We start from the raw sequence: 58,563 nt of genomic DNA, 5'->3' as shown, positions 1-58,563 counted from the left end.
ATCTACTCCCCCCCCCCCTCCAAAGGAATAGTTGACCCAAAAATGTTTAATTCTCTCATCATTTACTTACCCTCATGTCATCCCAGATGTGTATGTCTTTCTTTCTTCTGCAGAACACAAAAGAAGAATATCTCAAATCTGTAGGTCCATACAATGCAAGTGAATGGTGACCAAAACTTTGAAGCTCCAAAAAACACATAAAGACAGCATAAAAGTAACCCATTTGAATCCAGTGGTTTAATTCATGTATTCTGAAGCAATCTAATCTAGTTTGAGTGAGAACAAACCAAAATATATCTCCTTTTATACTGCACATCTTGACATTGCAGTCTCTAGACACGATCATGATTTCATGCTTGATTACACTTCCTAGAACTTGACACATGTTCAGAGCACTAGATGGATACTAGATAGTGGAAAAGAAGTTATATTTTGGTCTGTTCTCACCAAAAACCGAGTGGATCGCTTTCAAAGACATGGATTAAACCCCTGGAGTTTTACAGATTACTTTTATGCTCTATTTATTTGCTTTACACTGCCATTCAAAAGTTTGGGGTCACTTGACTGAAATGTTTCTCATGATCTTAAAAACCTTTTGATCTGAAGGCATATGCTTAAATGTTTGAAATTCATTTTGTTGACAAAAATATAATTGTGCTAACATATTCATTTATTTAATTACAAAACCATAATTGTATAAAAAAAAGGGGGAAAAAAAGTTTTTGAAATGGATGATTTAGACCGAATAATAATTAAAAAAAGGAGCTAATAAGTGCCTAGTAATTGATGGGAACTCCTTCAATACTGTTTAAAAAGCATCCCAGGGTGATACCTCAAGAAATTTGTTGAGAAAATGTCAAGAGTACATTTCTGCAATGTCTATGCAAAGTGTAGCCACTTTGAAGATGCTAAAATATAACACAGTTTTGATTTATTTAGGATCTTTTTAGTCACAACACAATTCCTATAGTTCTATTTCTGTTCTTCCATAGTTTTAATGACTTTACTATTATCCTTAAATGTGGAAAAATAATAATAATAAAGAATGAGTAAGTGACCCTAAACTTTTGACCGGTAGTGTATGTAGCTTCAAAAATTTGGTCACCATTCATTTGCATTGTATGGACCTACAGAGCTGAGTTATTCTTCTAAAAACCTTAATTTGTGTTCTGTAGAAGAAAGAAACTCATACATATCTGGGATTGTGTGAGGGTGAGTGAATGATTAGAGAAGTTTCATATTTGGGTGAACAATTACTTTGTGTGTTGTTGTTCAACAGGTGGGCTTTTTTTTTTTTTTTTTTTTTTACCCAAAATACTTTCCTACTTTTGATTTAATCACCTTGAACAAAACTGAAAATTACAAAGAAGTATTTTTTCCTCAGAATAAATGTAATAAGTTCATGGATTCACATTAGCTGTGTACATTTGCAACATTTTATAGTATTAAAGTACTAAAAATGTAAGATACAATGACCTCACAATCAACCTTTAGACATTGCACATGATAAACTCATGGATCAGGAACATTTAGGAGTACATAGTGACAAACAGGTGTTTAGGAAAGTGCTGTGGTAGTTTTGTTGCTATTTAGTGTTTCGAGAGAAGATAAAATCAAAGGTGTATTTTACCCCAGGGGCCTTTAGCCACACATTGTACCCTACTTCAAGTCACTAATGGTTGTATTTTCTTATATTGTGGGAAGCTTGCTTATGGGGTATGAAACAATTTGTTAAGCTGAGTTATCTGTTTTCCACATTTGAAAGAGTCATGTTTGAGAGCTTTAGAGAGCTTTTTTTGCTTTTGGTGAGTCACAATGTGGTGAATCAAATACCTGTCATCAAGGACAGTTTTAGTTGTACAGATAAACAAATCACTATAATAATTTCATAACATTTGAGTTAAAATGTTAAATATGTTTCTTCAATAGAGACCAAATGGAATAAAACCAAGGTTGAATGAAGTGTAAGTCCTATCAGTGTGCTTCTATACTTGCATTTGAACAGGGTTCATCACATTTATATTACAATTATTCATTTAGAAGATGTTTTTTCCAGAGGGACTTCCAGACAAGCAGAAAGCAGAAGTGATTAATCTTAAAAGTGAAGCGTTTTATTCAAACAGCTGGGTTCAGCATCTGGACTTGTTTTAATTAAATTGCCGCAATGTCTATTGATGGCTAGTTCTAATTGCTATGAAAAGGGAATGGTCTGAGAAAGACAAATTTAGTGATGCTTTCTTCAAATTGATCCATGACTCACACTATTTGATACAGCCATAGGATCTTTTGTCTGAGACAGAGGCAACCAGTGTTAATGAGGCCTACTGGCTTACATTTACATTTAGTCATTTAGCAGATGCTTTTATCCAGAGCAACTTACAAAATGAGGAACATGAGCAATTTATCATACAAAAGCCGACAATATCTGCAGTATCGCACTGCTTGACTTGTCTTTCTTGTCTGAACATTGCCTGTACAACCTACAATAGCAAATATATTTAAAGTTTTGATAAACATTATAGGTGAAAATGCAATTTACCCACAGAGGATACTGTACTGACATGTAAAAAAAATAAAATAATTCTGGGTGGGTTTGTAGACTGTAAGATTAAAAGTGAACTTTGTACACTTTTGTGCTATGCTATGTCACCATGTATAAAAAAAAAAGAAATAAAAAAAATGCAACAGTATCTTCTAAGAAAAAAAAAACCTTGTTTGGAATTGCCATAATATTTGAAAATGTATCCTTGTTTTGTTTTAAGGAAGAATGGAGCACATCACTTTTGACCATGTGGTTTAATTTTATTAAGGTCCATTCATCCGAATAATATGAACAAAACTAATTCAGCCTAGCAAGAGATTGCCTAAATAATTTTCATGTTGGCTTGGTTCTCTTGGAAGACTGTGAGACATTTCAACACTACTTTCAATAGAGAATAGTATATAATTTTTTTAATGAGGCACAGCAGTATAAGTAGCTATACAATATAAAACACACACACACACACACACACACACACACACACACACATCACATCACAGCAGCCTACAGTCAGGGTTGGGAAGGAATACATGTAACGGGAATACGTATTTAAAATACAAAATATAAGTAACTGTATTCCACTACAGTTACAATTTAAATCATTGGTAATTAGAATACAGTTACATTCAAAAAGTATTTTGATTACTGAAGAGATTACTTTGCATTTTATTGTCATTTGTTTCATTTAATATTTAGTCCTTTCAGATGGAAAACATTTATCCATATAAATGATGTGATCCAAAGTGCATTTGAACAGCGGTGAAACACTTTCTTATGATGTGTTACATTCATACGAGCAGACAGAGAAGAAAGTTTGAAATAAGTTTGGAGCAGAAGAAATAGAAATAAACCTTGTGTAAATTGTCAGCTTTACGCTAAGCTAAAATACTATTTCTAGCCATTTTACATGCACGTTACCAGGCACGATCATACTTTTTTATCAAGAAAATTCACTTTGGATTATAATTTCTTTTTTTTTTCTAGTAAGACCTTTGACATTAGGGCAAAAATCATATTCTTGATGATAATTTTTGTATTGTTTTCCTGTAAAAATATATAAAAAAACTCCTTAAAACAAGATCTATTTGATTTATCTTGTTTTAGAAACAACACTGCATAAGATATTTAGGATTTTCAGAGAATGTGTTTTTAACATGTGTATTTTGTCTTACTGTACTGACAGAGTTTTTATAGTCAAAACAAGTGAAAAAATCCAAATGAAGAATGAAGAAGTAATCCAAAGTATTTATAATACATTACTGACCTTGAGTAATCTAACGGAATACGTTACAAATTACATTTTACAGCATATATTCTGTAATCTGTAGTGGAATACATTTCAAAAGTAACCCTCTCAACCCTGCCTACAGTATATACTCAGATAAGAAATGTATTTCACACGCGTATATCTCTCATTTTGACCTGATCCGGTGCACCCTAAATTATGGTAAAAGGCAAATGAAAAGATGTGATTAAGCGCAGATTCTATATTCCATATTTCAAGATTCACGAGTTGTGTATTTGTTAAGACGGGCATGTTCCTTTAACTGCGCAGGAACGTATCACTGTGACGCTTTGCCTCCCGCGCCTGCCGCAGCCTAATGAACCTCGCCTTTTGCTGCGGACGCACAACAAAACAAAAGGCCTTAAAATCCGCGACATATGTAAAGAAAGACAGGTCACCACAACTATCATGACGGAGACTACTAAAACGCATGTCATTTTGCTGTCATGTGGAAGTTTCAACCCCATCACCAAGGGGCACATTCATATGTTCGGTAAGTATTTCGCCTAAAGAAGGGAATGGATGCCCCAGATGGGATTTTTAATTCAGCTGTATGGTGTGTGTGTGTGTGTGTTGATGTGTATGTAAAGGGCTACATGGTGTTTGTGATGATTATAGACATTATGATGTCACGTTCGATGATCGGTTAAGATATATCTGTCATGTAATATTCGCTGTCCACAGCGAGGTGCTGAAATGGGCGACGGCCTCGGTGCCTAGAATTATCAAAATAGTTGAGACGATGAGGTTGCTTTGCGCAACCGCAGCTTTCGTAAAAACAGCTATATTCATTCACAGTTTTGTGGACCCACCCAAGCGACATATAACTGTGATTTATGATATTTCACTAAGCGTTATTAGACTATGCGAAGGATAGTATATAAGCTGGTGCGCCTATATCCGAGGCAAGACCCTAATAACCATCTCCGTTTAACATCTGAAGTAAATAAACATTAAAATTATTCGGTTATTGTCCACTTTCGAGAGTTTACAGACCGACCTTCCTGCGTCATTAAGTAAATGAATCCCGAATTATCCTCTTCATCAAATTTGTGAAATTATAGTATGATAAATATATTATGGTCTATAGGTTAAAAACCTAAAATCTATGCCAAGTAAATTGTGGGCTAGATTTAAGGCATTATTTTTATTTATGTAATTTAATATTTAACTTAGAGGGAATACACTAGCAAGTCTGAAATGCACAGGTTTAAATTATGATCAAACCATTGCCTAACATTCTTATTAGGCTACAATGAATGGATGTGAGATGTTGTTCAAGTTGCAGATGATTTCTGTCACTGCAAGAACACAGAAAATATCATTTATGAACAAAACAAATTTAAACCAATCAACTGCTCATCAGTGACCATATTGGCATACTAATATTAGATACAGTGGTGGCCAAAAATATTGGCACCCTTGGAAAATATGAGCAAAGAAGTCTGTAAAATGTATGTGTTTATTGTTTATCCTTTTGATCTTTCATTTAAAATATTCACAAAAATATATCCTCTAATGGATATCAAACAACTGCAAACACAACACAAGTTTGATCAAAAAGCTAATATTTTTGTTAAATATATGTGTGGCACAATTATTGGCACCCCTGGAAATTCTTATGAGTAAAATATATATGAAGTATATTCCCATTCATATTTTAATATGACTAGAAACATAAAATTGTTCAGCCATGACTTTCTTTTTCAGAGGGGTATAAATATGAAGTAACACACAAGCCAAATTCCCTTAGTCATCGATCACAGTGGGTAAGACCAAAGAATAAAGTTATGATGTGCGGCAAAAGGTTGTTGAGCTTCACAAAATGGGAAGTGGCTATAAGAAAATAGCTAAAGCATTGAAAATGCCCATTTCCACCATCAGGGCAATAATTAAGAAGTTCCAATCAACTGGAGATGTTAAGAATCGGCCTGGAAGAGGACGGGTGTATATATTGTCTCCAAGCACGGTGAAGAGGATGGTTCGAGTTGCCAAAAATTCTCCAAGGATCACAGCTGGAGAATTGCAAAACTTAGTTGGGTCTTGGGGTCAGAAAGTCTCCAAAACTACAATCAGATGTCACCTACCTCACAACAAGTTGTTTGGGAGGGTTTAAAGAAAAAAGCCTCTGCTCTCATCTAACAACAAACTCAAGCATCTTCAGTTTGCCAGACACTACTGGAGCTTCAAATGGGACCAGGTCCTATGGTCAAATAAAACAAAAATAGAGCTTTTTGGCAGCAAACCCCAGAGATGGGTTTGGCGCACACAGAGAGGTAGCCATATGGAAAAGTACCTCATGGCCACGGTTAAATATGATGGTGGATCTTTAACGTTGTGGGGCTGTTTTTATGCCAAAGGTCCTGGACATCTTGTTCTGATACACGGCATCATGGACTCTATCAAATACCTACAGATAAAAAAATAAAAACCTGACTGCCTCAGCCAGAAAGCTTCAAATGGGCCATGGTTGGATCTTCCAGCAGGACAATGATCCAAAACACACATCAAAATCAACACAGAAATGGTTCACTGACCACAAAATCAAGGTTCTGCCATGGCCATCCCAGTCCCCAGACCTGAACCCCATAGAAAGCCTGTGTGGTGAACTGAAGAGGAGAGTCCACCAGCATGAACCTCGGAATGTGAAGGATCTGGAGAGATTCTGTATGGAGGAATGGTCTCAGATCCCTTGCCATGTGTTCTCCAACCTCATAATGCATTATAGGATAAGACTCAGAGCTGTTATCTTGGCAAATGGAGGTTGCACAAAGTATTGAATAAAAGGGTGCCAATAATTGTGCCACACATTTATTTGTCCAAAATATTTGTTTTTTGATAAAACTGTGTTGTGTTTGCAATTGTTTGATATCCATTAGAGGACATATTTCTGTGAATATTTTGAATGAAAGACCAAAAGGATAAACAATAAAGACATATTTTTTCACAGCCTTCTTTGCTCATATTTACCAAGGGTGCCAATATTTTTGGCCACCACTGTATGTTTACCCCCATACTTTGTACTGTGTGCTGTAGTTACAAGAAAATTACCATTGTGAAAGTCAAAATGAACAATACTTTAAATTAACCCTTGGAAACCCAGAGGCCCATTTAACCGTTAAGAATATTGGGTTGATTCTACATGACTTTTGCTGATCTTATGAGAACTGATTGCAAACTAAATATCTTAAAAATAAGAACGTGCTGGGGGCCTGGGTAGCTCAGTGGTAAAGACGCTGGCTACTACCCATGGAGTTCGCTAGTTCGCTAGTTTGAATCCCAGGGCGTGCTGAGTGACTCCAGCCAGGTCTCCTAAGCAACCAAATTGGCCCGGTTGCTAGGGAGGGTAGATCGTGATCGCCATAATGTGGTTCGTTCTCGGTGGGGCGCGTGATGAGTTGAGCGTGGATGCCGCGGTGGATGGCGTGAAGCCTCTACATGCACTATGTCTCCGTGGAAACGTGCTCAACAAGTCACGTGATAAGATGCGTGGGTTGGCGGTCTCAGACGCAGAGGCACCCGGATTGAGGTGAATCACTACGCGACCACAAGGACCTAAAAGCACAGTGGGAATTGGGCATTCCAAATTGGAAAAAGAAGAACGTGCTTCAGATCCTAGAGAAAACATTTTTTTTTTTTAACATTACATTTCACATGTATTACATTTTCAAATGCAAATATTTCCTGATAGCTGCATAAGCTAGATCTAGCTAGTTAGGTTCCCTTTACTTGAAGTATTTAAATTGAGATTAAATGGAAATTTTATGTTCAGACAAAGAGTTACATTTAAAGTTAAGTGCCATTAAAATGAATGAGTTAGCTTATTCAGTATTTCAAGTTAAGAACAACTTGCATGTGTAGTAAAAAAGTTCTATTAACTTAAACTTGGGAGTTTACTAACTTAAAACATTTCATGTCACTGATTGCCTAATTTTTATTTTAGTTTTGTTAACTTATTAGGGTTTACAGTGTAGCAGTACACTCCTGCCATCTATTTATTTTGATTTGTTTTATTTAATTATTATACAATGTGTTTTTGCTGGGGTCAAATTGACCCCAAAAAGACAAAGGTTTTCTTTACTGGATAAAAGTCACATTTCTGAAAAGTGCACGCCTTCTTTGTGGTAAAACAAAGGGTTAAAGCTTCAGTAATATTTGCCAATGGGGAATGGATTAGATCAGAGGAACAATATTAAAATAATTTGTATGTGAATTAATAACAGCAGCAAATTAATAGTTTTAACCATAATTTTAAAATTACTTTTATTACTTTTACACATATATGTAGCACTGGGGTCTCTGGTCATACCCCAAACAGAAAATAAATTAAATCTGAACAGAACATGAAAGTTAAAGCTCAGCTGTGATTGCACTGATAATATGAAATTATAGCATTATATGTGATAGGGAGAAGGGAGAAGGGAGATTTATTCGATTGACTTGTCCATCTCCATTATTCAGTGAGCCAATAAACATAAAGAAAAAAAAACTTGGAAGCTTTATACTATCCTTAATCCAGTCAGCTGTATTTTATTACCCCAAGCTTGAGGAACATGAATACCACCAGTTAGATCAATACAGCTCTGCTGCTTTTTTCCCCCTTAAGCAGAAAGCACCCATGTGTCTGTGACCTAATTTTCAAGCCTTCCTCTCCTACTGCATGCCTTTGCATATATTGTGGTACAAAAATTAGATGGAGCTTGTGGCTCATTGTGAGCAGTGCTTCTGTCTGAAATCTGTAGTGCCCTGTAGGCTATGCTGTTAAATGATCAGAAACCAATGAAAATATGTACATAAAAAACCTTTACAAGCTACCATTTTATTCATTAAGTAATGGATACATTTTTTTTATTGTTTCCCTGTATTTTCTATGACCTAATTTGAACTTTTTTCTGAAGTTTCTTCTTTGCAGTACATGTATTATATCCTTTGTAGATTTGTTTATTTGCCTGCCTCATTCCTCGTTGTTTCTGCCATCAGCTTCTGTTAATATTTTGATGGGGGTGGGGGTGTGTGGTTGTATTAGAAAGATGAAGCATGCATTATTGGAGCTAATTATGCATTTTGCTTACCCTATGAGAGAATCAGATCTCAGTTATCAGTGAAGTTAAAACAGAGGTTTTGCCCTGACATAAAAGACTTGATGATCTTAGAGAAAAAAAGAGCGTAATGTGCTGCTATTCATGCTTTTGTTTTCCCTCCTGCAGCAAATAAGAGGCCTCGATCATGTCTCTTAGAGTATTTCTTTAATCTAAGATAGCTTTATAACCTGACATGGTGTATTACGAAAGAAAAATGATGCCCATGAGATAATCAGGTAACCGTATGTGGTTTGCAGAAAAAGCCAGAGAGTTCTTACACAAGACTGGACGATTCATTGTGATTGGGGGTATCATCTCACCTGTACATGATTCCTATGGCAAACCGGTAAGAGAATCTATTTGTGTGACAGTCTGTGAAGAGGCTGGGAGGGATGCATTAGGGGTTGCACAGACTAGTCGACTACAACCAATGTAGTCGACACCGTCAGCCTGAAGTCGACTAGTCCCTCACCATTGATTTATAAAACGTGTCTGTAGGAAATACAGCGGATGTGAAGGTTGTTTCCTGTGCCGCTTGGCTCAACAACGCAATGCATCAATGTATCATCAGCAACAATCTTATGCATTCTCCGTATCTGTGTTGCACATTCGCATAGCATTGTATCAACACTAATAATATTCATAACATTCCATAGGCTACTCTGATAAGGATGTCACAAAAGCTGCAGTAACCTCCAATATATGCAAATTGGCCTTCAAATATAACCAAAATACTAGTGTAATGCTAACCTAGATAATGTTCAATTTGGCAACAGTTAGAAAAGCGCTTCAAGTCGGAGTCCGTTGACCTAACGGAATACATAGTCAATTTTGTGTGTTGGGACTTCTGACGGAATGCATCCCCATTGTCATCTACACGCTAGATCCCGTGGCAGCCCGAAACCATTCGAACATGCGGCTGCAAGAGGAGAGGGTAGTCCAGGCTAAGCTAAATATGTTCAGACACTTATGTTAACTTTTAGCTACGTTACAGCTCAACGTAGCCTACCTATTGTGGCACACTTCTTATAAAAAGGTGCTTTCGAGGAGATAACGTTATGGTTGAGGTTTATGTCATCTGATCCGATCCGTCCAAATACAAAACAACATTCAGACCATCGGTCATTATTTTTGCCCTCAGGTGTCAAAATACATCGTTCGTTTTCATGGCAACCTAGCAATAGGAACCCAGGCTCAGTCTATTTAGCTATATAATGCCTGACGACATATAGCTATGTTGATATTTCTGTAAATACATATAATTAGCTAAAACTCATTACACTGTAGCGAACATATATCTGTCTATTGTGTACTTTAGGATTGTACGTGTAGTGGGATTTCTGCGGCAGGGGTTCGGTTGTGCCTTGGATTAGGGGTGGAATGATGTCACGCGACAAATGGGCTCAACCAGTCGACTATTAAAAATCAGTAGTCGTGCAACCCCTAATAGACATACAGATCTGTTTAATAAAATATACTGTTGTGTACCTTGGTGTCGATCATTCAACCGATGCAACATAAAAAGTGTGTCTTTTCAAAATGTTTCCAATGAACAGGAAACTATAGACTACATCGGTTGTGAAAATGAGAAAATGACAGTTAAACTACTGTACTATTAATCAGACTGAATATATACATATATATATTATTATTTTTTTTATTTTTTTTCAGTTAACACAGATGAGTAAATGACTTGCCAGGGGACAACTTTTTGTAATGTTCTTTAAATTAAACGATTCCCTATCCAGTCCAGATTACACATAGTTCTACATAGTGTATACCTGTAGATAGGTTGATTTGCAACATGGTAAAAACAATCAATGATTTACAAATGTGGTGATATGTATCCCTTTATGTTTTTAACAGCAATGGATGATGAAACAAACTGATCCATTTATCTGAAACATTGAGCACATAACCGAATGTGGGCACACACACATGAAACTCATGGCCAGTAGATGGCATGTTTGCGATGCAACAGATGGAGACGTTACAAGAAACAAAAAAGATTTTGTAACATGCACAAGCAGGGCCGTTGCTAGGAATTCTGGGCCTCATGACTGTATATTGGTCTGGTCCTTTCATATAAAAAAATACAGTTTACAATTTGTTGTGGGCCTCCCTGTGCCTGTGGGCCCCTAAAATCGTTACCACCTTTCACCCTAATAGCTACGGCCCTGTGCACAAATCAAAGTATTAAAATCGAAAACTGAAAATATTTAATGATCATTTCTATTTTTATTTATTTTTATTTTTTTGTTAGATTTGAAGCAATGCATGATAGTTTTAGTTTAGTTTTAGTTTTTTTAGGGTTTTTTTGGAAAATGTTGGTTATTTTTTGGAATTTTGTTTCAGTTTTTGTTTTTGTTTCAGTTATACTATAATAACCTTGCTGTATATGCCTATCTATCGCTCACAGCCTCGATTGCATTCAAAAACAATTCAATATGGCGTCTACCCTGACTAAGGTGTAGTGTAAACAGAAATAATCTCATATTGCATATAAAGCTAAATCTGAATTATATGAACCAGCTCTAATAATATCAGACAAACTTCTTCCCATAACAGGAATTAATAAGAAGTTTGCCTTAGATTTCTTCTCTCTTATCATCAAAGCTATGGATAATAAATGCTTTTAAACAGGATTCAGTCATTCCTACTTAATTCTACTAATTAAAACTACTAATTGAGTTAGGAGAGACATACACATTTTTTTCATAATAATAATAAGAATCATTGTGTTTTGCACCCTGATAATCTAAAACAAATTGATTATCAGCTCTTATGTTGATTAAATACTTTTCAATAGCAAATGTAAACCAAATAATGTCATTTGTAGTTGAATTTAAGTTGAAAAATGCCAATCATTGGTAGTTGGACTTATTGTATGGCAATATTTGTCATGAGTCACTTTTCCTTTTGGTTTTTAAATGTTTTTCTAGGGCCTTGTCCCTAGCAGACATCGTCTTACCATGTGTCAGTTAGCAGTTCAGTCTTCTGATTGGATCAGGTAACTGTCAATTATTTGAGTACCTCAGCATCCTTGGGTTATATTTGGAATGGAAATATATTGTAAAGCGGACATAATATGTTTGATGGATTAATGGTTTTTCGCAGAGTGGATCCTTGGGAGTGCTACCAGGAGACCTGGCAGACCACTTGCAGTGTTCTGGAGCATCACCGAGACTTAATGAAAGTAAGTCACAAACTTTTGGTTCAAAATTTACCAGCATGCCAGGAATTCCACGTATACTTAGTGGTACACACATTGTTAAAACATTGGTGAAGTAGTGAACTGGGCTATTCCTTTGCAGCGGGTGACAGGATGCATTCTGTCCAACGTAAACACACCTTCCACAACCCCTGTGATTGGTCAGCCCCAAAACGGGACACCTCCTATTTACCAAAACACAGCTAACAAATCTGTGGCTAGTAAGTGACCATTTTAATGTTCAGATATTTGGTGTTTGATCACTGCTGTGTACAAGCACTTATTGATTGACTGATATATGTTTTTGTTCCCCCAGTTAAGATGTGGGGAAAGATGAGTGAGAGTCTGGGTAAAATTTGCTGTGTTCGCCCACACATGGAACGTTATACCTTTGTTGGTAAGTTTTGGATATACACTTTCCATAGCTAGCTTAAAACACATTTGGACCCTTCATTTGGACCCTTTCTACTGCATGGCATGAAGACATGTTCTCAATTCATACACATATTATAGTGTTGACTGCATTCGACAATCTCAGCCTTTCAACCCTGTTACCCAAGTTATTTTATGAAAAATTTATCTAACACCTATTTTTATTTATACCACGGGTCTGTTGAATGGTAGATTCTGATTGATTGATAGATGTTCTAGAGTGTGCAATTATTTTTCAGTAAACGCATGGCTATGTAGTAGTTCCAGTTCTTGTCCACATAATGGTTCTATATCACTTCGCCAAATGATTTCAGTTATTTCAAAGAGTCGTACAGGCTTCCACAGCAAGATAACAAAATTAAACAAAGAAATTGGCTAAGTACATGGAATAAGAATGACAAATAATTACTACATTTATTTAATTTTCTGTGGAAACACCATAGCACTCCCTTTCGCTCTCGCTCTCACCCACACTCACACACACTGACACATATACATACGCACACACATAGTGACTCGCAACAGACAAAGCCTTGATGCCAGTGCACCCCTGCAATTTGATCAATACAGCAGTTTCTATACTATCCAAAATAACTTTCAATATCTGTGGAAAGCACCCTCACGCTCCCCCTTCCTCTCTCTTTCACTCTCACCCACACTCTCACACACAAACACACATACATACGCACACACACAGACACTCGCACAGAGCCTTGATGTCAACGAACCCCTGCAACTCAATAAAGAGTTGTTTAGAAATGGGAAATCTACGCTGCTGCTGAGAAGTATACTTAAACTAACATCTTGGTATTACTGCTGATGAGAGCCACAGCAAACAAAGGTAATCCCACACACGATTGCGGAATAATTTGCTCCAGCCCGTTAAATTATTGAAAAATAATGCACACACGAGGTGACAACATTCAAACTAGCTAGTCCCTCCTGAGTGATTGCTTAATTTAGGCTCATTTTAATTTTTAAATTGTTCATATGATTTGTTAGGCTTCCTTAGTTTAACAATCAACATTTTCTGAAGGTTTAGCACCTACTTTCACTGACCATTTGTTGAAAAAGAAAGAGTCTTATGCACTATTTGAAAAGTGCCTCATATTCAAAATAAACATACTGTAAATGCTGTACATTCATTCATGCCCTTGCCACTGACAATGATTTAAGCTGAAGAATATGACCTGTTGAATCCATTTTGAATTGTGTCATAATAGATAAGTGAAGAAAAAGAGCTCTGGAATGCAGTGATATTTCTACGGCCTTGTGGTTGGGCTCATATAAAAACCACATAATTATTTTGAATTATTCATACGTATCTCAGAGGATGTGCATACATTTTACATGATTATGATGACTTCCAGTAAATCAATCATTCCTGCGACCTCTCAAATCTTTCTTTTTTTCTCAACAGACGAAAATGCCAACCTTGGCACTGCAATGCGCTACGAGGAAATTGGTGAGGCGATTTGATTTTCCATGCCAGGTTTTTGGTTTTCAAATCAGTTCTTGCTTGTCACTTTAAGTCATCATCAGAAACACTCAGTTTGCCCAGGGAGAGAATAAGCTCACATTGTATTCTCCCTCAGTAAAACAAAAATAACATCAAATAAAAAATACAGACAAACAGTTGTCAGAGAACTAGACGAGACAATTACAGTCTTTGTACCATTTGTGTTGTTGTGCTCATCTATATACTGATAAGAGTGACAATAAGAGGAATCTAGTGCCTTCTAAAATAAATAAAATGTGTCTTTTGAAATGTGTCTTCGCATTTTCCCCCACAACGATGGAAAAAACGTGTTTTGTAATGTGTAACTGTGATTGTTTGTTCAGAGTTGCGTATCCTGCTCCTGTGTGGCAGCGATCTCCTGGAATCTTTCTGCATCCCTGGCTTGTGGAACGAAAGTGATGTAAGATATGTTTCCTTCTTTCTTTCCCTATCTTTATCACTCACAAACATGTACACATTTTATAAAATATATTATGCTAGCATACATTATATTTTATTTGTTCATATCAAATAATTAATAAAGATAATATGATAGACATTCAATATTGCATGTAATTGATCTTGAATTCCAGTTATGGATTAAGTCCTGTGTTCGCAACCTATTTTGCTTCCATAATGTGATGTGTTTCTGAGTGAAACAGGATATTCAGTGAGAAAAAAATTATGCAGAGACTTGACTTTATCCATCGGTAATTGATTGGATTCTGAAAAGTGAGAGAGCTTGGTTAAAACAAATTTAAAAACTAGGTGAAAAATATGAGAGGGCTTGGTAAGGTCTGCCGAAAAGGAAAGTTGTTTCAGGAGCAGAGCAAAGTAAATCAGATCAGTTTTGATTTGATGTTGACTTTAGATTGTAAGCATATTACAAATTCAGTAATGTGTTGTTAAACTAAACTAAAAATGTGATTATCAAGCATTTATGAGCTCTTGAATGGAAATCTAAATTTTCTTTTAGATGGAAGTGATAGTGGGGGATTTTGGGATAGTGGTGGTTCCTCGAGATGGAGTTGACACAGAGAGGATAATGAACCATTCATCCATGCTCCGAAAGCACAAGGTATCAGCAACAAGCTATTAGGTGGCCAACTATTATATCTGACATGTGATGGCATTTCCAACAACTTATCTGTTACACATTGGGGTTCAAAAGTCTGAGACCACATTGAAAATCTGGGACTCAAAATGGACAAATTTACAAAAAAGAACATTATAATGTAAATGTATTTCTAGGCCACTAATCCAATACACAAATTTAAACATCGCCCATGTTAATTCCTTTGTGTAAAAAAAAAAAAAAAGTTCCTTGCTTCCATTGAAGAACACAAAATGTTCTTTGGAACATTCTCAAATCATGCTGGGATAAAATGGATCATCAGGTTTTGCACAAACATGTGGAGTCCGTGCCAGCTCAAGTGGTTGCTGTCATTAAAGCAAAAGTGGGACATTTTGAAATTCTGAAATTCATGTAAATTTTTGGTAACACTTTCTGTGAAGCCCATATTTATAATGCATTGTAAAGGCATTTTAAATGTATTATACTGCGTTCATAATGTCTCATTATACACCTTATAATAAGTTGTAACTTCACATCAATAATTATAACTACAGTTATAATACATTATAAGACTTCCCCTATTCATAGTTATACTTTAGAGGATAATGCATTATGTTACGCAGCAGATGTTAATAAAGATAATCGTATAGTGTAAAGTGCTGTATAGTGTAAACAGTCAAAAGGCTTTATGACGTGATCATATTATAAGTGGTCTTGACCTGCTATAAGTTACAAAAGCAATATCTTCTTATAAACAGCCATAACATAAAAGTCAAACTTATATAATGGAAGTTATTTATAAAATAAGTCTTCAAACAAGATGCACAAACATTAAAGTTTATTGAATAGTGTCCATTATAGAATCAGTTTGATTTTTGCTTACACCCAAGAAGATTGGCTACATGTGTAATCAACATACATATTTTTTTATTCTGATATATATTAACCTTGTAGTTTTACAAGTGTTTTTCGCAATATCTCAAAATGTACACTGAATGTGTGTTTTGTATTTTGTGCATATGTAATGTATATAACTTCCAGCATGACTTGTAATGTCTTATAACCAATTAAAAATATCTTCTGGATGTTTATAAGAAGACATTGCTTTTGTCACTTTTCTTAAAGCATATATAATACATTATAACTTCTGCAGATGAAATTGGATGTTGCTTGTGTTATAATACATTATACTCTAAGGTATAACAGTGAATAGGAAAGTGTTATAATGTATTATAATTGTTGTTACAATTATTTATGAGAAGTTATAACATATTATAAGGTATATTGTTAGACATTACTAATGCATTATAATGCCTTTACAATGCATTATAAATATGGGCTTCATAGAAAGTGTTACCCATTTGTTTTATTTTTATTCAAAGTTTCACTCAAATTGTTATGGTTTTAATATCATTTGTATTTTTACCCTATTTAAATAGATTAGATCAATGCAAAATATAAGCATTTTCGTCACCCACTGTCAATGCAAGTAAATGCACTGTTTTTTTGTTAATGGTTATATGGTTTTACTTTTCCTCTCACAGGACAATATTATCGTGGTAAAGGACGAGATCGACCACCCAATGTCCATTGTCAGTTCAACTAAGAGCAGGTCCTCACTCTCTCTGCATCATTAATTGTCATTCTCTTAAGCTGTCCATTCTAAGCCATAACTATTTGCTTTTCTCCTCATCAGACTGGCTCTTCAGCATGGTGATGGTCATGTTGTGGATTACCTGAGCCAGCCTGTCATTGACTACATCCTGCAGAGTCAGCTCTACATCAATGCTTCTGGATAGTGTGGGGAAGTCCAGTCCTTGCCATTAGTCATCCCTGTCTGTCTCTCTGTGTGTAATTTAGAATATATTCCTCCTGTGCTACCACTGCTTTTCCATGTAGAGGAGCATTAATCTGTCCTCCCTTCTTACTTGTGTCTCATTGGACTGACGGATGTACAGCACTGTGCCTGAGGGATATGTTCTTAAAGACTTGCCTCACCAATCAGTTTTAAGAGACTGGGTCGTGTGGGCGTAGGTGCCCAATATGAGAAAGGGGAGAGTGAAACTTGGTGCCACTAAAGAGAAAATGAGATTTTGAATGAATTAGATGCACTACCAGTCAAATGTTTGGGTACACCACATTGTTTTTATGACTATTTTCCACATTTAGACATAGAATAGTATTAAAGTCATCAAACCTCACTATGAAAAACAAAAATAAAATATGGCAATTATGTTGTAATCAGAAATGTTAAAAAATAGCCATTATTGCTTAGATTTCTGTACACTTTCACAAGGTATTCACATGGAATGCTTTTTAAACACTACTGAACAAGGTCCCATAAAGGCTGGGCACTTGTTGGCTGTTTTTCCATCACTGTCTTTTCCAACTCTCCCATTTTATTTTATTGATTTATTACATATACTTTTAGTTTTATGAAGGCATTCAAATTTAGGCACTGTTTATATTTGTCTACAAAACTAATTTCAACCATTTAAGCATAAGCCTTTAGATCAAAAGGTTTTTAAGGTCAAGAGAAGCATAAATTCAGTCAAGTTTGTCCAAATATTTGACTGGTAGTTTAAATCATTGCCTGCTATAATGTTGGCTTTGCTGTTGATTTGATACTTTCTGTTCCGGTAGTTGCATGCTGAGGGGTTTTCTTTTAGCGCATGAGTGTTTAAACTTACCAGGTAGACCGTAGTCTGTGGTTACAATGTTTGCATAAAAACTGTGCTTACACTCATCTCATCTCTAAATACACTTTCTACTCATCAATCTACTGTGTGTCCTGAGAAAGTTTGGTTGCTGTCTTTCTGCAGTCTCATATCCTGTATTATGCCTCAATGTTTTATCTTCAATGTGCATTCATGTATACATGGAGTATTTGGTTGCACATTAAAGAATGCAATTTTCTTTGCTTTGCTTTTGTGAACATTTACTTCTCACAGAGCTCCTTTAGCTTGACAAGCTAAAACGCCATAGACATTATTTCAAGAAAAGCCACCCAGAGAGCACACATACATTTCCAAGATATCTGTTTTAGATATTTGCATCTGGAAAGCATCACAATCTAATTAACATCTGCTAAACATCTTAAAAAGATCAGATTTTCAAACATTCTAGCTCATAAACGTCTCAAAAGACATCTTCTGAATGTACTTACATACATCTTTTAAACATATTGCAGAGGAGCAAACACGTAAAAAAAAAAAAAAAAAAGAAGTATTCCAAATGCAAACACACACACATCAAATAGATGTCTGGGTGATGTACGTGTGCTGTCAGGGCAGTCACTGCCTCTGCGTCATAACCATTTGTTGCAGCTGAGATTCATTTCACTTTTGGTTGTTTCGTAAAGAAATAGCTAGAGAAAAGACAGCCACCCAGATAGCATACATACGTTTCCGAGATGTCTGTTTTTGATCTTTTCATCTGGAAAGCATCGCATTCTAATAAACATCTGCTAAACATCTTAAAAAGATCAGATTTACAAACATTCTAAATCATAAACGTCTCAAAGACATCTGCTGAATGTCGTATTGACATCTGAGAGGAAACATCTTATAGACGTATTGCAGATGAACAAACAATGTAAAAAATACGTCTACTTCCAGATGTAAACACACACATCAAACAGACATCTTGGTTATGTACGTGTGCTATCAGGGTTGTTTGCTCATCTACAATACGTCAGTAAGACTTTTCATCTCGGATGTCAATAAGACATTCAGGAGATGTTATGATTTAGAATGTTTGTAAATCTGATCTTTTTAAGATGTTAAGCAGATGTGAATTAGAATGTGATGCCATGCTGAAACGCCCAAAAACAGATTTAAGAGTGCTATCTGGGAAGAGTGCAAACATTGTTCTGAATAAATACCTGTGCCACTTGACCATTTACGGCTAAATCACAGCCATGTTGATCATCAGACCAATAGCACGATTTTAGCTTTATTAGAACAGTTAACAAACAATACATAATTGTATATAACTTATGTTTCAAACAAAACTTGACCAGGTAGTTCATACATTTCTTTTCCGCCAGCATAAATAGTTCCAAAAGAAGCCAAAGCATCACAAATAACTGCTGTCTCTGCACTGGTCTCAGAACTACTAGTGGTGTTTCGTTCGTGGCCGAATCGGTGTTCTGAATTAATCTTCTATGTAAATTAATCATTCTTGTTCACTTCCATTGTGAACAATTCGGTGTTGATTCAATGCCTAACTTGCATTACAAAAGACACTAATTTGTCATCATCTACTGGTGAAAATATCTAGTTTGCAGAACTGGTCACTGAATTAATCAGTGAAAAAAATAAAATAAATTAGCAGTGAATTCAAATCCCCACACTACCTGAAAAGCCACGAACACTGACAAGTGGACTGATACAAATAGTAAAGCGTCCAAGTGCTGTTATAGCCAATCAAACTCAAAGACCGGACCTATGTTGTATAATCTAAAATAAAGAATGAGTCAAACTGTCAGATAAAAGTTCAATCTACTGCACATCTTCCACAACCTTTTCAAACAACAGTGTTAATTTTCTACAATATTTTGCTGTTATTTGACGACAAGGAATAACTGGCATTCAATAATTACGTTTATATTACATAATTCACTTTGAATATCTTGAGCAGAATTGCTTCATGTTATAAAGAGATAATATATGATTGAAGCTTCTTGTGAAACATGGTTTAATTCTATTCACTCTGACAGGTTTGAACCCTGAGACTTTCATTAATGGAATAAAAAAAAAATATTTGTTTAAATATTGATCTTTACAAATACAAAACTTACTAAAATTCTGAGATTCAAATAAAACTGTACACTAAGACTAGGTTTATTGTAGCTGATTTGTTGTTGGTTGTGGACATTATCAAAGAAAAAGCAAGAAATATAATAACTCCATTATAACTCATTTTTGAATGGATTATACTCCTCTAACATATAGAAACAATTGTTAAATGCACATTAATACCTCACTGTTTGTATGAAATGAACTGAATTATTTTTGTTTCATAAGCATTATGTAACCATAGCAACTGATGTGTCAGGAATCACTAGGATACTTAACCTCAAGACTGGTTAGTGTTTACTCTCTATATAAATTCAAAAATAAAAGGATTATGTGAAATAAACCACATATATTTTATGTTTTTTCATGGGTTAGGCATTCTGTATTCTTTTCTACTTCATCACAATCTTTATGGCTTCCCTGCAATCTTCATGCCTTCATTCAAAATTATTAGCAACAAAATGGATGTTGTTGATGATATTGTTTTCTGTTGTATTTTTGTTATTGAGATTGAATTATTTTAACCTCACTGTATACATAAAAAAAAAAACATGTGTGAAGATTTTAAGTTAGGCCTCTGTTTTTAAGATGCTAAAACTGTAGATCTTAATTTTAGGCCCTCAAAGTTATTTTATTCTTTTCATTATTTATTTATTTTAAAGTAGTTGTCTCTAATGAAAAGCATGTATAAGTGTGTCTGCATAATCAGAATATATATGAATATATTTCTACTTTATAGTGGCTACTCAATAAGCATTCAAACACTGAAACAGTATACTGCCATGACAACAATTCATGCCCTTACGTCAATACTGAATTTAATTAAAACAAAACAGAATACACAATAATGAAATTGTTAGTTGTGCATTTCTTTCTGACTTAAAATAATTATTTTACTAGATGCTGAAATAGAAATAGTAGTAACTGGATGTAACTTTTTATTTGGGACAATCAAATTAAATATGTGGTATATATATATATATATATATATATATATATATATATATATATATATATATATATATATTAATTACCCAAATGCAACTACTCATTTACTCTCATTTACGTCATTTCAAACTTCACAGTAATAATTTTTTAATAAAAAAAACAAAAAAAAAAAAACATTCTACACAAGCAAAAAAATAAATACTAGAACAATCTCACACATCAGTACAAAATCTTTTATGGCCGGAAATAAAAAAAACACTACTTTAAAAGTACAGTAGTGTCAGTATTCATAGCACATTTGCTACTTTAAACTGTATAACTTTGTGCTTTGATCCTACATTACAGTAAGCCATTAAGGCCTTTCAATAGGTGGTATGTTATAACAGCCCTCAGGAATGCTTTTACGGACCTCCTCTAAGTTGGCGATGTCTGCCAGGATGGTGTCAATGTCATTGATCATGTTCGCGATGGTGGTTCTCTGTTGGGCTTCTTTCTCCTCCAGCTCCTTGAGTCTGGGCCTCAGTTCCTTCTCCACACGACTGCGGCTTCTAGCTACTACACTTTCTAGGTCAGTTACTCGTTTTTCATTAACTATGCCAGGTGATCCTGTAAAAAAAAAGATTTTAGTCATTCTTGGTCAATCCCTGTGCATCACTGCAGTCTGGGATTTGGATGAGAGTTATTGTTTTGCAACTGTTTTGCCATGTTAACCTCATGCGACCCTGCCAGAGAGTATTTAGCAGAGATGGGCCACTTCTATTAAAATAAATGGGAGAAATTGTAATACCCAACGGCAGCCAACGGTCAACGGATGTAGAAAGGAAGTCCCGCCTTACTGGTAAAAGAGCCAATCACCTTTTAGATTCAGAAATCGCCTGTCAATCAACTCAACAACACACATGCGCATTAGTTATAAGCCGAGAAAATTTTGTTTTTTAGTGTAATCTGAGGTAAAGAAGCACAATTTATTATACAGACAGATTGACAGATTTTACTGCTGATTTGAAATATGTTATTTGATCGTAATCTTGACCAACCATTTAGGAGATTTCGGCCTTTTCCCATTCAAGTTGATAGGAGCTGCATTGGCATGAGTGGAAATAGCCTCCCGAGGGCGTTCCAAAGATGGCCGACAGTGGACTGACTTGCTAGAAAGACTTTGACCCTGCGTACACATGCGTGGACATTGTATTTTGGCTTCTCTATATGCAACGCATAATTTAAATTAATTTAAACTGACTGATCTCAGTTCAGAAGACTCTGTAAGTCAGTAAAGGGTTAAACTTTGTGACAAAACAACATGCCGCAGATCACAGCGTTTGTCTTTGGGAGAAACGGCAACAAAACTACATCTGTTAAGAAACCTAATTAAGTTTTTTCATTGAAACCTATTTGAGTCTCTAGTTTAATTTTTGTAATTTGAGCGATTTTTTGCAAAACGCCACACTGCAAAATGATGTACACTAACGTGTACTTGAGTGCATTTTTTCCTTAGAAATCCTATATTTACTGTGTATTTTCACATTGAGAATCAATGAGATCATCCAAAAGCTGAAAAATGTTGCTTTCAGATGGTTTACATAGAGTTAGGATGAAAATAAGGTGCATTTCGAAATGTTCTGAGACCAGTGTAGACAGACAGCACACTGGAGGTTAAGTCATTCACTAAATGGGGAGCAAGGGAGCAAGGGAGCATAATATAGCTTTCCTATGCAGCTAAGTGCATTCACTCCTAACATCAGGTCAAAAGTTCAGTTTCAGGCTGCAGATAATGTTCAGACCACTCAACATGTTTGGCAGACATGGGACAATGGTAATCAGAACATAGATTCAGAACTTTTTATGTATAATTTTATTTTAAAATGGTTGGCAGTGATTGGATGATGCTGGCCATTACATTGAATCAGAATGAATTAAGCGAATTTCTGATGTAATGTCTGTAATGTCTCAAAAACATGAATAACCAACACTACTGGAAACATAATAAACAATTTGATTTAAAAAAATCTGTCTTTCTATAGCTTGGTATTATTTAAAATGTAACAATTTAGTCCCGCTGTCCACATATGTTGCCATTAATTTTTAGGAAAACTATTTGCTCTAGATTTTTTTTTTTTTGCTTATAATTAAGTGCTTCTAGTTACAAATCAAAAAGGGAAATGGAAAATGCACACAGCAGTCACGCTCGGGTCTCAGGAGGTTAAAAGTGCAAACATTCAGCTGTTCCCTTATGAAGCTATTTCTGCCTGATCTGACCCTTAAAGATGACTTCTGCTGGTGCAACCAAATTAAGTCAGGTTGATTTAGACATTTTAAATACATTTTTTTGAATTTAATCTAAAAACCGAGAAGTACATTTAGATTTTAGCACATGAAGCAATTTTTAGGTTACCTAAAAATACATTTTACAGTGTGTCCACCACATGTAATTTTTCTATCTGGGAATGTAAAAAAATGTCATTTATAGGGAATTGCTCTCGTGAGTCTGTCTAAGATACCCTGTCAAAGCCTCTTGCTCTTTACTTTGTAAAGTCAAAAGCATTATTTTATATGACTGAATCAACCTGAATACATTATGTTTCACCCACAAAATCCATTTTAAGAGTCAGATCAGGTGGAAATATCCTTATAACAATTGCACATTGTCACTTTTCATTTCGTGCTTTGTACAATTAATAAATTATTACAAACTTACCCAGTGAACCCATAATATCATTAATTGTTTTTAAAGTGTCACTAACAGCATCCCTGGCATTCTTTGCATTGTCAAGTGCTCCCGTAGCATTCATGACAGCCTGGTTTAACAAAAAATAAAAAAGAACAGTAAGCATGTATCTCGTAAAACTATATCCAGTCTATGTTTTCTCAAATAGTTTTATGTAGGCAGGAATACTTACTTCTTTTGCTTGAGTTATCTGTGTCTTTGCATTGTTTTTCTCTTCATTCAGTCTGTCCCTAGTAATGGATGCCTCCGTCTTCAGTCCATCCAAGTCCTTTTTCAGTTTAGTAGCAGTTTCCAAAACATCAGAAGAGGATGGAAGGGAGCCAGACATTTCCTGTGAAAATAAATACAAGCAAACTGTGAGCACATTCAAAAGTTTCTGTATACGATTTAAATAGACCAACTCAAGTATGTGTTCCAGTTCAGAGTTATTTAATAAAGCTTGTGACAGACATTGTGAGATATTGAACTGATCTCTGTAAAAGGTTCGAGGCTAAGTAATAAGACTTTTAACTTTAACAGCACTGGCACAAATATTATTTTCACAAATGAAATGTCAAGGTGCTTCATACCTCCAATTTGGGTGCAGTATTTGTAAGAGCATCGATAGTATCCAGAGCATCTCTGTAGTGACCAGACATTGCATCCAGGATGTCCTGAGTCTTAATGTTGTCAGCTATGGATTTCTGAATGGTAGCGTTGATAGTAGGCAGTTTTCTAATGGCTGCATCTGCCAGATCCTTATTACTATTGACTTGGTCATCAAATCCTGAATAAATAACAAGACAAAAAGTTTTTGAGTATTCTTAAAGGAATAGTTTACTGCCCAAAAATTCAGACATCATCATTTACTCTACATCATTCACACTACAGCTTTGACATTTATCCTCATGTTGTTTCGAACACATTATACTTTCTTCCAGTGTTGTAGTACTTGAGACCGGACTCGAGTCCGAGTCCAAGACCATATTTTCATGGTCTTGGTCTTGTCATGGACTTGTGAGCAATTTGACTCTATCTTGACTCAGACTCGAACAAGTGTGGACTCGGACTTAACCCGAGTCCAGTTGAGTCCCTTTTCAAAAAATATACAGTAAAAGTTTCGACTTATCTGACAAACATTTGTGACTGACAATATCAGAGATCTTGACGTCTGTCTTGCATTTTAATCTGCTGCGCAGAATCAGAACTAGTGATGCCCAGTTCACAAATAAATCATTCTACTGAGTCCGTTCTTTTTCAATGAATTGGCCAAACAGGTTAGCAAAAAGGTCTGAATTGATTGGCTATTCAGTCCGATTCATTCGGACTGTTACCTCACTGAATAATTTGTACTCATTAAAACAGCATCGGGATATTTTAGAAAACGGAAAAAAACAAAACAATCGTTTGACAAAATGGATATTTACTGTATCTACAGTCAACAAAATACTGGTTTTTTGTAAGGAAACTTTGAGAAACTTGTTAATGGTGCCGCGTTTTGTTAATAAGGGGCTGTTCTCACCAAACGTGTTGTTACGTCCATCCATGCTATTTTTCAGTTGTTGTTCTATGTAAACATACTAAACAGATGTCGTTGGCCATTGCATAAAGTATCACTGTGTTTTTGCATCTCGTGGAAGAGCACCACAATTTTTTTCTAAGTTAATTTGTCAAGTTAAAAAGAGCATCAACTGTTAAAATGTGTCTCGAGACACCTGTGTTATACTCTTTTCCCTGATAGAACATGTTAAACACCCAGACGTCTATTTGATGTGTGTGTTTACATCTGGAAGACGTCTATTTTACGTTGTTTGCTCATCTGCAATACGTCTATAAGACTCAGATGTCAATAAGACATTCCACAAATGTCTTTGAAACGTTTATGATTTAGAAAGATTTTAAATCTTATCTTTTTAATATGTTTAGCTGATGTTAGATGCTTTCCAGATGAAAAGATCTAAAACAGACATCTCAGAGACCTGTGTGCTATCTGGGTTCGTTGCACTGCATTGGTCTGAACGGCCTCTAGTCTTTTAGGAATGCTTTAGCCATTAGTTACATGAATGCTACACATACTGAAGAAACAGACATCAGAATTTAATGGTTTCTGAAAAACATAATATATGTTATAATATATATATCTGTGCATACCTTGAGATGAAATCTTGCAGGCAAAAGTAAGCAGAAATGCTTACTTGACTTACAATGAATGAAATATAGTAGTGAAATTGAGGAAATTGTTAACAAATTGAATGTAAATGTTTATATTCACATTCTGCGTAAACATTGTCAAATTTAACACATTACTGTAAGGTTTTTAGGCCCATTTTAGTTATAGTACAGTAATACTTTATTTTGTAAAGCAGAAATGTTTACTTGACTTGAATGGATTATAATAGGATACAAAAGCTGGTAGTTTGTATTGCCATGCTAAGCCACACAGGCACTTTGTAATTGTAATACCAATATGTTCACTTAACCTAGGATGTGTCATTTATTACATTTTTATTCTCAACTGGTAATATTGTTTAACCAACATAAGCTTATGAAAATAATAAATGAGGTTTATTTGATATATGTGCCCAGAGTCAATAGTTCTTTAATCTATACATTTAACACATTCATAAAAAACTCTTGTCTTAGACTCAGCCTTTACTGGTCTCGACTCAGACCTCTACGGTCTTGGTCTTGACTCAGACTCAACCCTCTTCTGGTCTTGGTCTTGACTCGAACTTGACCTACTCTGGTCTTAGACAGGACTTGGACTCGGATGAGCTGGTCTCGACCGCAACACTGCTTTCTTCCATGGAACACAAAAGAAAATGTTTTAAGGAATGGACTGGTCACTCTTTTATGATATTGGTGTTTTCTTGTCCTTTTTGAAGCTTGAACGCTCCAGTCCCCATTATTTGCATGGTAAAAGCGACCAGTACATTCTGCAAAACATTTCCTTTTGGATTCCACAGAAGAAAGAAAGTAATATGGGTTTGGAACCACTCGAGGGTGCATTAATATTGACAGAATATTTATTTTTTGGGGAACTATTCCTTTTAGAAAGGTGCTTGTCGCGTTTATTTACAGTGGAAAGAAAAAGTATGTTATCCCTTTGGAATTACCAGCAGTTATGTATAAATTTGTCTTAAAATCTGTGTTGATCTTCATCTAAGTTACAATAATGAACAAAAACAATCTGGTTTAACTAATAACACACAAATGATTGTATTGCTCTTGTACATATTGAATACATCATTCAAATATTCACAGTGAAGATTGGAAAACGTGTGTGAACTAGGGTTGCTCTGGTCTAACTCGATACTTAGGCAACAAATTAAAAAAAAAGAAAAGAAAAACTCAGAATTTTAATGAAATTACACAGAAAATTACTTGACTAAAAGAACTGCATAAAGTCTTATAGATACAAATTGTGCCTTTTCTTTTTAAAAATGTTCTGGATTCCATGTTAAATGTTTTCATTAAATGTTATGATCAAATTGTGTTTAATCAAATACATACTGTACAGCTTTAATCAAATGAAAATATAATAATTTTCAACAATATAGAGCCAATAATAATATTTTAACAATATATATATATATATATATTATTTTTGGTAAAAAAACAAAAAAGATGCACAACAGAGCTTTAAAGTATTAATGACAACATTAAATGAAAATAATCTGATTACCTGAGGTAAAAGGTTGCCATGGCTGAATCACAACATGCTGATATTCAGTACACTTGCTTTTGTGATATTGCTTACAGATAATAATATTAATAATATAACCATTTAATATTATATTATTGTTATTATGAGTATTATTGCAACTATTTTGAATATTACACTTTTATACAGTAGTCATAATGTCTTCAATTTCATGCATCCGGTTGAATAAAGCGCTTATTTCAGCAGGACTTTTATTTTGAAAGACCTTTGAAGTTCTTCCTGTTTGTGAAGGGTTCATTATATCAAGCTTCCCGCGACTCGCGATCTGAAATCTCCGAGCTGCAATGGTGAAAATGGTCATTTGAGAGTTCACAGCCGATTATACACTAAACACACTGCTCTGCAGCTTTGCAGATGGATACTATTGGACACACTGCAAGAAAATCAAGCATTAGTAGTGTGTGTTGTGTTTGTGTGCGCACCTGCGTGTGTGTGTGTGAAGGAGATGACAGCAGGACGGAGCCTCTCATTCGTTCTGGGGCACGAATGTGACTATATTATTTCATTAAATTACATCCTTCTGCTGTTTAATGATCACAATTGGCCATACTTTTTTATTATTATTTTCAAATGGTCTTTGATATCATCTCAAAACTCTCACATTACATTACATTTTGCTAATGGCAGCATACTTTAATATAGTACCGAAATGAACAACAAGATGATATCGTGCCATATAAAATGTTTTGCTATCGCGATATTTCGTTAGTACCGGTATACCGTGCAACCCTAATGTGAACCCCTAGGCTAACGACACTAATAAAAGCTAATTAGAGTCAGGAGTTGGCAAACCTGGCATCCCAGGTGTGGGTTAGAGCTACTTTTGAGTTTTAAGAGAACATTTAAGTTTGCAATTCACAAGAAGCATTTTCTGACGTAGACCATGCCTTGCAAAAAAGAGATCTCAGAAGACCTTAGATCAAGAATTGTTGCTTTGCATAAAGCTGGAAAGGGTTACAAATTTATCTCGAAGAGCTTAGATATTCATCTGTTAACAGTTAAATTGTCAATAAATTGAGACGATTTAGTGCTGTGGCTACTCTCACTAGAATTGGCCTCCGAGCCAAGATGACTCAAAGGACACACCGCAGAATGCTCAATGTGGTAAAAAAAAAAAGAACCCTAGAAAAACTTGAAGGAACCATTGGAACTGGTTAACATCCTTGTTCATGACTCTACTATATGTAAAATATTAAACAGTCATGGTGTCCATGTCAGGACACCACAAAGAAGCCGCTGCTTTCCAACAAAAACATTGCTGCGCGCCAGAAGTTTGCCAAAGATCACCTTGACAGTCAACAACGCTACTGGGTAAATGTTTTGTGGACTGATGAATCTAAGGTTGAAATGGTTGGGAAGTTCACGCAGCACTACGTATGGCGTAAAAAGGGCACCGCATACCAACATGAAAACATTATCCCAGAGGTGAAGTAGGTTGGAGGGAGCATCATAATTTGGGGCTGCTTTGCTGCTTCGGGTGCCTGGTTCGATTGTCATCATCGAGGGAAAAATGAATTCCCAAGTTTATCAAGATATCCTACAGGATAATATCAGGGTGGCTGTGTGCCAGATGAAGCTCAGTAGAAGTTGGGTGATGCAGCAGGACAATGACCCTAAACACTGAAGTAAATCAACTACAGAATCAAACTTTTGGAATAGTCCAGTCTGAGCCCAGACCTTTACCCAATAGAGATGCTGTGGAATGACCTCATGAGAGCAGTTCACACCAGACATCCTAAGAATATGGCTGAGCTGAAGCAGTTCTGTAAGGAAGAATTATCCAAAATTCCTTCTGAATATTGTGCTAGGACTAATCCACAGCTACCGGAAACACTTGGTTTGAGGTTATTGCATCCAAAGGAGGAATGAATAGTTATTAAATCCAAGGGTTCATTTACATTTTCCACAGCACTGTGAGTGTTTAATGGCATGTGTTCAATAAAGACATTCTGTTTGTCTATACTTGTGAATTTGATGAAGATGAGATCAAATTTTTGACCAATTAATGCATAAAACCAGCTTATTCCAAAGAGTTCACATACTTTTTCTTGCCACTATATATGTGTTTCTGAATCCATATGAATCCATAGGAAATCTGCTAAATGGCAAGTTACATTACTAACAGGGACCTCTTCATCTAACAAATTTGAATATAATAATAATTATATGGTAATAGCTTTTAAATGATATTGTCCAATGTTTGTCCTCACCTTTGAGTTTCTCAAGTGTTTTTTCCAAGCTGTCTATGTTGTTTGCATAGATGTCCAGAGATGAATTTTTGAGGGCTTCAGCACCATTTGCTCTGGCAAGAAGCTGGTCTTGAACCTTAAAACAAGCAAAAAAATACAAATAAGTTTGGCCAGAGATATTTAAGTAATGTCAATGGCCTCCTGTCAACAAGGCATCAGACAACTACAGGCACTGAGCCCAAGGATGTTCATGACGATTATGAATGTCATTGCATTCCAGTGCATTCTTGCGTATTTACACATTACACTGTGTCCTAAACATGCGTGATGCAACAAGTTTCCAGTGACAAGCAATTTGTCTGGCTACACTGAATGTGATATGATATCACATCCAAAATGAGAGCCTTTGATGTTTCATGTACAGTTATTAGAGGGATTTTGGATCCATGAGATTTCACTGTAAAATATAAACCAATTGAGCAATAAAATGTCTTGTCACTCATTGCTTGTAATGGTTTCAGCTGGTTAGAACAAAAAAAACAAAAAAAGATTTACATGAAAGAGAAAGTTTTAATGCTTATCTCTTTATGGCATTGTTTGAAATGCGAATCAGGCACATTCTTAAAGGGGTAGTTCACCAAAAAATGAAAATTCTCTCATCATTTACTCACCCTCATGCCATCCCAGATTTTTGTGACGTTCTTTCTTCTGCTAAAAACAAAGATTTTCAGAAGAGCATCTCAGGTCTGTAGGTCTATACAATGCAAGTAAATGGAGATCAGACCTTACAAGGCACCAAAAATCATATATAGGCAGCATAAAAGTAATCCATATGACATTTATGTATTCAGAAGTGATATAATAGGTGTGTGAGAAAATCAATATTTAAGTCCTTTTATTCTATAAATTGCCACTTTTACTTAACTTTCACGTTATGAAATTTACATTTCTAGTAAAAACATTATTGAAATATTTATATGTTTCTCACCCAAAGTAATTGCATCGCTTCAGAAGACATATTAAACCAGTCATATGTATTACTTTTACCCTGACTTTCTGTGATTTTGAGCTTTAAAGTGCTGATCCCCCTTCACTTGCACAGTGTGGACCTACAGAGTTGTAATATTCTTCTAAAAATCTTTGTTTGAGTTCTGCAGAAAAAAGAAAGTCATACACATCTGGGATGGCATGAAAGTGAGTAAATGATGAGAGAATTTTCATTTTTAGGTGTAACCATTCATTTCCAAACAGTGTATAATTTTCAGAAAAAGTTGAACAGAGGATCTTGTTTATTACCTGTTGGAAATACTTGTTCTGGTTGAACAGATCAGCTGTCTCTTTCTGTTCAGTAAGCATGTATTTCTGAAAGTCTTGATATGCTGTTAAATTCCCCTCCACCATATCCTTTAGATGATCAAACTTGGAAACCACACCAGCAATGTCCTTCTGCAGAAACAAAGAAACATAGTAGATGGCTAACAACTCCAAAAACACAATAGAGACTTACACAAAGCATGTGCAGAGAACCAAACACATACTTATGCCCAAACAGACATTTACAGAGAGTCCTTTCCAGATTTCTCACTCTGTGATTGACATTTCACTTTTTTTGCTCATCTTCTCCATCTGTCTTTAATATCTCAATAACATCTCTACATTTCTTGACCTACAAACATGCTAAAAATTTACCCGGATCAAACCTTTTTTCTCAACTCCCCAAACTCCCCGTGACCAAATCAATGTGAGTAAATCAACCTATATTCATTTCATTATTTATTTTTTTAAGTAGTATTAAAGGAAATATTAAGAGTTGAAACAGGAAACAGGATGGGGAAAAGTGGGACTAAAGGCGAAATTGAACCCAGGTCGTCCGCACAAGAAAAACACATCCACACAATCGTTACACCCCATGCCACTGTAGTGACACTGGGGGCACAGTTTGTCTTCAATTTATGTTTCCACCAGACTATTAGAGTGCAAATAGCTGTGATGTGTGGCAGGTGCTATTTACACCTAGTACAAATAGTCACTCCAATAAAGAAAACAAAAATAAATCTCTAACCCATGTTCACTACCTTCAGAGCCTTTGGAAGGTTCTTCTCCTGGTCAGATAATTGTTTCAGCATGTTCTGGGCCAGTCTGCTCTCCTTTTCAGCTGCATCATTCAGTTGAATGGCCTTTCTCTCTATGCCACTCACTTTAGTTACATCTGCTTCATACCTGAAAACATCATCATTAGAAGTAAGTCAGTTTATATCCCTAAAATGAATGTACAACAGTTTTATATACTGTCAAGAGAAAAATAAATTTCCAGTAAAAAAAACCAAAGTCTGAGCAACTTACTGTCTCTTGAGGCCCCTGACTTCGTCTTTGACCTTATTTTCTCTGCCAATGACACCACGTATGAGATCTAGGGCTTTCTCAGACTCTGACAAAGAATTGGCTGCGATAGTCTCTACCGTCACTGCCTCACCTTGGTGCCTGGTGAGAAAACACCCTTAAGTAAGTCTCACACATATTTTCATGTCTCAGCGAACCATCCATTGCAGATGAAAAGTGATGTGGTAGTCTGTTCAATGGTTAAACACGTGTTTAAATATATACACTTTGAAAACTATTTTTTCTTTATTAGACAAGTGACTACAGCTTATTAGTGCACATTCAGTAATGGATCAATCATCATGTTGTTTTGTTTCACAGTTTCATGCATTTGAGTAAAAACATGTTACATACTGCTTGGCGAGATCAGCAGCTCTCTGAACCAAATAAGACAAGGTGTCCGTGCCTGCCTCCGCATCACCTGAGGGAAACTCCTGAAATAGAAATATGAAGACAACTTAGAGAATTTTAATCTTTTTATTTTAGAATCTAAACTACATGGCCAAAAGTATGTGGTCCTCCCTTTTGCTGCTATAATAGCTCATTCTAATAATAACGATTGTCTACAGAAAGTGCGTGGTTACATGCTTGATTTTATGCTACTGTTAGTAATGGGTGTAGCTGAAATAGTCAAACCTGCTAATAAGAAAGGAAGTGTCCACATACTTTCAGCCATGAAGTGTAGCATGTAATATACATCAACAAATCATATGTCAAGTTCCAAAACATGAAATACTCACAGCCTGCTGGATGTCCTGTTTGGCCTGTTGTAGTTGTGTCCTGATGTCACTGATGAGTTTCTGGATTTCAGAAACTTCCATCTTATACTGCTGATCTTTGCTTCTAATAGAATCCACTGTTTTTAACAGAACCTCTATGCTTCTGTCCTCTCTCAGCTGGGTTTTGCTAATGCTTGCCAGCTTATTCTGAAGCTGTTTCTCTGTATCTATATAGTATAATCAACAAGTCTTTTTAAAGTATTTATTAAATACAGTGGCTCAAAAAAGTATTTGGGCAATTAAGTCACCCTTAAAAATATATGAATGTATTTCCATTATTTTCAAAAAACATCAAACCAATTGGTATTTCCAAAGAAATATAGCACTAGCACACGTTCATTAGGTTTCAAACCATAAAACAATAAATACATTGTTCAAATGTATATGGAAACTTTCTTATTGTTAACCTCTGTGAACATGATGGGAACCGATTTAATTCATCAATTAAAGCTGACCTTAAAGGGATAGTTCACCCAAAAATGAAAATTCTCTCATCATTTACTCTCCCTCATGCCATCCCAGATGTGTATGTCTTTCTTTCTTCTGCTGAATACAAACAAAGATTTTTAGAAGAACATTTGTGAATTTGTGAACCAGTGAATGGTGGCCAGACCTTTGAAGCTCCAAATATCATATAAAGGCAGCATAACAGTAATCCATATGACTCCATTGGTTTAATGTATGTCTTCTAAAGTGATTAAATCACTTTTTTATAGTAAAAAAAGACTTAAATATTGATCTGTTTCACACTCACACCTATCATATTGCTTCTGAAGACAGGTTTAACCACTGGAGTCATATGGGTTACTTTTATGCTGCCTTTATGTGCTTTTTGGAGCTTGAAAGGTCTGGACACCATTCACCTGCATTGTATGGACCTACAGAGCTGAGGTATTCTTCTAAAAATCTTTGTTTGTGTTCAGCAGAAGACAGAAAATCATTCACATCTGGGATGGCATAAGGGTGAGTAAATTATGAGAGAATATTCATTTCTGGGTGATCTATCCCTTTAAGAGCAGCCGTTAAATATAATTGACCAAGAAAAGCAAGGTTAGTTCTGAGAAAAGATTTAGCATCAGTTGTTTGCAAATGCCATGGTTTAATATCTAAACAGTGACATTTAGACCTTATAAGTGTGACTAAAGTGTCCAAGAGTGTCCAAATACTTTTTGCTGCCACTGAGTAAACAAATGTAAATGAGTGAGAATGAAATTAACAAAGACATGAAGTAAGAGGGATTTTCGTACTTGTAAGTTCATTTGCTCTGGTCTCCAGGGATTGCAAAATGACCTCTGCAGCCCTAATGGCTCGTTCCATCTCAGCATCATTGACTGAAACATCACCACTTCCAATTCCTTTGAATAAATCCTCCATTTCCCGCAGCTGTCGTGCATAAGCCTCGATCTGATATAAAACAAACAATGAACAACATTTATTTGCCAACTTTTATTCATATACCTCTCCTTAAATACTGTGCAGGGACTGGATCCAAAGCAAAATATCTTTTCATGTTTTCAATCATTTTTAACCTAGAGTAAATAGGCTTTTTAAAGAGATTAAGTAAATAGACTCCAGTTAAGCATGGAGGAGAGATTTAGAAGATAAATCTGTGCGCTGGTTCCTGGACAAACTGCATATTTAATTCCACCCACACATTCAGCGTTTAAGATCAGCTTCAAAACAACATACCGTTATATCACTCTCCTGAAAATAAACAAGCAAGCTGCACCCATCAAACCCAGCAAGATTCTCTCATCTTTTTTTTATATTCAGTTTTTAAAGTGCTTGTTATGACAAAATGGAAAATTTCACTGACATTTTTCTCTTAGTTAAATCATATATATGACTTCCCAATCCTTACTTAAAGACTTAGTACAGCTTTTTAGCGCTTTTTGTTTATATCTATCTATCTATCTATCCATCCATCCATCTATACAGTATTAGGAAAGGTTGTTTGTTGAACTATGATGCCACTTCTCTGATGATATATTTTTATATTTCTTAGTTTTCGGTTTCTCAAATTCCCTTACCTTGCTCTTGACTGGACTGAAGCAGGATGGACACATCGATATGTCACACTTAAGTCCCTCAAATCCTTCCTTACACTTACACTGGCCTTTATCACTGCATGAATTTGACACAGATCCCTGTCGGTTGCAGTTACAAGCTACAGGGACAAAAGAAAACAAGAATCTGGTAATTTTCAGTTTTTGACTGCACTGGTCCTGTTATATTCAGACTTGTGAGAGTTAGCATACCCTGGCATGGCTCTGTGGAGTAACTGTGGTGGTATCCCTCTTCACAGTTCTCACACTTAGGGCCAGTGCTGTGATTCAAACACTTCCGACACTCTCCTGTTCGGCGGTCACAGTTGCCTACAGCGTTCTGATCCACGTGGCCATTACAATGGCAAGGCTGGCACTGTTTGGGAGGGCCGTACTCTCCCAGGGGGTCTCCATAGAAACCCTCATCACAGATTTCACAACGAGAGCCTGTTGTGTGCATCAAGGTATGAATGAAAATTTTATTTTAGGTTACATTTGTACAACATAGAATCAAAGCAAACACAGAAAACAGATTCAACATAACAAGAAGGCCTGGAATTTTCATTGAAACACTGAGATTCATGCAGTTTCTTTTTAAAGTCTGCATGAAATAAAAATTGACCCTATTTATTTTAATGATGCCTGTTACTGGTCTCATTATGAAGGATTCATCCATGCATATTTGCTATTTTATTTAAAAAAAATTTGACCTCGTAATCTTTAATCAAAATATCATAACTTGCTCTTCCAATGAATTGACTCTTCTCTGATGACGTATGCAAGTGGAAGTCAGTTTTAACCCCGCCCCTCCAAGGATCTTGTAAACAAACCTGCCATCAAAGCAGCTAATGCAGAGATGAAAAGGTGTATTTTTGGCTGTTTTCCCCCAAAACTCCCATTCCTTACCCCAAACTTCCTTGGTTACGGGCCCGTTGGCTTGAATTTACATTTCGAAGAAGGAGAAATAATGGTGAATTCGCAGTTCTGCTCTAGACATTTCATTCTTGAATTGCTGAAGTGATCACTACTGAATACAACGCGAGTTCGGATGCTTCTGGAGTTTATTCATGTTTCTAAATGCAGATCTCTTGTACAGCACGAGTAAGAGTTTTTCCCCTTTATTTTTAGTGTTTTGTTATTCAAAACTTTGAAATATTGTTTGTGATATTTTACTGGCTTGTTTCTCAATGGCTACAGCCTATTCATAATAAAGTCTGCAATGTGCTATTATCAATGTGTTGAGATCGCTGCTCAATTTCCCCGGTAACCGGATCTGACTCAAGCAGCATGGTGGAATGAGTGTGTTTGTGTCTGTGTGACGACTGCAAACTCGCATTTAGATCTGCCTCCACTCCGGTATGCAACGCCCACTTTTCACTATCCAATCAACAGCTGATGGATAAAATCCCCACCCTACATTTTTTTCATGTTCGATAAGCTTGGAAATACATCACAATATGCAAGTAAAGTCGGTCACAACTTCTGTTTCATACCAACTTTAAAGCAACAGTTTACACAAAAATGAAAATCATCATTTAATCAGCCTCATGTCGTTTTAAACCCATATGACTATATTCCAAACCTTCTGAAGCCATATGATATCTTTGTGTGAGGAACAAGTGAAAATGTAAATGATTCACTGAAATAATTGACATCCACTCTAGCTCTCCTTAGTGAGTTCATGAGAGTAGAAATGTCTGATTCGTGAACAAATTAAATATTTTCATGGAACCAGTTGATACAGTTCACAAAACTGGTCTGAATGATTCATTCACAAATCAGACTGATTCACTTCTTGAGTTCAACTCACTGACTCACTCAGGCTAACAGGTCACTGGGGGTAATTATTAGTAAATAACAACTTATATTTGGTCTGTTCCTCTCACAAAGCTATCGTATGGCTTGGAATATAGCACACATGTCATATAGACCATTTTTATTATAATTTTATGCTGCTTTTTTTATTTATTTATTTTTTTTATTTTGGACCTTGACTGTCCAGTCCTTATTTACTTATATGGAAAAGAGCTGCCACTTTCTTTTTTTTTAGTTCATTGGAAGAAAGAATGTCATATGGGTTTGGAACAACATGGGGGTGAGAAAATAATTACTGAATTAAAATTTTCAGGTGAACTATTCCTTTAAGTGTCATCCCTCTGAGGTTTCCCTGTGCATTTGCTCTGTGTTTCTCACCTGTAGTCCCTCGAGGACAACGGACACATGTCACTTGCTGAGTTCTGGGAATGACATAGCAAGCCTCATCCTCGGGACATGGGCATTTCTGACAGGAGCTAGACTGCTGGCGGTTGACATAATAACCTTTAGGGCACATCTGCAGGTTTGGTATCTCATCAGCAGAGTAGCATCCTCCTGTAAACGCAAGAAATCCACATTGTTCAGCACAGACTTATTCGCGTCCATCATTTAAAACACAAATCAAACATACTGAAATAACAAACCTGTTTCTGGATCACATGTTCCACCCTGACAAGAACATGGATCACAGGGGCTTCGGGGGCCTTGGCCGGGGAAACGCCTCTTGTATCCTGTGGCACAGTACTCACAAAGCAGTCCATCATAACCGACAGGGCAGCTGCACTTCTCGACCCAGACTGCAGGGGTGCCAGGGCCCAGTTTAGCTGACACCAGTGAGACGTCGTCTAGGTAACCACGTCCTGTTGTAAAAGCAGTCACAATATTATTTCATGCTTTATGTGTTGTTATTTTTGTGGTGATACTTTGTTGGAGTGGTACTCACCATTTTCACCAAATGTTCCCCTGATTTTAATGGCTGTAAGATTGCTCAGAAGCCTTTGGAATTCTGTGGATGTGAGCTGTGGTCTCCATTTGCTTCCAGGTTGTTCATCCAATCTGTAAAGTATTGTAAAATATGATAACATTTTTATTATTAGCCTAAGTCATTGACCATTAAAACTTTGCATCAGGAATGGGCTTTAGGTTAGCTGTTATTGCATTAGCAAACACCACAATTACACTACTACTATTGCACATTCTTGGGTTTAAGGATTTGAAAAAACCCTAACCCTAAGTATTAAACATCTGCATGTGTGAAACAGACTTGAACTTAAATCATGTTGCTGACTGAGGAGAGATGTGCTCTTACTTTTCTAAATGATCAGACTTTTGCCTGGTAAATTTTTAAACAGGTGAAAAAAATTGTTATAAACATTGACAGAGGGACCCAAGCTATAACATTCTTTCAACCACCCTGAACACCCTTGCAACCACTTAGCAACCATTAGAACACCCTAGCAACCACCTAGCAATTACCCAGAACATTCTAGCAGCCACCTAGCAACCACCCAGAACACTTTAGCAACCACCCAGTACACTACACTCTAGCTAGCATACACCTAGAACACATGAGCAATTACCTTGTACACACTAGCAAACACCCTAGCAACCAACTAGCAACCATGCAGAAAAATCTAGCTAGCAACTTCCTAGCAACCACTCTGAACATCCTAGCTACCACCAATACACTCTAGAAATGATCTAGCAACCACTAAGCAACCACCCAGAATACTCTAGCAACCACCTAGCAACCATCCAGAATATCTAAGCAACTACTAAACAACCAAATAGAACACTCCAGCAACCACCCTGAAAACCCTAGCAACCACAAAAACACTCTAGAAACTATTTAGAAACCACCAAGCAACCACCCAGAACACTCTAGCAGCCACCCTGAACACACAAGCATCCACCAACCAACCACCCAAAACACCAGAATCTAACTAGCAACCACCCAGAACACTCTAGCAACCACAAAGCAACCACCCAGAACATTCTAGCAACCACTTAGCAACCACTCTAAACACCCTAGCAACCACTAAGAAATCACCAAAAACACTCTATTAACTATCTAGCAACCACCTAGCAACAACCCAGAACACTATAGCAACCACATTGAATACTCTAGCAACCACCTAGCAACTACCCAGAACACTATAGCAACCACCACAATCACTCAGAACACTCTAGCAACTACCCTGAAAACCCTAGCAACCATCAAGCAACCACCAAGAACACTCTAGCAACTATCTAGCAGCCACCCAGAACAACCTAACAGCTACATAACAACATGCTTAGAATACCTTAGCAGCCTCATGGCAATACTGTGGCAACCATCCACAACATCCTAGCATCATAGTTTTGGGTGGGTTTTGCGTAAGTACCACTCACATATTCTTCATAAAATATTTTATTTATTATTGATGAAGTTACTCACCTGAATGTGTAAGCGATTTTCTTGCCACAGGGTACCACAGTTCTCAAGTCCCCTAGTGAAGCAGTCACCTTAAGACCTGCTCCTTCTAGCATAACATCAGAGGTGGAGGGACGACGGACACCTCTGTCCAGACGAAGAGAGAAGGTCAGCGTCTGACCATAGCTCAGAGCCTGATTCCCCAGGTATGATGCTTTATTGAACACAAAGAAGTACGATTTGTGGACACTGGGCAATATAACACAGACACTATATTACTGGAAGCACCAATAATAAAATAATTCCTGATATAACTTAAATCAGCATACCTGGAGCAAACAGATAAATAGGAAAGATCTCCTTAGAGATAACCTCAAGGTCTTTATGGGTGGGAGACCACCTGAAGTCCACTTGTGAGGGACTCACACCCTGAGCAGTGGAAGCTTGCCATCCCTCAGGTCCTATAAGAGACAAAAAAGATCTCATTATCAAAGATTTTCAAAAAACGTGGTATATGCAATTTAGAAAATAGTTGACCTCCAAGTGATAGTTCAAGAAATTAAAATGGTATCATCAATTACTCACCCTCATGTTATTCCAAACCCACATTACTATCTTCTACGGAACACAAAAGTGATGCTAGGAAAAATGTTATCCTCAGTCACCATTCACTTTCATTGTATGTAACAAAAATGCTATGAAAGTGAATGGTGACTTGAGTCTAACGCTTTGCCTAACATATCCTTTTGTGTTCAATGGTATAATTTGTTAGTGTATGAATGAATCAGAGGTTATGCATTAACCTCACCATGATCAAAAGTTGAAGTGATGTTGTGAATGGAGTATCCCTTAGCTGACGTGCACACATTTGAATGTCCATTACAAAAGCAGGGCAGGCATTCCTCTGTATTATATGTGAACTGGCCATTATAACGCGACCGACAGCTTAGCCTGTAAGAGAAGACGCAAATTAAGCCAAACATACTTAACAAACCTGGAGTCAAAATGTTTGAAAATGCTTGATTAACTGTTGATTGTAGTCAGGGACAAACTTTACACAAAAGTGTGTAATTTCTGCAGCTCTATCATCACTTAATGCTGACTGTTTTCATATAGGTTAAAGGGATGTTTCAGGTTCAATACAAGTTAAGCCCAGTCGGCAGCATTTGTGGCATAATGTTAATTACCACCAAAATTAATTTCAACTCGTTCCTCCTTTTCTTTAAAAAAAAGAAGTGAATGGGGTCAATTTTTTAAAGTTAAAATACTCACTTTTTCAAAAATATAACCACAAGACATAAAGGATATGTGTAAACATGATTTTAGTGTCATAAAATCACTTACAAACCATTTTTGTGTAAAGTTATAGCGAATTTTACAACTTCGTTACCACAATGATGTAATGTCAACAAACCCTAAAACCCTAAAATGACTGTAAAAATGACAATTGAAACAACTTTACAGCTCAAATAATAAACAAGTTTTTAGAGAAGAATAAATGTAAGCACTTTTATCAAATTTTAAGCTTCACATTTCTGTATTTAAACCCTCCAAAAATTGGCCACGTTCACTTTCATTATCCTCATTCACTTCTATTGTAAGTGCCTTACTCTGTAACCTCGATTTTTGCTTTTTTAAAGAAAATGAGTCTAAATAGATTTTTGTGGTAATCAACATTATGCCCCAAATGCTGTCGATTGAGTTTAACATGTATTGAACCCAGAACATTCCTTAAATACAGGTTTCCTAAACACTCCCCCCACCTGCCATTTGTCAGAAAAAACAGATAGTCCCACCCTAAACACAAGACATTGATGAGCCAATGTTGCTATGTCAGGTTGGTCAGGATACTCTAACAAATAGAGCAACGTTTTGATAGCACCACATTGTTTAAACTTTTCAGGGGAATCAACATACAAATGGCTTACTTCTTGTTGTAACTGCTGAGATAAATAGGGATAGGCAAAGTATTAAAAAAATTACACATTTCACCTTTAAACATGGAAACATAGGGCACCCTGTTCTCACCTCAAAGGCTCACACCCATTGACTGTGACTGGAGACCCATCATGACACCGGTCACACTTGTCCCCATGAATTCCCTCTTTGCACATACACCGTCCCTCCTTGTTGCAGACTGGTCCTTGAGAACCTAATCCAAAAAATTTATATTTGCCGTTTGTTCATACAGTGGCCCCAAAGGTATATGGACAGGATAGGTTCGCCCAAAAATGAAAATTCTGTCATCATTTACTCACCCTCATATCGTTCCAGTCACCATCCACTTTCATTGTATAGAAAAAATATGCAATGATAATGAAGGAGACTGAGGCTGTCATTTTCATTTTTAGGTGAACTGTCCCTTTCATTGCATTAGATAAAAAAAGATCAATATTAATGAAAGACTGACTAATGTTTCATTTTCCAGACATTTGTGAAGACTCCTGTATTTTAGTAGTGTCTCACCTGCAGTGTTGCAGTTGCAGGGCAAACAGCTGTCTTCTGCCCTCTGGTGGTAATATCCTTCCTTGCAGCTTTCACATTGCCGCCCTTCTGTGTTCCCCTGGCAGTTTACACAGTGCAGTCCCAGATGATCCAATTTGCAGTACTGTGCTTTACCATAACATTGACAGGAAGAGGAGGCTGCAAGAAAACACACCAAGATCGGTGACTTTGGCTGTGTGATGCCAGGCAGAAACATTTAACTGTTAAAGACACCATAAAAATCACTTGATGAGCACAGTTTCTGTCCTTTGTTGTCATATTTACCATTGAAACAGGACATTAGGCAGCAAATAGCCTATTGAAAGGCTCTTCACTTTTGTTTTTAAATAGCCAACAGGCTTTAATTACATCACAGCCATGAACCAAGATTTGCTACTTGCTTGTTGGTTGCAGGTGGTATTAAAGGGATATTTCACCTAAAACTGAAAATTCTCTCATCATTTACTCATCCTCATGCCATCCCAGATGTGTATGAATTTCTTCTGCAGAACACAAATGAAGATTTTTAGAAGAATATTTCAGCTATGTAGGTCCATACAATGCAAGTGAATGGTGACCAGACCTTTTAAGCTCCAAAAATCAAAGACAGCATAAAAGTAATCCATACAACTCCAGTGGTAATATCTATGTCTTCAGAAGCGATATAATTGGTGTGGGTGACAAACAGATCAATATTTAAGTCCCTTTTTTCCTTTAAATCTCCACTTTCACTTTCACTAAAGTGACCGCGAAAGTGGAGATTTATAGTCATAAGGATAGAAATATTGATCTGTTTCTCATCCAAAGTGATTGCATTGCTTCAGAAGACATATATTAAACCACTGGAGTCATATGGATTACTTTTATGCTGTCTTTATGTGCTTATTGAAGCTTGAAATGTCTGATCACCATTCACTTGCATTGTATGGACCTACAGAGCTTTATTTGTTTTCTGCAGAAGAAAGAAAGTCATACACATCTGGGATGGCATGAGGGTGAGTAAATGACAAGAGAATTTTCATTTTTGGTTGAACTATCCCTTTAAGAGGAGGGACTTTCTCATTCTATTGAGAATTTGATTAGACAAAAAACTTGTGTAGTGCACCATGAGTCATCAATATTTTTTGGTCTGTTTTGATAAGATGAGAAGGGCTGTAAATTTTAAAGGCGTATATTTGCTAAAAGTGGATTTTGTCATCGGTTAGTAACACACACATATATAGTAGATGAACTCAAAGCTAACGGACATGTAATAAAAGCCACATAACTTTTGATTACATTTTGTATTTAAGAAGGGGAAATCTGTGAAGACAAAATGTAAAACTTTTGTGCGTTAGGAATTTGCTGAATATGTTGCATTTTTGCAGTCTTTGAAATGTAATTTGGTTATCTCACTGTCAAAGTTCACTGGCGCCAGCCAGATTTTAATGGTACTGTGAGCATGGAAAAGTAACCTCTAAAGACTCCTCAAACCATTGCCGCAGACGCATCAAATTATCCCCACACCCTCAGGTATATTCACACATTCTTCAGCATATAAGTAATGCTATATTATATCGACTATTATTCAAACCCACAAACCATTATCTACTGGAGCATAAAATGACAAAACCACAAATGTCTGAAGATCAGCAAACATCTGAAAGATATTAAGGATCTGACAACTTAAAGGAAGTTAAATGTCCACAGCTGTGTCCACATTAGATCATGCAGGATTACATGTAATAAAACAACCTAGTCAACGTTCAGTCAGGCCTACAGTACGTTAATCTATAATGGATGTTGGATAATAGGCAGTCACTTTGTGGGCAGGACAAGTTCACTCTTGTAGGTAATTTATAACTAATGTAATGATGTAATATAGAGTCAACATGAACACGCAACCCTCATCCACTCAGAAAAGAACAAACATTAGCCAAATACATTTAAACTCAGTTTTTCACAATTCCTGACATTTAATCGTAGAAAACATTCCCTGTCTTAGGTCAGTTAGGATCACTATTTTATTTTAAGAATGTGAAATGTCAGACTAATAGTAGAGAGAATTATTTATTTCAGCTTTTATTTCTTTCATCACATTCCCTGAGGGTCAGAAGTTTACATACACTTTGTTAGTATTTGGTAGCATTGCCTTTAAATTGTTTAACTACAGTCAAACATTTTGGGTAGCCTTCCACAAGCTTCTCACAATTAGTTGCTGGAATTTTGGCCCATTCGTCCAGACAGAACTGGTGTAACTGAGTCAGGTTTGAAGGCCTTTTTCAGTTCTGCCCACAAATTTTCTATCAGATTGAGGTCAGGGCTTTGTGATGGCCACTCCAATACCTTGACTTTGTTGTCCTTAAGCCATTTTGCCACAACATTGGAGGTATGCTTGGGGTAACTGTCCATTTGGAAGACTCATTTGCGACCGAGCATTAACTTCCTGGCTGATGTCTTGAGATTTTGCTTCAATATATCCACAAAATTTTCCTTCCTCATGATGCCATCTATTTTGTGAAGTGCACCAGTCCCTCCTGCAGCAAAGCACCCCCACAACATGATGCTGCCATCACCCATGCTTCACGGTTGAGATGGTGTTCTTCGGCTTGCAAGCCTCACCCTTTTTCCTCCAAACATAACGGTGGTCATTATGGCCAAACAGTTCCATTTTTGTTTCACTGAGGACATTTCTCCAAAAAGTAGAATCTTTGTCCCCATGTGCACTTGCAAACTGTAGTCTGGCTTTTTATGGTGGTTTTGGAGCAGCGGTTTCTTCCTTGCTGAGCAGCCTTTCAGGTTATGTGGATATAGATACTTGTCTTCCTGTTTCCTCCAGCATCTTCACAAGGTCCTTTGCTGTTGTTCTGGGATTGATTTGCACTTTTCACACCAAATTACGTTCATCACTATGAGACAGAATGCGTCCCCTTCCTGAGCGGTATGATGGCTGCGTGGTCCCATGGTGTTTATACTTGCATACTATTATTTGTACAGATGAACGTGGTAACTTCAGCCATTTGGAAATTGCTCCCAAGGATGAACCAGACTTGTGGAGGTCCACAATTTTTTTTCTGAGGTCTTGGCTGATTTCTTTTGATTTTCCCATGATGTCAAGCAAAGAGGCACTGAGTTTGAAGGTAGGACTCAAAATACATCCACAGGTACCCCTCCAATTCAGTACACCTCCTATCAGAAGCTAATTGGCTATTTGTCTAAAGGCTTGACATCATTTTCTGGAATATTCCAAGCTGCTTAAAGGCACAGTTAACTTGGAATTGTGATATAGTCAATTAAAAGTGAAACAATCTGTCTGTAAAGAATTGTTGGAAAAATTACTCGTGTCATGAACAAAGTAGATGTCCTAAACAACTTGCCAAAACTATAGTTTTCTAATATTAAATCTGTGGAGTGGTTAAAAAATTAGTTTTAATGACTTCAACCTAACATCAGTACTCTCTCACATGTGAGCAACAACAGCCTCTCAATCTTAATGACAGCACATCATGAGAAATGGCCTACACTTTCTCAGCTGTGATACAAAAGTCCTTCTGTTTGTTCAAACGTTGTCTTGGAATCAAAATAAATAATTCTGAATGCAATGATGCGGTTTCCACATTTTGCTTCTACATTAATACATGCATAATGCATGTTTATATCTTCAAAGTCAACTATTCAAAATCAAATGATGCTAACAGTTTCCCGTCTGGCAACCAGATTTATTATTATTCAGATTATTATGACTAGGATTATTGTGGTTATGATTATTATTATCTGAGTGTTATGTGATGAATGAGGCAATGCCTCTGTGAGCAGTGTCTTGTTGCATTGTAATTATACACTAAACACTGTAATTATGAATTAATTAAAGCACTTTTCTGAATGAAATTAATTCTGAAATCACTTTGCATTTCTATTACTATGAAATAGAATTTCTGTCATAAAGTCACAAATCATTAAACAATGTCTATTATACCAATACAAGTAGTCTATAATGAATAATAATACACCATAAAATCAATTGTATGTTCTATTAAATAATTGCCGCACATCATGTACACATTAGTAATAGTTAGCCTACCTATTACAACAACACAAAAGTTCATGTTTTGTACCATTTGTTATAATGTATTGCATTCTTTAACTGTGTAATCATGAATAATACTGAATATTATTATAATGGTTATGAACATTAATTATGAATGCTATTATGGTGTCTTATAACTGCCATTTAATGGACAGATATAATGGATTACAAAAACCTTTATGATGCATTATAAATACAGGCTGCATGTCTTCTTACCAATAGTGTTTTATTATTATTATTATTATTATTATTATTATTATTATTATTATTTACGAATAACCTGTAGATCTGTTTTTATCTGCATAAGCTAAACATAAAAAAAAAAAAAAAATTCTCACCTGTCGTTGATTCAAATCAATCTATCTTCAATACATTGCCATAATATTTAATTAAATAGGCTAATGACAAATTATGCACAAACTCAGTCAGAAATACACTTACGTCGAAATGATCCTTGAATTGGGGACCAAAAGCAAACTGCGCACAGAAAGATCCAACTGCTCTTCATTTTCCACATTCACGGCGAAAGTTGTATCTCCACGTTTTCTCTCTTCTAATGTCTGTCGATATAAAGAGATATTCAGGGCCCGCTGAAATGCGATGAAACGGCCACCTGACGGTTGTGCCAGCTGATCCCTCTGAGCGCGCATTTATAAACTTCCCTCTTGACAAGCGCGGGCACGTCAAGCTCAGTGCAATCTCAACTCTTCATTTACTCATGCGTGAATCAGAAAGCGTATGGCTCAAAGGAAATGGATCATGCCATTCCTCACATAAAGACGTGTTTGATCAAATGCCTATAACAACCAGGATACAGCTCAAGAACAATGGAATGCATTGTTCTTCTATGCTTCACATTTTTGATAAAGTTGTGTATCTGAAAGTGCATAATTGTAGGCTTTTGCATCTAGGGTCTAGTTCCATTTTAATCGTATTTCCAAGATGGCCAAACGTCTACGTTAACTGTTTTGCCTTTGCAGTAATAAAGTCATTTATAAGAACATCCATAGAGGTTTTGTGACAAAATTCTTTAGTAGGTAGGAAAGGATACAAATGACAAGTCCAAATAGTGTCACAATGAGAATGTTTGTCAGGTAATCTAGAAAATGTGCATTGTGTGGTGGTAACATCCAAATTAACTGGTTTTATTCAAGCCAAACTTGTCAATCTGACTACATTAGGTTACACCAAAAACTAATTGAGTTAAGAATTGATTTTCTCATCATCAACATTTTGATTTTCCAAAACGTTTTCACCCTAATGCTAATAACTGGTTATATAAAGTCAGTCCAAAACATGGACAAAAGATTTTCTGTATATCATTTTTTAATTGTTAACATTAGTAAATGCTTTAGACATCTTGAACTAACAACGAACAATAATTACAGCATGCAATTTTAGTTAATGTGAATTAACAAAATGACAATTGTTCATTGTTTGTTTATGTTTATTCATAATGCATCAACTAATGCTGTAATATGTATGTAAAAATGTAGGGTACCTTAAGGATTTTTTATTTTATTTTATTTATTTTTTTTTTTGTCACAAAATGTATCAGGATTTAAATAATTGATTTCTTTTTATTGAATATTGATAGAGCAACATAATTTTGGTGAAAAGAAATAATAACAGAAGGTTGTTTTGATTAAAATTCTGTTTTTTAAAAAAGCACTTGCGGTAAAAGGCCCCTAGGGCTTCGGGGTTATAGTAATATTGTGTAGATATAGGGGAAATAGTTATAGTACAAAATTTGTCAACTAATGCAAATAATTTTGAGACAGCAAGATGCTTTTTTGAGTAACAAATTAAGATAATGCTTACTCAAAATAACTACTTCAGAAAAGGGTGCGCCATTACCTGTTAATTTCAATCACATTTGCCATTTTTTAATATCTTAGGTATTCTATAAACATATTATCCTTCATTGTGATTGGAGCATTCAATGTGAGCCCACTATGAAAATTTTTCATAACAAATTTATTCCCCCCACTTAAAAAAAATAAATAAATAAAATAAAATAAATAAATAAATGTTTTATAGGGGCCTTTAGCCCCTGCAACAGGAGGACTTTTTTAAATTATTTTTTTACCCCAAATACCATCCTTTCACTTATTGGACAGTTTATAAAAAACTTTTGATTTAATGACCTTGAACAAACCTGAAAATGATAAATAAGTATTTTGTCTCAAAATAAATGTGTTAATTTCAGGGATTTTCATTAACTACATAAATTTGCAAAATGTAAAAAAAATATAAAAAAATTAGATCAAATTGCCTTAAAATCAACCTTTAGACACCACACGCAAAGATCTCATGGATCAAGAAAATCTGGCAGTGCATAGTGACAAACAGGTGTTTATTTAAGTGCTGTGGTAGTTTTTGTTGTTTTTAAATGTTTTGGGAGAAAATAAAATTATAGGAGACTTTTACCCCACAGTGCCTTTAGCCCCATTGTACCCTATTAATATATGCTGAAATTAACATTAACCAAGATTAAAGGAATATTAAGTGAGTTTAGCTTGATCGAAAGCATTTGTGGCACAATGAAAAAATTATTTCGGTTTATCCCTGCTTTTCTTTACAAAAACCAAGGTTAAAGTGAGGCACTTACTTATGAATGGGGCCCATTTGTGGAGAGTTTAAAAGCAGAATGTGAAGCTTATAATTTTATAAAACAACTTTCATTAATTCTTCTGTTAACACTTGTGTATTATTTGAGCTGTAAAGTAGTTTAAATGGTCATTTTTACAGTCATTGTAGGGTTTGTTGACATTTCATCATCATGTCAAGTTGTAATATTGGCTAAAACTTTACACTGAAATGGTTTGTAAGCAATTTTATCACACTAAAATCATGATAACACATATATTGTTTACATCTTGTGGCTATACTTTTGAAACAGTGAATATTTTAGAATTTTTGGATTGGCCCATTCGCTTCCATTGATAATGCCTCACTGTAGATCTTTCTTTAAAGAAAGGACGGGACGAATCAAAATACATTTTTGTTGTAATCAGCATTATGCCACAAATGCTGTCGATTGAGCTTAACTTGTATTAAACCTGGAATATTCCTTTAATAATTGCCGTAAGTATTGTATAGTATTGTTCATTGTTAGTTCATGTTAACTAATGTAACAAACTAATACAACTTTATTGTAAAGTGTTACCCATTTTTGAGGAAGACACTGAAGTTGTAAAAGTTTACACCAGAACATCATGATGGTAAGAGCCATGCCAAAGAACCACACCCAAACTGAAGGCCAAACCACCAAACCAAAGCCATAGAAATGAAGTAAACTAAAACAGTTCTTAGAAGCCTGAAAGCACAGTTGTCTTTACCACACAATCATCTACAGGCACATCATTCAGCACGTAATATCACTGATCCACAATGAGATAGCATTGTCTGTTTCAAGTTTGGACACATGCAAGGTACTAAAGAACAATGGGAAACACCCAGGAAAAATATTTAATATATCAGCTGCAACAAAAGTGAACTTAAGGAATATTGAATAGGTGAAGACGGCCTGAATATTTATTTTCAAAACTGTGAAACCATTTCCCTTTCTTTACACGATTATTAATATTCTGTGTTCAAGCAAAACAATTAATGTTCAGTCAATGCTAACCTAAAATTGGCAATGAATCACTATAATTTTGAACCATGTCATAGACATATTCTTTTTCTGTGGTCATATGACACCAATTCATTACAAATTATCATTGTAATCTTTAAGCAGACAAGCTTGAGTCCAAAACTGTGATTTAAGTCGGACTTAAGTTGCAAAATATTGACATGAGACTCAACTTGAATTGGACTCCAAAATTAGGGTCTACAAGGAGATATAGTTGATAAATATTTAATTTGAATGTCACAAGATTTGAGACACAAGGGGAACTGTCATGCAGTTTCTCTTTTATTCCTGTGAAAATGTGTGGTCATTTTCTTCAAGTATTTTTTAAAGGATATTCAAACAAATAGGGCTGGCTTAAATTTATTTTCTAATTAATAACAATCTTCATTTGAACAACCTCGATATCGATTCTTAAAATCCCAAGATTCATTTTTTACTTTAGACTTACTTCAGTTTTGGTTGTGTTTATTATTATATCTGTTAAATACACTCCTTGAGCACTTTATTAGGAATAATATGGCCTTCTAGTGTTGTAGCCCATCTGCCTCAAGGTTTGATATGTTGTGCATTCTGAGATGCTATTCTGCTCACTACAATTGCACAGAGTGTTTATCTGAGTTACTGTAGACTTTCTGTCAGCTCGAACCAGTCTGGGCAGCGTTTCCCAAAAGCAGTAAGCCTAAGTAGATCATAGAACCCATTGGCACCAATGGTCTCTACGATCAACTCAATCTTGCGATACTTGTGGGAAATGCAGCGCTGTCCATTTTTACGTTAACCTCTCTCATCAACAAGGCGTTTCCCTCCGCAGAACTGCAGCTAACTGGATGTTTTTTGTTTTTGGCACCATTCTGAGTAAACTCTAGAGACTGTTGTGCTTGAAAATCCCAGGAGATCAGCAGTTACAGAAATCCTCAAACCAGCCCGTCTGGCACCAACTCTCATGCACGGTCGAAATCACTGATCCAATTTTTTTTTAGACATTCTGATGGTTGATGTGAACATTAACTGAAGCTCCTGACCTGTATCTGCATGATTTTATGCATTGCACTGCTGCCACACGATTGGCTGATTAGATAATCGCATGAATAAGTAGGTGTACAGGTGTTCCTAATGAAGTGCTCAGTGAGTGTATTTTTCAATTGGACTGCAGTTTTACGCTGTGTTGTTCATTTTTAAAACTGATATTTTCTAAATTTACCAAGTTAGAAGGTTCCTGTACAATTTATAGCATTAGCTGTGACAGAATTTCTTTCATATCTAAGTATCTTAGGAGATATCTAAGTATCTAAAATAGAAAGTATAACTGAAATATATGCAAATAAATCAGAATCAAATCAAATCATATGGAAATCAGAACTGAATCGAGAGATTTTGAATCAAAATGGAATAACATCTTGAAATCGGAATCAATACCCAGCCCTACCTACAAATAATACATTATAGCAAACATTTGAAATTATTGTCCTGCAACAGGGTTTATAAAACTATCCTGAAGCATTTACAAAACTGTTACCAAAAGGGATTTGAGACTTGTTCATGAGACCATAAGAAAAAACAAAAACTTGAAACTGAACATAAATTTGGCTTTTAAAGACCTGAGACTTGACTTGAACTTGTGACAAAAGACTTGAGACTTGACTATCTGTCAGAGACTTGTGACCATGTCTGTCCTTTAGTCGTATCCAGGGTTGGGGAGTAACGGAATAAATGTAATGGGATTACGTATTTAAAATACAAAATATTAGTATTGTAACTACAGTTACAATTTAAATTGTTGGTAATCAGAATACAGTTACATTCAAATGTATTTTGATTACTGAAGAGATTACTTTGCATTTTACTGTTATTTGTTTCATTACATATTCAGTTGGAAAACATTTATCCATATAAATAATTCAATCCAAAAAGTATTTGAACAGCGGTGAAACACTTTCTTATGATGTGTTACATTCATACGAGTAGAGAGAAAAGTATGTTTGAAGTAAGTTTGGAGCAGCAGAAATAGAAATAAACCTTGTGTAAATTGTCATGTGAACATTTAGCTTTATGCTAAGCTAAAATAATATTTCTAGCCATTTTACATATTTTTTTTTTATCAAGACAAATCCACATTTTTTCTCACTAGTAAGACCTTTGATATTAGGGCAAAAATCTTATTCTTGGTGAGAATTTTTGTGTTGTTCTTCTGTAAAAAAAAAAATATCAGTTTGCTTTATCTTGTTTTGGAAGCAACACTGGATAAGATATTTAGGCTTTTTTTCAGAGAATGTATTTTTAACATGTGTATTTTGTCTCATTGTACTAGCAGATTTTTTATAGTCAAAACAAGTGAACAAATCTACCAGTGCTGAAGAAGTACTTTTTATTGTTTCTTGAATGTCAAAACCACAGCTCAAAAATTCTGGAGCAAACTAAAATGCACCGCAATAGACACATCGTCCAGTAAACGTATGTATTCCACTCAATCTAAGGCCTCAGGGCAGTATATTTTCTAATGTGTAAAATCAGCCTCACCTTGTCACAAACTCTCAGATAGGTAAGGAAAGACACTTGCCTGAGTCAGAGGTGTCTCAGATACACATTTCCAAAACACACCCAAATATCTACCACCACACATCTTTATCTTCCACGCCTTGTTCCAAACACAGACATACTGAGCCCCACCCAAACCTCTCCAGGTAAACATGCACATAAACTTTCCCTCAGGCTGCAAAGATTGGCATGGCGTAATGCGAAGCACACCCTGTCTACCTCTTACAGGAGTTTGCCAACACCACACCCTTAAACACATACTGTGACAGGAACGGATAAAGACACCACGAGAGACCATTGGAGAAAGAGGAAGCTCAGTATTTGTACTTTATATTTTCCATAGGTTTCTTATTGATTAATTGGAGAGAACAGCTTATTTGGACACTTCACCCACATTTAAAATGCATGAATGTTATTGCATTTGATAACAAAATATCAAACCAAGTGGCACATATTTTCAAGAAAGATAGCACAAACACGTTTTTCAATGTATTTCACAAAAATGTGTTTGTTGGGTTTTAAATTATAAAGAAATGGGCATGCTGATCAAAATCTATTCAGTCTTATAATCTATAATTCATAAATCCACTAAAATAGCTATCAATAAAAATAAAAGTTGGTTAAAAGTAAATGCAAAAGCATTTAGTTTGATATTCTGTTATCTATGCGATGAAATTCATACATTGTCCAGTGACTTAAGTGTCCAAAAACTTTTTCGGGCAAGTATATTTTGTTGCACAACTCGATTTTGTAACATGGATGCAATGTTTATCGAGCTACCATAAAGAACCAATAATGGATTGGATTCCACTGATTCAAAAATCTGACTTTTCAGATATCACAAAGTACATGCTAGTTCCCTTCAATCTAGTCATTAGTCTTTGTGTGAATTTTAGAAAAGACCTCTTTATGCCTTTTTTATCTAGACATGACTGCCAGTATATTAATAAGAGAACCCATTATTTCAAAGATGTAAATTACTTTTGGGGATATAAAGTAGCATACAGTCTGCCGAGGACAAAACTGGCACAATGGTTTTCATTATGTGTTCATATTTTGCACTTTCAGGCTCACGGAGAACAGAAACACATCTAAATGGCTAATTTAATTTAGTTTGACCAGTCACGGATATGATGTGCAACCACATATGATGAGGGCTGCTGAGTCACTACTAGTCTTACTAAATGTAGTGAGGAATGGTATTGCTAACACTGCTGATTTTGTGCCTTATGAGTGAACCTGCCTATTACACACTGACCAACAAGATTTGATAATGACTTCAACTCTGTGTCATTTCCTGTATAGCAACCCCTTACAGATAAAGGCAATCACATACATAGTACTCTTACAGCACCAATAGCACTTATGATATAACAACTCTGAATAGACTGTACAACATTTTCGAACTGTGTCAGGGCTTTTGGGTCCCTAAATCTACCACAAACCCCTGTCCTTTGTCATTCTTTTGTAATAAACCAAGAAAACAAATTCCAACTCTATACAAGTGGACTGTGCCATAGCTAGTAGGGTGAAAGTTGAGAACAATTCTAGGAGCCCACAGGTTAATTGGGGCCCACAACAATTTCAAAATTTGATTTTTAAAAAAGTAAAAGGCCATTTCTGTTTCCCATTTTAATTAGTGATGTCACTGACTTGATAAACTTGATCTACAATAAAAAGTTGTGATTCTTTCCATAGCACTTGAGCCTAATCATGCACAAACTACTACTGTTAATGTTACCTAAACATACCAGCAAGTACGTTATAAACCCAGCTTATTAGCATTGTATATAACACCTTAAATAAATGAACAATCATAAATGAAAGAAATCTAACTTCAGTCTTATTGTGCGAAGAAGACAAGGATCCGCAGTGTCAGACAAACCCAGTCTCATGACAAGTCTAATTAATAGTACGAGGTGTCGAAATCATAAATCATAAGAAATTGTACGAGTTCATACCAAAACATATGACATTTACTTCCATAGAGAAAAAAAACAAACAATGTTATTACTATTTTTCCTAGTTTAACCTCTAACCCTAAATCTTACCATAAAATCTAACCCCTTACCCAAAACCTAAACTAAATAAAGTGTTGGATATGAGGCTAGCTCAAATTTGATGCTTGTATTGTATTGATTTGAAATTCTATTTGTTAATTTGTTGGTCTGTATGGGAATAAAAATGTTACCTTTCCGTACAACTTGGCTCGTACAATTTGGATATCTTACGATTTTGCCATCTTGTTTGAATTACTAAGAGCTGTCATGAGACTATGATGGCCAGTCCCATTTTCAAAAGCTTCACAAAACTGTGTGTGGCACACTTGGGCATGTTTAGATTTTTCTGACAGAAAATCAATGTTAATTTATTATTTTTTAATTCAACAAAACACATAAATGAGGGGTCCCTGAACTCTTGGTCCGGGATTCACCAGGCCCCCTAATTCAACCCTTGACTATGCACATCAAACAATGTCTCATTAAAATCATTAGGCTATTTGTAAATTCATGTTCTGATTATTGAATTATAAAGAATCAATATAATATAATCAATTACATCACTTACTGCACTTTACTTTCTATTCTGATTTGTTGCGATTTATTCCGTGCATCCACTTTTTTGCTTATTTTCTCCAATTTGCTTGTTTATTAAGATTTATTGTGATTCTGCTGCATGCATCAATTATTACATACAATATTTACACATATTATTGCATCAATCTCAAACCCCTGCTGCTCAGTGACCACAAACAGGAACCACAAACACCTTTTTCAACAAACAAGTGCAGTAAGTCATGGCACCATGACATGTTATCGTCACCTGCACTGCATGCCTCATGTTTTGCATTGCTTCATCAATCAGCAGTGAGGCACTCACATGTGATAAATGTTTATTGTAATCAGTTAAGCTGACGGAGAAGATTACTGAGTTAGAAACACGCATTTGAATACTAGTGGAGGTCAGTGAGAAAGAAAAATTGTTAGATACTGTTTTGGATATGGCCAGTACAGCAAGCCATGTACACTCTTCGATTCTGGCAGTAGAGCCTCCGCAGCAGGGCGAATTTGTGACGACTCGGTGGCATAGTCACAGGGCAAAGCGACACCACTCTTCCGTTCCTGTTAGGGTAAGTGAATACCCACTCAGGAATCCTGTTTAAAATGCCCTGGTTATAGGGATTCTATTTTAAGGAATATAAACAAATGAAAGGTTATTGCCAAAACTATTTGTCCGATGTTGGATTCCAATAGGATGACCCCTGAAGGTTTCTGCATTGTTCTGTCTTTTCTGAGCGCTGAACCAAAACCACTTATTATTAATTTGCACTTTATCAATTGACTATGTTATTAATTTTATCTGACTCCAATTTATATTAATCTGACTCCAATTTAAGTTGACCTCTAATTTAGATTACAACTCTAATTTCTGATCATTCTTTTAATTTGGTCTTTTTAAGTTATTGATTACTCTGAATCATCTTAATTTTCATTTGTCCTTTCGATCAATACTTGAATGTTGCTTAGAGTCTCACGCCAGCCGTTATTTCAATTACGAGGATCTCACATCACAAAATAGCCAGTTCAGTTCATAGTCAGAGGTTGCAGGGTAATCTAAATATCATCTGATTTGGCTTCTCTCATAATCAGATGATACCATCGCTTTAGACACGCACACACAACTTTGCTATGATGGACGATAAGCAGTGACTGAAGTCTTACATGGATTCCCCTATCATTAAGCTTCAGTAATGGTCTTATCCTGGTCTCATACATGCGATAACAAACAGTATCTTAACACAATCTACCGGTCACAAATGATTTCGGAAGAATTCAGAATAAATCAAATAATAACAATTTATTTGCCAGGTAGGAAATAAAACATTGTTACAAGAATTCAATCAAACCCAATTTCACATATGATCAGAATATAAAAGTCAGAGGGACATACCTGGCAATAAAACTAACACACAGCAACAGTGTGGGATATCTGAATACAGACTCCTGGTAGAGAAAACTACATACAGCAATTGTGTGGGATATCTGACTACAGACTCATCGAGCTCTTGGCCAACCTTCCTTAAATATCCAGACAGAAAACATTGTGTACCAAATGGTATTATGCTTTGAACAATGAGAAATTGGGGGTGAATGGGTTCTTGGCTTCCTGGGGTTTAACCTTATTAACATACAGGAGATCATTTAAATTGTAGGTCAAGGAGGGGGATAGACCTCCAGAATTATGCAGTATTTGACAAAGACCTTATAACTTTGTCACCATTAGTTTTACCAACATGGGAAAGAGACCACTATACCAGTCGCACAGAGACCTCTTAAATGATATCAAACACATACAGTTGCATTCTTTGTTTTCATGTGTCTTTGTATTGGTCCTGAGCTGTTGAAAGGGATAAGGGGGAGAGAGAGAAGAGGGGGCAGCAAGGTGATTTATAACACTGTGGTGATATTCAGGTGAAGATTTCAGCTTTGTAAAACAATGCAAAGGCAATTTGCAATTTATCACATGTGGTGATATTCAGGTGTAGATTTCAGCTTTTGTGAGAGAGTTCTAAGTGGTGTTGCTACAATTTACACTGATGTTCTTGGTGTTACTCAAAGGTCATGATAAAAGTGTAATTATTTTGTCCAATATAAGTAAAAAATCTTTCTCGTCTATACCTCTTGCTATTGCATACCCCAGGGCCCTATACAGACTTCCTTAGAGAATTTTCAGATTTTCTGAAGTATTTACAAAGCTTTAAATGGTCTAGCTCCTCTGTACTTAAGTGACCTTCTAAAATTCTGGCCTGTTGATAGTACCTGTACTATCAAAATCCACAAAAGGAGTTTAATCCTTTTCCTATTTGGCTCCTAAACTATGGTATAGCCTTCCTAACACTGTTCGGGACTAAAGACTAATCTCTTAAGCCAGGCATACACCTTATTTATCCCTCAACCTGTAGTTATGAAGCATTAGTCAGGTCTGCCAGAACTGGAAACACTTCTCATATTCTATAACTCTGCTTTAAAGTGAATGGCATCAATGCTAATATTATTCAATTTGTTTCCCTGTCTTATCCTAGGGATACATATCCCAAGGTTACCAGAGCCTGCCAGATCCAGCTCTGGTCAAGCCCGATGTTTGACACCCACCACTATGTGTCACTTAGGGATGACTACTAACTGCAGCCTGTGCCAACCAGACAGCAAGGGCACTTCAGTGTTAACTGTCTGCATCACTTCAATCATTTACAATGGACTTCACAGAGGATGAACTGCTGCCAACTCCAACCGCACAAGGGATACTTCACTAGCCACTGCCTGCACCTCGGACTTGGGATGGACTTTACAGGAAATTAACTGCTTCCAGCCAGACAGCACACCTCGCTGACCTCTGCTTGCATCATCTTGGTCATAGGATGGACTACACTTTCTTAAAATGGAATACATTAATACCAGAGGTGGAAAGTCACGAATTACTCTCGTTACAGTACAGAGTATATTTTTCAAATTTATCAACTTTTTTAAGTATAAATAAATAATAGTACTTTTACTTGTAATTGAGTTGATTCATTCAACTTCGCTACAATATTTCACCACAATTAAAGTACAAAAAATAACATAATATTTCTGAATTTTTGGGAAGAAGACAGTTGTAAGCGCTAAATCTGTTTATAAATAGGGGTGTAACGATCCATCAATCTGGATCAATGCATCGGTCCAATAACCAACTATCCAATGTTATCGATACAATGCGTAAATATCCATATAGACATTTTTTTTAAGATGCACCTTTATTTTAATACTCTCATGTCAGCCACATCCGTACGCATTTCCGTCAGGAGATGAAGCAAATTAATTTCACTTTATGAGCGCTAAATTTGCTTTTCATGTGGGACAAGGATTTGCTCAGAGTCTATGACACCAAATTGCACTCTGCTATCCATGCGCGTGGGTCAACCGAGCTTCCCGCGAAATGTGAGCTCCAGACCAGTGACAGGATCAGTGTGAGCACGTCAACCAGGCGCTCCTTAAAATGAAGATTTCATACAAAGGTGGACACTACAGTCTTCAAAGACAAAGGACAACTGGCTCTAACAAGGACAAAAAGAGACATGGAAGGCCCAGATACAATGGTCTGCACTTATATAGTGCTTTATTAACCTTAGCAGTTCCAAAGCACTTCACACTGTGACTCATTCACACAGTCACACACCAATGTTTGCCATTGGGAGCAACTTGGGGTTCAGTGTCTTGCCCAAGGACACTTCAGCATGTGGAGTCAAGTGGAATCAAACTGCCAACCCTGTGATTAGTAGCCAACCCGCTCTACCACCTGAGCCACAGCCTCAGCCTTAGTTACAACTAAAGTTTGAGAAATAACATGTCCTCATCTGACAGCTTCATTGAATTCTACCTGCTCAACACCAGTTTCATGTACAATAGTAAAAAGAAGACTCAGGGGTGCAGTCCTTATGGGAAGAATTGCAAAGAAAAAGCCACTTTTGAACCAGAAAAACAAAAAGAAAAGGTTAGAGTGGGCAAAGAAACACAGACATTGGACAACAGATAATTGGAAAAGAGTGTCATGGATCTTAACCCCATTGAGCTTTTGTGGGATCAGCTAGACTGTAAGGTGCGTGAGAAGTGCCCGACAAGACAGCCACATCTAATGGCAAGTGCTACAGGAAGTGTGGGGTGAAATGTCACCTGAGAACCTGGACAAACTGACAGCTAGAATGCCAAGGATCTGCAAAGCTGTCATTGCTGCACATGGAGCATTTTTTGCTGAGAACTCTTTGAAGTAGTTTTTTTTTTTTTCTAATTGTAATATTAATTTTTCATGCTATTAACGTCCTGACTATACATTGTAATCAGTTGAATGCCACTTTGGTGAATAAAAGTACCAATTTCTTTCCATA

At 36.0% G+C, this 58,563-nt stretch overlaps 2 protein-coding genes across 2 annotated transcripts; one reads left to right on the top strand and one right to left on the bottom strand.

The window, feature by feature from the left end:
* The first annotated feature begins 4,122 nt into the window (after window positions 1-4,122).
* On the top strand, window positions 4,123-21,045 carry nmnat2 (nicotinamide nucleotide adenylyltransferase 2). The gene is made up of 11 exons (XM_051700102.1): window positions 4,123-4,320; window positions 9,166-9,254; window positions 11,851-11,918; window positions 12,026-12,104; window positions 12,223-12,340; window positions 12,436-12,516; window positions 13,972-14,016; window positions 14,394-14,470; window positions 15,026-15,127; window positions 16,669-16,736; window positions 16,821-21,045. The coding sequence occupies exons 1-11, from the start codon at window positions 4,236-4,238 to the stop codon at window positions 16,921-16,923; spliced, it is 915 nt and encodes a 304-aa protein (XP_051556062.1). The 5' UTR covers window positions 4,123-4,235; the 3' UTR covers window positions 16,924-21,045.
* On the bottom strand, window positions 19,059-46,100 carry LOC127442217 (laminin subunit gamma-2-like). The gene is made up of 22 exons (XM_051700082.1): window positions 45,911-46,100; window positions 41,386-41,562; window positions 40,948-41,071; window positions 39,728-39,870; window positions 39,249-39,380; window positions 38,944-39,133; window positions 37,450-37,562; window positions 37,151-37,366; window positions 36,885-37,061; window positions 34,905-35,138; window positions 34,677-34,813; window positions 33,894-34,050; window positions 32,608-32,813; window positions 32,222-32,301; window positions 31,832-31,969; window positions 31,564-31,708; window positions 30,785-30,934; window positions 29,510-29,624; window positions 24,166-24,362; window positions 23,769-23,927; window positions 23,567-23,666; window positions 19,059-21,477 (listed from the first exon to the last, which is right to left on the bottom strand). Exons 1-22 carry the CDS (start codon window positions 45,984-45,986, stop codon window positions 21,224-21,226), a joined length of 3,420 nt encoding a protein of 1,139 aa, XP_051556042.1. The 5' UTR covers window positions 45,987-46,100; the 3' UTR covers window positions 19,059-21,223.
* Window positions 46,101-58,563: the final 12,463 nt, after the last annotated feature.

The sequence above is a fragment of the Myxocyprinus asiaticus genome, chromosome 6, assembly GCF_019703515.2.
Source record: "Myxocyprinus asiaticus isolate MX2 ecotype Aquarium Trade chromosome 6, UBuf_Myxa_2, whole genome shotgun sequence".
Lineage (NCBI taxonomy): Eukaryota > Metazoa > Chordata > Actinopteri > Cypriniformes > Catostomidae > Myxocyprinus > Myxocyprinus asiaticus.
This window is presented reverse-complemented; position numbering and strand designations above follow the sequence as displayed.

Coding starts and splice junctions, on each gene's coding strand:
- nmnat2 (XM_051700102.1), top strand. CDS start 4,236: ATGACGGAGACTACTAAAACGCATGTCATTTTGCTGTCATGTGGAAGT. Junction 12,105..12,222: donor ATCACCGAGACTTAATGAAA/GTAAGTCACAAA, acceptor ATTCCTTTGCAG/CGGGTGACAGGATGCATTCT. Junction 14,471..15,025: donor GCTTGTGGAACGAAAGTGAT/GTAAGATATGTT, acceptor ATTTTCTTTTAG/ATGGAAGTGATAGTGGGGGA.
- LOC127442217 (XM_051700082.1), bottom strand. CDS start 45,986: ATGTGGAAAATGAAGAGCAGTTGGATCTTTCTGTGCGCAGTTTGCTTT. Junction 24,363..29,509: donor AACACTTGAGAAACTCAAAG/GTGAGGACAAAC, acceptor TTATTTATTCAG/GATTTGATGACCAAGTCAAT. Junction 23,667..23,768: donor AGATAACTCAAGCAAAAGAA/GTAAGTATTCCT, acceptor TTGTTAAACCAG/GCTGTCATGAATGCTACGGG.